Here is a 72089-nt window from a genome sequence, read left to right as displayed (position 1 = left end):
GCCGTGATTGGATCGTCGTTTTCCAACCAAAACCGCTTGTAAAACTGACGCTTGTAAATAAAAGCAGATGGTCTCGGGCGAAGCGCTTGGTTGGTCGATTTCGACTAGTAAAATATACACCGGTCTCTCAAATTACACGCGTAACCCTCCGGTTTTACTTCTAGACCTCGGGCCCTCGGTTTCATTACGCATGTATTTTACGCGTTGTTTCCGATGACGAGTAAATTACACTTGTATCTTAATACAGGTGTGAAATAAACCAGAGCTCCCAAGCGCGGCCTTACCATTTCATGCCGTCTCAGTCTCTCGAAGGTGCTCATAGGTGTCCGATGATCCTGGCTTCCTGAATGAGCAGCGGGCGCTGTATCAGACCACCCGTAGGGCCCGCGATGCCCTCTCCGTCATCCTTCGAGTTGTTGCGCTCGCCGTGGCGCCGACCATTGTTAACATGGTCAATGAACATGAGAATTCCGGAGATGACTTTATTTTGACTGGATGACAATAGGGACCCACTAGGGCCATAGCCGTACGTATGCAAGTGCCTCCTTATTATGTACAACTATATTTTTTCTGCTTCCTCCTGGTTTCCTGACATCACGGTCCCACACCATTGTCAACCTATGTAGTCAATATAAACGAGAGAATTGCACAAGGTGCGGCCGACAGCTGGGACCAAGCAGCTCGAGCAGTATTTGTGTTTTTGAGGCGTGAGCACTGCAGAGTTTTTCTAGGCGATGTTTTCGTTGTTGTTCAGAGGAGAGCAGGGTATTAACTGGGCGGGCTGTGGCCCGTCTAGCCCAGGACAGATATCCAGCCCAGATATTAATTTTTACAAGATGAAAATGGCTAGCCCAGCTATACGTTTTTTTTAGGAATACCCAGGCAAGGTCAACTTGTTATTCTCCGCCCCGCTGGGCTGCAAATCTTTCCTAGGAGGGATGCATTAGGCTTAACAGGATAATGGGCTTTAAAAATAATAAATGGGATGTAATTATAAAAACTAGGCAGTAACTATAAAAAAATGCACCAAGCACGAAATTAGTTTATAAAATATTTTTTATGGATTTTGAAAATCTTAATTTTAAATTGTTGTGCGCGCAATGTTTCGTTAGAATTTTACGTAATGCAAATTTATATTTAATTTGACTAGAAATTTCGGGATAAAAATATTTCGGATCCCACCAAAATGTGGGAAATTTTATTGAATTCTGTCTTGAACGGTTGGTTGAAATTATTAACCGTTGTCCTAGCTAGAAAATGGGTTGTACTTTTAACAAACTGTAAATGGGTTGTAGTAAATTCCATTAGAATTCAAAAATGGGCTATACATTCTTACAAATCGCAAATGGGCTATAAGTTCTCTGCCACACACTTGTGGGCCTACTAAGTTGACGCGTCCCCTAAAAAAAGAAGCTGACGCGTATGCAAGACTTTGCCAACTTATTATAGTCAACACACGGTTGTAGCAGTAGTCGCCGTTGGATGTCCATCCAACGGATGCCGTGCTTCTTCTTCAATCTCGGATATTCTAGCTTCACCCGCCCAAAAAATGATTCCTCCCCCTGACATCTGGGGCGCACCATTTCGGAAGCTGACCTGTGGGCCTACTAAGTTGACGCGTACCAAGGGCTTTGTCAACTTAGTCAATATGAACGATTCTAGCTACAGTGACCGTACGATGTCCATCCAACGGCCGTAGTGCTTCTTCAACCTCTGGTCTTCTTGCTCCAGCCGCCCAAAGCAGCGCCGGTTGTGCCGCCTTCTCCTGCCGCCCGTGTCTGGCTATGCTGCCGCGGAGGCCTCGCCGCCCCCTACTACTCCCACCGCTGGCCAGGCCATCCCTCCACTCACCCACACCCCCTGTTATTCTGCGGTGATGGCAGCCTCACACCGCAGCCAAACCAGTGAACCCTCGTACTCCTCTCCGCGCGGGCTTCCACTGCCGCGTCTTCCCCGGCTCCACGTCGTCCCCTTCCTAGGCCTCGCCGCTCGCCGTCGTCCACCGCCCTGGTGCTCTCGGCGCGGCATGGTCAACGTGGTCAAGGAACGACTTCCATTGGAAGAGTACTGTACGTGGAGAGGCTGACAGCTGAGTCCACTGCAGCCGCAAGGAAGTGCCTCCTTATTACGCGGAAAATAATTATTCCTCCACCTGACAGCAGGGACCCATCAGACGGGCCATCGTATTTGGCGAAAAAAACATTTCCCCCCTGACTGCTGGGACCCACCGGATGGGCCACCGTATTTTGCAAAAAAACGTTCCCCCTGGTGTCAGCTCGGACCCACCGGAAGTGCCTCCTTATTACGCACAAAAAAATGAATACTCCCCCTGCTGGGACCCACCTTGGTGGGAGGCTGACTTGTGGGCCTACTAAGTTGACGGGGATGGAGTGCTTTGTCAACTTAGTCAATATGAACGATTCTAGCTCTAGTGACCGTACGATGTCCATCCAACGGCCGTAGTGCTTCTTCAACCTCTGGTCTTCTTGCTCCAACTGCCCAAGGCAGCGCCGGTCGTGCCGCATGCTCCTGCCTCCCGTGGCCGGCTGTGCTGCCGCGGAGGCCTCACCGCCCCCTACTATTCCCACCGCTGGCCAGGCCCTGCGGCGACGGCAGCCTCACACCGCAGCCGAACCAATGAACCCTCGTACTCCTCTCCGCATGGGCTTCCATTGCCGCGTCTTCCCCGGCTCCACGTCGTCCCCTTCCTAGGCCTCGCCGTCGTCCACCGCCCTGGTGCTCTCAGCGCGGCGTGGTCAACATGGTCAAGGAACGACTTCCATCGGAAGAGTACTGTACGTGGAGAGGCTCACAGCTGGGTCCATGGCGGCCGCAAGGAAGTGCCTCCTTATTACGCGCAAAATAATTATTCCTCCACCTGACAGCAGGGACCCACCAGACGGGCCACCATATTTCGCGAAAAAAAACATTTCCCCTGACTGTTGGGACCCACCACCTACATCTTCGCATGCAAGGAAGTGCGTCCGGGCAAAAAAAAGATTCGCCCCCCTGACTGCTGGGAGCCACCAGCTACATCTTCGCAGGCAAGGAAGTGCCTGACAGTCGGGACCCACCTGGTCGAAGCGTACGTAGCATTGTCATTTTGGTCGCGAACGTGTATGTACATACTGGTCGATGTAGAGGCGCGCACGTAGCATGTACACGTACGTAGAACGGCCAGGGTGCAAGAAAGTAAATACGGCCACGTACGTACATACGGGCGGGGTCACGAACGCCTACTCACGCATATGTACGGCCAGGGCTCATGTACATGGTTGGGTCGGAACGGAGAAACTGTGTCGTCGTCGTGTTCATGGGGAGGCAACGGAATGCGTCGTGTTCATCGGGAGGCAACGAAACGCGTGGGAGCCAACCGGCTTGGACGGAATGGCCGATGGAAACGAGGCCTGGCGTACCTTAGAACGGAGGAAACAGCCTTGTTTTCGACCGGACACGGTCGAAACGAGATCCTGTTCATCAGGAGGGGTCTGGCGTACCACAAAACGGAGGAAACGAACCTCCTACGGTCGAAACGGGGGTACTGTTGATCGGGAGGGGTGTGGCGTACCGCAAAACGGAGGTAACGGACTTGTGTTGGAGCGCTACGGTCGAAACGGGAGTCCTGTTCATCGGGAGGGGTGTGGCGTACCGCAAAACGGGACTCCACGAGATACTGTTCATCTCCACCGTCTACCCCCTCCAGCCTCCACGGGCTACTGTTCATCCACCGTCGACCTCCTCCAGCCTCCACATGCGACTGTTCATCCACGGGCTCCTGTTCATCCAGCCTCCACCGCGCGCTACTGCACCGGCTATTGTTCAACCAGCCCTCTCCACGGGCTACTGTTCAACCACCCCTCCACGGGCTACTGTTCATCCAGCCCTCCACCGTCTACTGTTCATCCAGCCCTCCACGGGGTGGTCCTGTTCATCCAGCCCTCCACGGGGTCCTGTTCATCCAGCCCCAACTGGCTCGATCGATTGGGGTCCTGTTCATCCAGAGGTAACACCACGGGGTCCTGTTCATCCACCCCCACTGGGAACTGTTCATCCAAACCCCCCAGCAACGCTCACTGTTCATCCAGAGGCAACACCATGGGATCCTGTTCATCCACCCCACCGGGAACTGTTCATCCAAACCCCCCCCCCCCAGCAACGCTCACTGTTCATCCAAAGGCAGCATCATCGGCTTCAGTTAGCAGCAGTAGGGAAGGAATCGCTCGATCGGGTTCAGTTAACAGCCATCGATTGATCGCTCGGGTTCAATAACGCATATCCTGCAGTGCAATCGCTCGGGTTCAGTTAGAGCCCAACGCGTTGCTCGGGTTCAGTTAGAGCCCAACGCCTCGCACCCACGCGCGTGCGTGTATGAGAGAAACGCGCATCGCTCGGCCCCGACCACCCACCGTAACCGGGAACACCCCGATATTTTCCTCTCCCTCGCTTCTACCACGGTTTTTTCGGTCATGGACGGCCCAAAGAATGTCATGCAGCTGCGTCTCCGGCCTGCCCAGGACGAAAAGCCCATTTTTTGTCATGATTTTTTCTCATAGAAGTAGGACCCCACCACATCTATGATGATACCGTGTTTTGTCACAATTATTGTCATAGAAGTGTCATAAGTATGACAAAAAAAATGTCACGGATGTGTCTTTTTTTTGTAGTGTAAGATGACATGATGTAGAGGGATAAACTCAAGCAATATGATCTAAACCCCATCTTTTTATCCTCGATGGCAACAATACAATACGTGTCGTCTCCCCTACTGTCACTGGGATCGAGCACCGCATGATTGAACCCAAAGCTAAGCACTTCTCCCATTGCAAGAAAGATCAATCTAGTAGGCCAAACCAAACTGATAATTCGAAGAGACTTGCAAAGATAACCAATCATACATAAAAGAATTCAGAGAAGATTCAAATATTGTTCATAGATAATCTTGATCATAAACCCACAATTCATCGGATCTCGACAAACACACCGCAAAAAGAGTTACATCAAATAGATCTCCAAGAAGATCGAGCAGAACTTTGTATTGAGATCCAAAGAGAGAGAAGAAGCCATCTAGCTAATAACTATGGACCCGAAGGTCTGTGGTAAACTACTCACACATCATCAGAGAGGCTATGGTGTTGATGTAGAAGCCCTCCGTGATCGATGCCCCCTCCGGCAGAGCGCCGAAAAAGGCCCCAAGATGGGATCTCATGGGTACAGAAGGTTGCGGCGGTGGAACTAGGTTTTCGTGGTGCTCCTCGATGATTTCTGGGTACGTAGGTATATATAGGACGAAGAAGTAGGTCGGTGGAGCCACGAGGGGCCCACGAGGGTGGAGGCCGCGCCCCCTGCCTCGTGGCTTCCTCGGTGATTTCTTGACGTCCACTCCAAGTCCTCTGGATCACGTTTGTTCCAAAATTACTCTCCCAAAGGTTTCATTCCATTTGGACTCCGTTTGATATTCCTTTTCTGCAGAACACTGAAATAGGCAAAAAAAACAGCAATTTGCACTGGGCCTTGGGTTAATAGGTTAGTCCCAAAAATAATATAAAAGTGTATAAATAATCCCATTAAACATCCAAAACAGAATATATAATAGCATGAAACAATCAAAAATTATAGATGCGTTGGAGACGTATCAATCACCCTCACTTAGCCATAGGAGTTTGACAATAAAAATGTAGGCGCAGCCCCTAGTTAGCATTTAATCCGGACTAGGGTGCTGTAAACACCTGATCGGACTGAGGCCGATCCGTCGCATAATGCATAAAAATCGCAAAAGATTTGTAACCTCTGGACAGCTGACCGGCTCACGCTGCATCATGACAGTCAGTTTTTGGCTTTCTCTACTAAGGTGCTCATCTGGATAAACAGGACACAATGGCAGTAGCTCTCCCTTTACTACCCTAGCCGATAGAGCGGAACGTAAGGTAGTAAGCACAGGAGCCGGGCAACCCAACTATTGACCAAAGACATGATTCGGAGCCAATGCATATAATGCTGAAATTCGGGGTGCCGAACTGTACTGTAAAAGTGTGCGGACTTTGTTGCCATAGTATGGAGCGTAATGAAGCCCCTGGCCAATTAAAGCGTACCAAAGTGTACGTGTGCAATTGATAAGAGTAACGAAATAAAATGAAATTGTAAGCTAGTGCCACATAAGTTGGGCCGCAAACAGTTCTCGTTATAATTTGATTGATACGTCAAAACGTATTTATACAAATAGTGCGATAAGCAACCTGGCTATTTAACATGCCAAGACCAAGGGGGAGCTGCGTGCGGGTCCTGAAAACAGGTAGGACGATCGTCGAAGATAACGTCTAGAGATTCCCCCACACGCTGTGCCGCCTGCCACCTTGGTGTATCCGTCCTTTGAGAGGGCCAATGATCAGACCGTCGCTAGGGGCCTGCGGAAAAGAAACCTGAAAAGGATTAAAACAAAAGTGAAAGTATGTGTGTCCGGGGAAGGTCGAAGCCGTATTGTGGACCACAGTCTGGTTATGCCTCCATCTCTGCCCATGGTATTTTGAGTGCGTAGTTATGTACGCGTGATACATATGCCACCATTTGGTCAGGACTGAGATGGCGGCCGAATTGCTAGTCTGACTCCTGACGAGCCGTACTATCAAGCTGCGGAGTAGTCCAGACTCGTTTGACAGTGTCCGGGAGCTGGGCCGCTGATTTAAAATTCTGCCTTAAAAGGCTGCTCTATACTTCCGCTGCCAGGGCCGCAGTGTGTTCTTCAGTCCGGAGGGAGCGCTCCATGTTTCCATTGACTGTTATGAGCCCGCGTGGTCCAGGCATCTTGAGATTGAGATAAGCATAGTGTGGCACCGCATTAAATCGAGCGAATGCGGTTCATCCGTGCAGTGCGTGATAGCCACCGTGGAAGGGGACGATATCGAAGATCAACTCTTCGCTTCTGAAGTTGTGCGGGGACTCGAAGACAACTTCCAGTGTGATTGAGCCAGTACAACGGGCCTCTACACCTGGTATGACTCCTGTAAAGGTAGTTTTGGTGCGCTTGATCCTTGATGGATCGATGCCCATTTTGCGCACTGTATCCTGATATAGCAGGTTAAGGCTGCTGCCCCCGTCCATGAGGACTCGCGTGAGGTGGAATCCATTGATTATTGGGTCGATGACCAGTGCGGCTGAACCACCGTGGCGGATGCTAGTCGGATGGTCCCTGCGATCGAAAGTGATCGGGCAGGACGACCATGGGTTGAATTTTGGGGCGACTGGCTCTAACGCATAGACGTCCCTGAGCGCGCGCTTGCGCTCCCTCTTAGGGATATGGGTGGCGTATATCATGTTCACCGTTTTGACCTGAGGGGGAAACTTCTTCTGCCCCCCTGTGTTCGCTGGACGGGGCTCCTCGTCATCGTCCTCACTTTGCGACCCCTTCTCCTTGTTTTTGGTGTTTATCTTGCCGGCCTGCTTAAAGACCCAACAGCTTCTGTTGGTATGATTGGCTGGCTTATCGGGGGTGCCATGTATCTGACATGGACGATCAAGAATGCTAGGCTGGATGAGCCCAAATTGTTCCTTTTGAACGGCTTCTTCCGCTGGCCGGACTTGGAGCCACTGAATCCGGCGTTGACCGTCGTGTCGTCGGTATTATCACCGTTGCTTCGACGCTTGTGTCTGTTGCATCGGGGCTTGCCGTTGCTATTTCTGGCTTCCGAAGTGCCAGGTTCGCTTGCATTGTTGTTGCTACGGGCTAGCCAGCTATCTTCGCCCGCGCAAAAGCGGGTCATAAGAGTCGTGAGGGCTGCCATGGACTTCGGCTTTTCTTGGCCGAGGTGTCGGGCGAGCTATTCATCTCGGATGCTATGTTTAAAGGCCGCTAGGGCTTCCGCATCCGGACAGTCAACGATCTAGTTCTTTTTGGTTAAGAACCTAGTCCAGAATTTCCTGGCTGACTCTCTGGGCTGTTGAATTATGTTACTTAAGTCGTCGGCATCCGGAGGTCGGACATATGTGCCTTGGAAGTTCTCGAGGAAGGCTTCTTCCAAGTCTTCCCAGCTGCCAATGGAGTTTTCGGGCAGGCTGTTCAACCAGTGTCGCGCTGGTCCTTTGAGTTTTAGTGGGAGGTATTTGATGGCATGGAGATCATCACCGCAGGCCATATGAATATGGAGAAGAAAATCCTCGATCCATACCGCGGGGTCTGTTGTCCCATCATATGATTCGATATTTACGGGTTTAAACCCTTCTGGGAATTCGTCCTCCATTACCTCGTCAGTGAAGCAAAGGGGGTGTGCGGCGCCTCTATATCGGGCCACGTCGTGACGTAGCTCGGATGGAGTCTGTTTGCGGTTCTCGGCCCGGGCGTGATTATGGTTGTTGCGTCCGGCTAGATAGCCGTTGTCGCGTGTCGGGGCACGCCCCCGGGATCCATAGATCGATCTGTTCTGACCTGCTCTACTGTCCAAGTCCTGCCGCAGGTCATATGTATAACCCCGAGCAGTTATGTCTCTGCCTTTACGGCGGGGTAGTATGGGCCGGTGTTCGGCTTGGGTTGCCGCTTTGTCCCGGCCACGTGGTGGTCGGTCAGCCGCACTACGTGCTGACGGTACAGGCTCCAGCGCCTCGTCATCAAATTGAGGTAACAATTTGCGCTTTGGATAACTTTTGGTCAGGCGCTCAAGGCGGTATTCCTCGGCTGCCAGGACGTTGGTCCATCTGTCATTGAGCAGATCTTGATCAGCTTGAAGCTCCTGCTGCTTCTTTTTCAGGCTCCTTGTAGTGGCAATTAGCTGGCGTTTAAAGTGCTCCTGCTCGAGAGGTTCCTCAGGCACGATGAAGTCTTCGTCACCGAGGCTCACCTCATCCTCGGAGAGTGGGAGATAATTACTACCCTCTGAGTCTTTGTTTGCGGCCTGTTCCTCAGGGCTGACTTGCCCATCTTCCCGATCGTCCTGTTCGGCAGTTGGCTCGTCGGGGTCTTCTCTTTCTTCAGCACCGTCCGGAGTGTTGTCTCCTGTGCCGGTGTTGCTGTCTTTTCCACGGCGTGATTTAGAGCGGCGCCGCTGACGCTGGTGCTTTGGCGGTATCTCAGGAGGTTTATCCTCAACTGGGTCTTCTTTGCCATCGCCGTTCTTCTCTTTGGGTGTATCCACCATATACACGTCATACGAGGAGGTGGCCGACCAGCGTCTGGTAAACGGCGGGTTTTGGGTCTACTCGTCTCCGGCATCGTCGTCCATACCGTCGATGTCTTCGGAGCCGTAATCGAGCATATCGGTTAAGTCCTTGACAGTGGCTATGAAGTGGGAGGTGGGTGGGAAGTGAAATTCCCCGTCATCAACCCCTAGTTCAGACCGGATATAATTCGGCTGCAAGTCCCCTGCTAAGGAGAGGGTTTTTAATGAGTTCAGCACATCGCCTAAGGGTGAGTGCCGGAAAATGTCCGCGGTGCTGAATTCGACGACCGACGCCTGATCGGGCTCGACGGATGCGGACGCGCGTGGTTCGGAACCTGTGGCCGGAGACGAATCCGAGGTTTCGGTGATGCAGGTCATGCTCGAGGTTGGGTCTGTGTGCGGCTCCAGTGCCGCTGAGTCTGCGGCTCCCACGGCGGGGTTGAGCTTCCCGTCCTCGGATGGCGCAATCTGCTTCGGATCTAGGGCCGGAGCACTTACAGGTGCTATCTCCTGGGTATGGTCCGATGACAGATTTATGTCATGCTCATCGCGGTGGCAGGGAGCGGCTGCCATGGGCTCGAATCCGTCGAAGACCGAGTCTCCGCGGGTATCAGCAATGTAGTTCAAGCTTCCAAACCTGACTTGATGGCCAGGGGCGTAGCTGTCGATCTGCTCTAGATGGCCAAGCGAGTTGGTCCGCAGTGCGAACCCGCCGAATACGAAGATCTGGTCGGGGAGAAAAACTTCCCCCTGGACAACATTGTTGTAGATGATTGACGGAGCCATCGAACCTCCTGAAGGCGACGCAGCGGAACTCTCAATGAAAGCACCAATGTCGGTGTCAAAACCGGCGAATCTCGGGTAGGGGGTCCCGGACTGTGCGTCTAAGGTCGATAGTAACAGGAGACAGGGGACACGATGTTTACCCAGGTTCAGGCCCTCTCTATGGAGGTAATACCCTACTTCCTGCGTGATTGATCTTGATGAATGTGAGTATTACAAGAGTTGATCTACCACGAGATTGTAATGGCTTAAACCCTAGAAGTCTAGCATGTATGATTATGATTGTCCCTATGGACTAAACCCTCCAGTTTATATAGACACCGGAGGGGACTAGGGTTGTATAAAGTCAGTTACTGAGAAAGGAATCTTCATATCTGAACGCCAAGCTTGCCATCCACGCCAAGGAGAGTCTCATCCGGGCACGGGTGAAAGTCTTCGGTCTTCTATCTTCACAGCCCATCAGTCCGGCCCATGTCCAACAGGCCGGACGCCCGAGGACCCCTTAGTCCAGGACTCCCTCACCCTGGACTGCGACGACAAACTCTGGACCAACGCTTCCCAGAGGCTAGCAGTAGTGGTGAAGGTCGAGACTTGCATCAAAACCTCATGGGAAAGAGATGCGATCAAGAACGTGAGCACCTATTGATCCTGGGTAACCCAGATGGCGTGCTCCGGGTTTGGAATGGAGGTAATCTCCTTCTTCCTGGCGACCTCCTTCTCGGAGGTGAGAACGGCGACAGGCTCCTTGATCGTGCCATCAAGGTAGCCCATCATCCTAGCGGGCCTTGATGTGCGGTAGGAGTTGGGCTTTCCAAACCAGGAAGTTTTCACGGGTTAGCTTCTCTGAGATGGTATGGCCGAGCGTGGCGATCGAGGGTGCGGCCATGGCGATAGAGGAGGAGGAAGACGATATAACCTAGATGTATTGGAAGTACCTGGCGCTGTATACCATGTGAAAAGTGTGAGGCTTAAGCGTATGCATTATGCAGGGACGCATGAGTGTTTATATGGGCTCAATAGCCAGAAAGATTTACAAGGTAGTTAGGAGAGGGATTGATCTCCAAGTCAGCTAACGACCTGGGTTTATCCCTTCAGCCTAACAAGATTACAACAACTCAACTCACGCGTACATCTCCTATACATATACAATGTTTAACAGGTTCCTGGAATCGATAAGGGGCTAGTATGCATGGGACTACCAACGCCATCAAAAAGGAGTCCGCCCGGCCAACAACGTTGCGTGCGGCCGCCATGGTAGAGCAGTCCGACTGGCCGCCGGCGACGAGGCCGTTCGGCATGGCCATTGAACAAAAAGATTTGGTAGTGTGCAGCCGTGTGGCGGCCGGCGAAGAGGTCGCTCGGCGCCGCCATGGTCAAGAGCAACAGGAGAACGAGCGAACCCCAAGTCGATCGTGGGATTTGCGTACGTACGTGTGTTATATACAACAATTAGGATACGTATATAGCGGGATCACTACCTGGGATTGAAAACCGGTGGGAGATGGGATATTGGGATTCATGCTTTGAGATTGTAAAGGCCACGTGGCAACCATCCGAGTGGGTCTCATGTGTTCAGAATAAGACCCGGTCTCATAGAATTTTTTTCCATGCAAGACGTGCGCCTTCGCCCAAAGCGCTCTGGCACCTTCCTAGACTGACCCAGCCAATACGTAACCCACCGACGAGTGGGACCAGGAGCAGCACAGGCCCACCTGTCATCACAAGAGCACAAACGAGGGCGTACAAACTGGGTGCGCATTCGCCGGCCGACCCCTCTGCGGCGCCACGATGCCCAACGTGCGCTGCCAACACCTCGGCGCACGGAAAATTTTCGTGTTTTGACCCTTTTCTGAAACCTATTCGAGATCTGACTTTTTTGCTACCGCTAAGGTCCATGGCTGTAGGGTGTAACAGCCTACCGTCAGGGACATTGGGGTAGGAAACATCCCTACCGCCAAACAGACTGGCAGTAGCCTGTACAATCCTACCGCCAAGGTGCTCGGCGGTATGCACGATCACGCACTGTGTTTAATACTTAGGAGGATTTCGCGGTAACGCATGCAACCCTACCGCCAGGGACCTTGACAGTAGGCTGTTATACCCTACCGCCATGGACTCTGGCGGTAGCAAAAGGGTCAGATCTTGAATAAGTTTGAAAAAAAGGGTCAAAACACGAAATTTATCCTCCGCGCGCCCGACGATGCACAATGCGGTCAGCGCAGATCCGGCCACTCTACGCGCAGGAGCGGGTCACCCAAGAAAATCGAACCCAGCCAATGAAAAATATTGGCAAGCCCACTAGTCATCGAAAGCCACGAAAGATCGCTCGGTCAAAACAACCAGCAATGCGTCTATGCGAGGGAAGTATGGCATACTTGCTTCGACACACTACGACTAAACAGTCGTGCACCGGAAGCTCAAGAAACCTGGGAGGCTTGGTGGAGCACTTCAAGAACATATTACCAGGGGAAGGACAGAAGAGGGTTTGATTCTCTTGTCATTGGAGTGGCTTGGTCCTTGTCGAAGCAGAGGAACGCCAGAGTGTTCAATCGGCCAGAGCAACGCAAAGGACCAAGGGAACTAGTCAGCTGGATCTTAGAGGACATTTTCAATTGGAGGCAAGCGGGTGTAGGAGTAGGAGGCCTAGATAGATTTGTGAGACATTGAACTATGTTTAATGGTTGCTGTGGGAGTTCCGGAGGTTGATGTTCGCATCGACCAACGGATTCTTAAAATATTTTGCTCTCTTCTATAAAAACATGGTATGCTATTGGCGTACTCTCGAAAAAAAACCAGTAAAAAAACGGCCGACAGAGGCACGTTGACTTGACCATGGGCGATCGAACGGCCCAAACTTTGCAAAATCGAACGAGCTCTGGAGAGCAAGTCTCCCAGCCACCTTATAGGTTTATCTGGAAGGCGCAGTGGTGCACGCGGCTCGAATTGGAGCCGGAGTCGGTCGTCCTATACGACTATATACGACATAATGATCATCGCGTGAAGCCCAGTACCAAGCTTGACGATGGCGCATCAATAATGGGCTTAAGACCCGGAGGCGGCTTAAGGCCCGTAGTGATAAACCGCCGTTGTGGCAATGACTTATAGTGTAAGGCAAGATTAGTTAAGAGTCCGAGCCGGATATTGTTATAAGCCAGCCGGGACTCTGAGAGCCGCGGGGCGTCAACCTCTCTATATAAAGGGATGACCCGGCGGCGGTTCAGGATGAGAGACAACAAATCGAGAGCCAGGCATAGCGATTAAGCTCCCTGGTCATCGAAACCCAAAGTAATACCACCTCAACTGGACGTAGGCCTTTACCTTCACCGTAAGGGGCCGAACCAGTATAACCCTCGTGTTCCTTGTCCCGCTTAACCCCTTTAAGCTTCCTAGCTGCGATGGCTCCACGACTAAGTCCTTGCACGAGGACATCTGCCGTGACAATTCCACGACAGTTGGCGCCCACCGTGGGGCCAGCGCACGGTGGATTTGAGTTCTTGAAGGGCAGCTTCGAAGGGCTCAAGGGATACGTTGTGGGCCGGATGACCAAGAATCGTCGCGGCAAGCTCTACATCGACGATGCAAACTGGGGCCCCGGCGCCGGCTCAATCGAGTACGGGTACCGGGTCCTCTTCGGCGGAATCCATGTCTTTATTGGCAAGATTGGTGAGCCGGGCATTGAGCCGGACCTCTACGCCGATCTCATCGAGACGGCTCAGCGTGCACCACCCGCTCGGACTCTGCCTGCCTCGAAGCATGGTTTCGTGGGATGCGTCCATGGAGGACTCTCTGAAAGATCTGGATCTGGCGAGGAGACGGCCGCCCGCTCTGACGGCGAGTCATCCACAGAGGAGACCGACTCGTTATACCAACTTCAAGATGGCAGGCTCAGGGGTTGTTCCAATGGCGACAGTATTCCGGACCCCTTTGAGCCGCCGAGCCGGGTTGGAATCTTCATGGCTGGCACACAACCTGTTCAAAACCCCGCCGCCAGGACAGGAAACCCTGTGCCCTCGCCGGCTCAGGTGCTGATGGATCTCACAGACAAGATGACGGCCCTGTTAACCGCTACGGTCGCCCCAGCGGATCAAGCTCAGCATGACGCGGAGGTGGCACAGTTAAAGTTGGATCTAGCAAAAGCCAAGGAGGATCTGGCGGCGGAAGGGACCAGGATGGCTGCAGAGAGGGCGGCTCTCGACGCCCAGACTCAGCTGATTCAGGCGCAGTCTTTCCGGCTCACGATGGATCAGAACGCGTCCAATGAGGTCATGAGAAGAAGGCATCAAAAGGCCCAATCTCGACTCCCTCCGGTTTACGATCCTCGAAACCTCTTCAACACGCCTGGTGCAGGGCCCAGTAACCCGCCAGAGATCACGGCGCCCGGGGCTGGAACGTCAATTCAGCCCCAAGTGATGGGGCCTCCCCGGGTGAACGATGCCCCGCCTCAGTACGTGCCAATACCACCGGGTCGTTATGCCAACTCGTTGGAAAACATGGTCGCCACGGTGGCGCGACTGGGGGCTCTCCCAATCGATGGCGACTCTCTGACGGCGGTTGAAACCCGCCGGATCAGAGAACTCCTTCAGATGGCTCTGGCGCAACAGGAGGCATATTCATATAGCCGGGACAGGATTCATTCAACCCCTCGTCCAGGCCGGAGCCCGAGTTATAGCAGGCACATGGTCTCAGCGACCGGCTCTAGCAATGCCCGACGCCGTGATTTGCCTCCAGGCCACGGCCCGGTTCATAATGGAGCTTTTAACGCGGTAGACCAAGACAGAGCACGACAAGAGGCGGAGCAGGCGGCTCAGTTGACGGCTTACCAGCCACTCCCGGCTTATCCGACAGCTTCCATCGACGCGGGTATACCTACGAGGACCGAAGGTGTTCCTTGTCTGGTGCCGGCTCTCCGTAATGAACGTCTGCCCAAGGATTTCAAGGGGCCTAGGAAGGTACCTAATTACACGACTGATTTACAACCCGGAGCATGGATCGAGAGTTACGAGATGGCTATGGAGTTGCTGGAGGTCAGCGAAGTGGCAATGGCCAAGTACTTCACCATGATGTTAGATGGGACTGCCCGCACTTGGTTGAAAGGGCTGCCACCGAACTCTATCGGGTCTTGGGCTGAGCTAAAAGCCCGGTTCATGCAAAACTTCAAAGATACATGTAGGCAATCTATGTCAATTGTGGATTTGACTAACTGTAAGCAGCAGGAGGGTGAGTCTACAACCCATTGGGTTCGCCGGGTCAAAGAGATAATACATTCATCTGATAAGATGGATGTTGGCTCTGCAGTCTTAATGTTAGAGCAGAATTGTCATTTTGCGCCCCTGAAGATGAAGCTCGGGCGGCTCAAGCGCGATTGCAATGATATGGGTACGCTGATGGCGGCGCTGGTCAAGTACGCCGACTCTGATAGTACCAAGGATCCCGCGTCAGATGATGAAAGGGCAGGGAAGGGAAAACGGAACGGCAATGGCAAGGACCCCCAGCATAACCCGGCGAACCAAGGAGGTAACAAGCGTAAGGCTGATGACAGTATAGAATTTGTGGCCAACGCCAATTCACAGGGTAACAACCACCGGCGCAAGGGGAGACCACCTCCCCGAGCCGGCGGGTCATGCCCGACGCTTGAGCAATTGCTGAATGAGCCTTGCCCAAGGCATGGCTCTAGGGAAAAGCCGACCACTCATCTATGGAAGGACTGCGCAATCATGAAGGCCTTTAAAAATTCCAATGCTTTCAATGGCAACAGTGGCCCGGGCGGCGGCTCACGTGTTGGCGGCTTTCATGGCCCGGGCGGCGGGTCAAATTCCAATTCTCAGAATGTTCAAGGGGGCTTTAATCAGCAGTCCGGCCAGGATCATCATCAGCAGCAGGGGGATACCAGACTAATCCAAAGCAGCTCAATGGCGGGCAGTATCACGTATTTACTACCAGTCTGTGCAAGCGAGAGCAGAAGCTCCATAAAAGGGCTGTGAATGCTGTTGAGCCGACGGTTCCACGTTATTTAAGATGGTCTGAGCAGCCTATTGTGTGGAGTAGGGAAGATCATCCTCCCCGGGTTGATAATCCGGGTCACCTGGCCTTGGTGGTGGCTCCTGTTGGGGAACGTAGTAATTTCAAAAAATTTCCTACGCACACGCAAGATCATGGTGATGCATAGCAACGAGAGGGGAGAGTGTTGTCCACGTACCCTCGTAGACCGACAGCGGAAGCGTTATCACAACGCAGTTGATGTACTCGTACGTCTTCACGATCCGACCGATCAAGTACCAAACGTACGGCACCTCCGAGTTCTACACACGTTCAGCTCGATGACGTCCCTCGAACTCCGATCCAGCCGAGTGTTGAGGGAGAGTTTCATCAGCACGACGGCGTGGTGACGATGATGATGTTCCACCGACGCAGGGCTTCGCCTAAGCTCCGCAACGGTATTATCGAGGTGTAATATGGTGGAGGTGGGCACCGCACACGGCTAAGAGATCTCAAGGATCAATTGTTGTGTCTATGGGGTGCCCCCCTGCCCCCGTATATAAAGGATGGAGGAGGGGAGGCCGGCCAGCCCCTGGGGCGCGCCAGAAGGTTGGAGTCCTACTAGGACTCCCTAGTCGTAGTAGGATTCCTCCTCCCACATGGAATAGGAAAAGGGGAAGGGAAAAAGAGAAGGAAGGAAGGAGGCGCCCCCCTTCCCTAGTCCAATTCGGACCAGACCAAGGGGAGGGGCGCAGCCACCTTTTGAGGCCTTTCTCTCCTTTCCCGTATGGCCCATTAAGGCCCAACACGAATTCCCGTAACTCTCCAGTACTCCGAAAAATACCCGAATCACTCGGAACCTTTCCAAAGTCCGAATATAGTCGTCCAATATATCGATCTTTACCTCTCGACCATTTCGAGACTCCTCGTCATATCCCCGATCTCATCCGGGACTCCGAACTCCATCGGTACATCAAAACTCAATAAAACTGTCATCGTAACGTTAAGCGTGCGGACCCTACGGGTTCGAGAACTATGTAGACATGACCAAGACACGTCTCCGGTCAATAACCAATAGCGGGACCTGGATGCCCATATTGGCTCCCACATATTCTACGAAGATCTTTATCGGTCAGACCGCATAACAACATACGTTGTTCCCTTTGTCACCGGTATGTTACTTGCCCGAGATTTGATCGTCGGTATCTCGATACCTAGTTCAATCTCGTTACCGGCAAGTCTCTTTACTCGTTCCGTAATACATCATCCCACAACTAACTCATTAGTCACAATGCTTGCAAGGCTTATAGTGATGTGCATTACCGAGTGGGCCCAGAGATACCTCTCCGACAATCGGAGTGACAAATCCTAATCTCAAAATACGTCAACCCAACAAGTACCTTTGGAGACACCTGTAGAGCACCTTTATAATCACCCATTTACGTTGTGACGTTTGGTAGCACACAAAGTGTTCCTCCGGTAAACGGGAGTTGCATAATCTCATAGTCATAGGAACATATATAAGTCATGAAGAAAGCAATAGCAACATACTAAACGATCGGGTGCTAAGCTAACGAAATAGGTCAAGTCAATCACGTCATTCTCCTAATGAGGTGATCCCGTTAATCAAATGACAACTCATGTCTATGGCTAGGAAACATAACCATCTTTGATTAACGAGCTAGTCAAGTAGAGGCGTACTAGTGACACTCTGTTTGTCTATGTATTCACACATGTATTACGTTTCCAGTTAATACAATTCTAGCATGAATAATAAACATTTATCATGATATAAGGAAATATATAATACTTTATTATTGCCTCTAGGGCATATTTCCTTCAGCTCCTCAGGTTGGAGGGTATAAATTCACTAAAGTGCTCATGGACGAAGGCAGCAGCATCAACATCCTCTATTATGAGACCTTCCGTCGTATGGGTTTAACTGATAAAAACCTCAGCCAGTCCAATACTGTTTTCCATGGCATGGTGCCCGGCAAGTCAGCATATCCGGTCGGTAAGATCGAGCTGGAAGTGGCTTTTGGAGATGAGTACAACCACAGGGCGGAAAAACTAACCTTTGAGGTGGTCAAGATAAGAAGCCCGTACCATGCCTTGTTTGGGCGGCCGGCTTACGCCAAGTTCATGGCACGGCCGTGTTACGTGTATCTGCACCTCAAGATGCCGGGTCACAATGGGACCGTTACGGTTCATGGCCGCCGAAAGATAGCCTTGGAGTGTGAGGAAGGTGACGCGGCTTACGCGGAATCTGTTTGTTCAACAGAGGAGTTGAAGTTTTACAAGGACAATGTTGACCCGGCAGATAGGACGTCTTTGAAAAAGCCAACCACGGAGCATGAGCCGGTAATGAAATTTAAGTCCGCTGATGAGACTAAACTTGTTGACTTTGTTCCAGGTGACTCATCTCAGCAGTTCAGCATCAGTGCCAATCTGGATCCGAAATAGGAAGGCGCGCTCATCGAGTTCATCTGTGAGAACAGGGACATCTTTGCATGGAAACCTTCTGACATGCCGGGTGTACCTAGAGAACTCGCTCAGCACACTCTCAATATTGATCCGAAGTTTAAGCCGGTCAGGCAATTCCTCCGGCGGTTTAATGAGGAGAGGCGGAAAGCCATTGGTGAGGAGGTAGCCCGGCTCTTGGCGGCCGGGTTTATTGTTGAAGTCTTTCATCCAGAATGGTTAGCTAACCCGGTGCTCGTGCTCAAGAAGAACGGCACCTGGCGGATGTGTGTGGATTACACGGATTTAAACAAGGCTTGTCCGGCTGATCCTTTTGCTCTGCCCCGTATTGAATAGATTATTGATGCTACGGCGGGTTGTGAGCGCTTAAGCTTTTTGGATGCTTATTCTGGATACCATCAGATTAAAATGGCAGTTAAGGACCAGGAGAAGACGGCGTTCATCACTCCCTTTGGAGCCTTCTATTATGTATCTATGCCTTTTGGGCTCAAGAGTGCACAGGCGACTTACCAGCGTTGTGTGCAGAATTGTCTTCATAACCAGATTGGGTGCAACGTTCATGCCTATGTGGATGATATCGTGGTTAAATCTAGAGAGAAGGAGACCTTGGTAGATGATCTTAAAGAAACCTTTGACAATCTCCGGGTTTACAAGATGATGCGTAACCTGGCCAAGTGTGTTTCTGGTGTTCCCGCAGGCAAGCTCTTGGGTTTTCTGGTTTCTCACAGAGGCATTGAAGCTAACCCGGAAAAGATCAAAGCAATCACCTCTCTGGCTAAGCCGGCGTGCATAAATGACGTCCAGCGTCTGGCGGGCCGCATCGCTGCTTTGAGCCGGTTTATAAGCCGATTGGGTGAAAAGGCCATGCCACTGTACCAGTTGATGAAGAAAACAGATGACTTTATCTGGAATGATGCTGCTAATGCTGCTTTTGAGGATTTGAAGAGACAGCTAGCTGAGCCCCCAGTCCTTGCTGCTCCCGTTGACAAGGAGCCCCTATTGTTGTATGTAGCCGCTAACACACGAGCCGTTAGTGTGGCTGTGGTGGTGGAGCGTAAGGAAGCGGGTAAGGAGTATCCGGTTCAGCGGCCAGTTTACTACGTCAGCGAAGTACTCATTGAGTCCAAACAACGGTATCCACATTGGCAGAAGCTTGTTTATGGGGTATTCATGGCAAGCCGGAAGATTAAGCATTATTTTCAGGGTCACCCCATCACTGTGGTTAGTTCTACTCCCCTAGGAGATATCATCCAAAACAGAGAAGCCACAGGAAGAGTGGCTAAGTGGGCTATAGAACTTGGGCCTCATGGTCTGAAATACGTGCCACGCACTGCTATCAAATCTCAAGCATTGGTGGATTTCATCAACGATTGGACAGAGCTGCAGGTGCCTGAAGAGAAACCGGATAATACATACTGGACTATTCACTTCGATGGGTCTAGGCAATTGGAGGGCTCGGGGGCTGGAGTTGTTTTAACTTCCCCTTGAGGTGACAAGTTTTGCTATGTGCTACGGTTGATGTTTCCCTGTACTAACAATGCGGCTGAGTACGAGGCCTTGCTCCATGGTCTTCGGATGGCTAAGGAGATGAGCTTGAGCCGGGTAAGGTTCTTTGGTGACTCAGATTTAGTGGCCCAACAAGTGTCAGGCAAGTGGGATTCCAAAGACCCTCTCATGGCGGCTTATCGCCGCGAAGTTGATGCCATTGCTGGACATTTTCAGGGTTACCAAGTAGAGCACATCGATCGCAGGAAGAACGAAGCGGCTGATGCATTAAGCCGGCTGGGCTCTCAGCGAAAGCCGGTGCCGCCTATTACTTTCTTGGACATCTTGCATAACCTTTCGGTTAAGTTGCCTACAGAGGAAGGCTTGGCTATTCCTGACCCGGAGGCACAGTTAGTGGCGGCTCTCCACATTACCCCAGACTGGACAGTACCATACTTGGCTTACATGACCCGGGGAGAATTGCCTGAGGATGAAACTTTGGCCAGACAAATAACCCGGCGGTCTAAGTCAATGATAATCATCAATGGCGAGCTGCATCGTCGAAGTGTCACTGGAACTTTCCAGCGTTGTGTTTCCCCTGAGGAAGGTCAAGAAATTTTACGTGAAATTCACGAGGGGGATTGTGGCCATCATGCCGGCTCAAAATCCCTTGTGGCCAAGGATTTTCGTCATGGTTTTTATTGGCTGACGCCTCATGCTGATGCAGAGGATTTGGTCAGTAAATGTGACGGTTGCCAGAGGTTCTCGCGACGGGTTCATGTGCTGGCTCAAGAATTGAGGATGATTCCAATTACTTGGCCATTTGCGGTCTGGGGGCTTGATATGGTTGGGCCTTTTAAAAGATCTAAGGATAAGAAGACCCACCTCCTGGTGGCGGTCGACAAGTTCACAAAGTGGGTTGAAGCAGAGCCAGTTAGTAAGTGTGACGCGGCCACAGCGGTTCAGTTTATGAAAAGGGTGATATTTCGCTTTGGTTTTCCACACAGCATTATAACTGACAATGGTACCAATCTGTCTAAGGGCGCCATGGAGGAGTTTTGTCAACGGGAGCATATTCGGCTTGATGTTTCATCAGTGGCTCACCCTCAGTCCAATGGTCAAGCTGAGAGAGCCAATCAGGAAATTTTGAAGGGCATCAAGCCCCGGCTTTTGGTCCCTTTGCAACGGACGCCGGGTTGTTGGGTGGAGGAGTTACCCTCCGTGTTATGGAGCATCAATACTACTCCTAACAGGTCTACGGGTTACACGCCTTTCTTCATGGTTTATGGAGCGGAGGCGGTCCTCCCTAGCGACATCCGTCATGACTCGCCTCGAGTGGCGGCTTATGTTGAGGCGGATAATGAGCGGGCGCGCCAAGATGCTCTTGACTTGTTGGACGAACAGCGTGATGTGGCAGCAGCTCGCTCGGCGATTTACCAACAAGACCTGCGCCGCTATCACAGCCGCCGGGTTAAGTCCAGGGTCTTCCAGGAAGGTGATCTGGTGCTCCGGCTCATCCAAGATCAAACAGATGCACACAATTTATGCCCGCCTTGGGAAGGGCCCTTTGTGGTCAGCAAGAACTTGCACAACGGGTCATACTACCTTATCGATGTTCGGGAGCACAAAGATTCACGTAAGTCGGAGGAAGAGACCTGTCGGCCGTGGAACATAGCTCAGCTTCAGCCTTATTACACTTGAGCCACCGGCTCTCATAATGTACATATTTCTATAGCCATGTATATATTATGATAAATAATAAAGCAGGACCTCCGACCTTTTCTCCTCCAAAGGTAAATGTGTTGTTCCCATTACAACATTACATAGTCACTTGGAGGTGGATCCGGCTTATGATTGTATTCGAATCTAGCCGTTAACAATATGATCACTTGGGGCTTCCTGTTCAAACATGGGTCGTATTCGAACCAAAGAGAACATAGCTGTCGATACCCATTTGATTGGCAAATTATCGAGCTCATTGGGGAGTTTTTCTTGATCATATTTGAATCATAGCTCAACCCCCTTTGGGAACCGACGTGGATCATATTCGAATCAGCGTCGTTAAACAACTATTAAGGTCATTTGGGGGCTTCCTGTTCAAACATGGGTCGTATTCGAACCTAAGAGAACATAGCTGTCGGTACCCTCTTGATAGGCAACGCCAAAGCCACTGGGGGCTATATGATCGCATTCGAATCTTAGCTTAACCCCTTTGGGACGGTTCTCTGGTCGTATTCGAACCAGAAGCCCCTAAGTTTTGATCTTTTGGTTTGCAACAAGTTCTTCTGATCATATCAACAGTGTGCAAGGGCGGATCTTACTCCGCCGGCTTAACTTTGATTAACAATAAGCATTATCGATGCTGGTGAGCCGGAGTTGAGTTCTCAACCTCATTATTTGGGTTGCATAAACCGGAAGTGTACTTGAAGGCTTGCAGGACAATTGAGAAAAGTAAATGATCAAACATAAGCCGGAGAAATATAAAAGAGCAGCTTCAACAGAGTTAAGCGCTGCACACGTGCACGATGGCACGACAAAATTAAGTGTTTGTCCTACTCTATTACAGGACTCCCCGAGTCCAAAAGGAGAGGCATTGTTGTTAAGGCATAACCATGAGCCGCCTAAGAAGTCAAGGTGCTTGTTGGGTTGAAGCTCCCGGCTCATCCCTCTCCGCTCCTCCGGCTGTTTCCATGACCTGGAAGGTTGTTGATTTACAGTCAATGCCACTCAAAGCTTCGAATTGAGCCTCATCATCAATTAACCCGGGCGGGTCAACTTCTGGGGCGAAGGTATGCTTACGAGTCGGAGGGATTAGGCTGATTGCTTCATAGCGTGGAGTTGGGATCCTCTGATTCTCCGCGTCATAGCCCGGCTGATACTTGGTAAGATCTGTGTCATTCCCAATCAAGGTGGCCACCGGGCGCACGCTCTTCACACAGGCGGTGAAGTCTTTCTGGTCAAAGGGGGTACCGTCTTCCTTCAGGCTGGGGTATCCAAGAGCGATGTCGGCCGGGTCTAGCTCCGGTAGAAACGCCTTGGCCCGGCTTAGAGCAGCTATCGCTCCGGCTCTTGCAGAAGCCCGTCTCAGCTCTTGGAAGCGTTGAGGAAGTACGGCAAGCCGCCTGAGTACGTCTGCCAGGTGAGTGGGAACCTCATTGGACAGAGCCACAACGGCTAAAGCACGTTGTGACCCGGTGTAGAGTTGCTCCACCAAGGTGTAAACAGCCTTCAGCTTGGTCAGCATGTTCTGATTGAGATTGGAGCTTCTGGGGCCTGTATAACAAAGTCAGGTGAGCTGATAGCAATGGAGGGGCTTATGAGACATGAATGATGTAAACTTATTTAAAGCTTACAGAGTAACTTACCGAAGATTGCGGTGACCATCTGCGATACATGGCGTTTTAAGCCAGAGAGTTCGGCGGTTCTTTCAGTAAGAGCAGCCTCCGCCTGTTCGGCCCGGCTGAGCAAGGCAGTCTTCTCATCGGCCCAGGCTTTTCTTTCTGTTTCAAATTTTTTTCTTCAGTTTTTCTTGTGCAGAGACACTGAACTCAAATTTGGCATTGGCTTTCTGGGTCTCATTTTCCTGAGTCTTCAGGCGGGTCTTCAGATCAGAGATTTCCGATTCAAGTTTCTTGCAGGCAGCCTGTACAAGTTCCGGGTTACAGTTTGAGTGATTATCATGCAACATTAAAGTCCCAAGCACTTTGCAAGCAAAGACACTTGGCACTTGGGGGCTAATGTAGGCTGAGAAGCTTTATTTACAGTGTCGGTTCATGAAAATAAGTCCCAGGTGCTTTGCAGGCAAAGGTGCTTGCCACTTGGGGGCTAATGGGCAAAGTTGCTCAAGTACTTGATTAAAACATAAGGTAAAAGACCGGTTCACCTAGGCTGTTTAACCCGGCCTTTGAGTGTTACCAGGTAAGCCGGTATTAAGTCTACAACATATTCTATCATAAGTAGTAGACTTGGAGGCTAGCATGGTAAGGATGACTATGGAGTAAACAAGGGAATTATACCTCAGATTTTTGCTGTATCTGCTTCACCATGTCAATTTCCAGGTCTCGGCTGTTGTGCACTTGACCAATATAACCAGCAACAATATCTCCAATGCTCAACTTAGCATAGTCAGTGATATCCAGTCTGGCCCTGCGGCGCTCCAGCAGTTCTTCCTTAGCAGAGCATCTAGCTAGCACAGTGGGTCTTCCCGGCTCAACATATTCGGTCCGGGTAATCACCACATCCGGGTCATCGGCCGGTTGAGCTGGGCTGGGAATCTTCGGGTTGTCAGAACCCTCCATGGCTTGTTCTTCAGTTGGAGCGGTGGTTTCTGGAGCTGGTGCAGACGGCGGCTCAGAGGCAGAGGCGTTGGGTTCAGTCAAGACCGGCTCTTTGACCGGGTTACTTTTCTTTGCCCTCTTACTGAGCTTTGCTTGTGCACTGAAAGTCAAAAGGTTAGTGCAAAAACATGAGTAAGATAAGCACAAAGTAAGTTAATCATCATTACCCGGGAGCGGTCTTGAAAACCGGCAAGTTAGATAGCATGGAGTCCCCGGAGGAAGGTGAAGTTTCCTGATAGTTCGAATCAGAAGAATTAAGTGGTTGACGAGTGACGCCCGCCAAAGGATGAAAAGGATATAAGTTGGAGATAACCTCGGTTCGGCGCTTCCTTGATGCTTCAGGTAAGCCGAAGGAGAGGTCTGCTTCCTTGTTGGTCCGGGTTTGCCTCCGGCTCTCATGAATATGTCGCTTCAAAAGAAATTGAGGATCTTGATAAGCTAAAGGATGTGAAAATCTTACTTTCCGGGTTACTCTTCAGACTTTCAGCCTTGGCAAGGGCTCCGAGTCGGAGGAAAGTATAGTTACCTCTTCAATCACCGGGTTACTCGCTCCGGTATCATCCTGCTGATAATCAGTGTCAATAAGGTGGTTAAAAACAGACAAAAACAAAAGAAGAGCCTAAAGAATCAAGGGCTACCTCTGACTCGGAGGTGTCATCCAACTGAAGCAGGTCTGAGGCGCTAGGCTTACTCCCCTTCTTGCGGGGAGCGGCTCTCCTGGCGGCTTTTTTAACCTTCCTGGCTTTTTTAGCAGCCTCATGGTCATACCTGACCTTCCAGAACTTATCATTAGCCTAAAAAAATACAACAAAGGTTTCTTGAAGTTAAAGATGAAAATTGTTAAAATGGAAAGTAAGGTGCTCAGATCAGTAGCTTACCGCCGGAGCCGGGTTAGCTTTGCAGAAGGGACTTAAGCCTGTCCTCCCACAATCTGCTAAGCTCTCGTTTAGAAGGGACTTGGTCATGTCATCAACGACGTCCTCAGGTAAGTCGTTGGGGCTGTGCCGAAGAGGATCATCCTTCCGGCCCGTGTAATCACACATTAAGCCGGGGCGGCGGCTTAGAGGAATCACCCACCAAGCAACCCAGACCTGGACCAGATCAACGCCGTTAAGGCCGTTTCCCAGAAGAGCTTTAATCTTGTTGATGGTGGGGATAAGTGGTTGACGCTCAGCTTGAGATAATTTGCCGGGCAGAGGGTTCTCATCAGCCGAAGAAGTATCCTGGCAGTAGAACCATGTCTGGTTCCAGTCCTTTGGGTGGCTTGGCGGCTCAGCATAAGGAAAGAGGCAATCTCTCCGTCGTTGGATTGAAATTCCGCCAAGTTCCAAGCTAGGCCCGTTGGCACACTCGTTCTGGCGGTTCAGATAAAACAGCTCCCTAAAGAGCAGTAGGTTGGGCTCTTCTCCAAGGTACACCTCACAGAACACTTGGAAGTTACAAATGTTCGACACGGAATTGGGTCCAATGTCTTGAGGTCGCAGATCGAAAAAGTGCAGAACATCTCTAAAGAATTTTGAGCCGGGAGGTGCAAAACCCCGGCTCATGTGATCAGCAAATATAACAACCTCTCCGTCTCTTGGTTGAGGTCTTTCTTTGGACGGGTCAGGGGCACGATAGGACATGACCTCCTTCTTAGGCAGGTAACCCGTCTTCACGAAGTCATCTAAGGTATTATCAGTAACGTTGGATCTCACCCAGTTGCACGTAATGGGTGCCTTGGGAGCCTTGGGCGACATTGTGAAAGACGAAAGCCTATGACAAAAGAAAATTTCCGGTTCAAATTTAAGCCGGAGGAAGATTTCAGTTCAGTATTCAAGATGGCGGCTTATGAAGGGGCCTAATGATATATGGCTAATTGTGTCGGGTTATCTAAGCCGCTGTGGATATCATAAGTAATTCAAGTTGTTTAAAACTCTATCATGAATGAGCCGGAAATTTCACAGAGCATGGCCTCTTTTAAGCCGGAGATATGAACCGCCATGGCTAACAGATGCAGGTTTTTGTCTAAGTGTTGCACAAACAAGTTTCACACATTGCAAGGATTATTTTGGATCAAACGGTCGTTTGGAAAGGAAAAATTTCTAGACCTAAAAACTAATACAGAGAAGTTCATAAGCTCTAAATGAGGTCTTGTTGCGGACAAAGGGGATTTACTAGCATAAAAATGAGTGAGAAACTACTACCGCAGGGAGTCTGTACCGTTTTTAGATCAAAGGGAACCTCGCTGGCGGAACTGTGAAGAAATCGAGATGAACTACGAAGAACACAGAAAGCTTGCGAGCTCTAATGCGGATCTAAGGTACGGGACGGCGAGGGATTACTGGTGCTAATGAGCAGCGGAGGCGCGCCGCAGGATTCTGGTCAAGACAGGTTGATGCAGCGGCCTTGGTCGGTGAAGACGAGGTGCGCGGCGGCGGCGGCGGAGCTCGGGCTCTGGAGCGTCAGAGGAGGAAGACGATGGAGGGGAAGAGTGACGAAGACCTATGGGCCGGGCCTATTTATAAGGGCCGGCTGGTAAATGGGCGCGGGAAAAGAGGAGGCGGAAGACATGATTATATTGCCGCAGAAATGCCTCGATTTTCGGGACAGTCTTTAAAGATAAGATCCGTTGAGATATGACAGAATAAAAAAATGAATTTAATGGAAGATGACGTCATGACGGGTTACCAAGAATCCAGAAGATGACGTCACGATGGGTTATAACCTTTGCACAGGCAGAAGCCGGAAGATTTTGAAGATTGACATGAACCGGTTCAAATCAATCTGGGGCCTAATGTTGAGGATATAACCATTAGAGTCCCCCGCCCAGGAGGGGCCGGGTTACGTCATAATGATCATCGCGTGAAGCCCAGTACCAAGCTTGAGGATGGCGCATCAATAATGGGCTTAAGACCCGGAGGCGGCTTAAGGCCCGTAGTGATAAACCGTCGTTGTGGCAATGACTTGTAGTGTAAGGCAAGATTAGTTAAGAGTCCGAGCCGGATATTGTTATAAGCCGGCCGGGACTCTGAGAGCCGCGGGGCGTCAACCTCTCTATATAAAGGGATGACCCGGCGGCGGTTCAGGACGGGAGACAACAAATCGAGAGCCAGGCATAGCGATTAAGCTCCCTAGTCATCGAAACCCTAAGTAATACCACCTCAACTGGACGTAGGCTTTTAACTTCACCGTAAGGGGCCGAACCAGTATAACCCTCGTGTTCCTTGTCCCGCTTAACCCCTTTAATCTTCCTAGCTGCGATGGCTCCACGACTAAGTCCTTGCACGAGGACATCTGCCGTGACAATTCCACGACAAGTATAAAGAACCCAGGAAGGACAGGGTCGATCGCAACACCACAGTCCACAGATCGGTCAATCGCACGTAAGGTTATATCAACGGATCGTCATGAGTAACTGCATGTCGCGCGACAGAGAGACTAGGGTCGTATGGTCCTCCGGGACGAGGAAGGAGGGCTGGTCTTCTCGTCCTGCTATTGTTTGTATGCATGTAACAGTCCCCTTGAAGCTGAGCTATCTGCCTTTAAAAAAAAGAGGAGGATTGCCCTTCGCCTCTGCATCTGGGCGATGCATGTAACCATTTTATTGATTATTCACCGATCTTGCCAGGCTTCTCTGTCATCGAAGTCACCATGACGCCAAACAACATTTTTCTCCTACGCGAGTCCATCTCCGCGCATCGGACGCCAAGTCTCCACAGCGACATGCCGGCAAGATCCGCCGCCATCAATGTGTAAGATGAAGCACCGCTCCACCAAAGAAGCCATCCTCTGGTCCTCGAGTCTGTGTGCACCTCCAAGAATGATGCCTCAAGGGGGAAACGACACCAAAGAGCCGCCGTCATTCGATCTACTGATCTAGGGTTTCCTCCGGAGGTAGCAGAGAGTGGCCTTAAACTTCTCCACGACGATGCCTTCAGGAAAGGAACAATGCAGACAATGCCATCACCGCCGGCCTTGGCAATAGCCGATAGCAGGACAGGAACTCTACCATCATGACCATACGTCGCTCGTGCAACGGTGGCTCATGGTCTTCCTTAACTTGGTTATCACAACAAGGGCACTGCGGTGTGGCTTAGATCGGTGCCCTCTGAGATTGATTTGTTGTATTCAAAGGATTGTAACCACACCGATTAAGCAATGAAATCTTTTTTTCTCGCAAAAAAGAAGAAGATAGAAAACGCAATTGTCAATGCGTCATCCGTTGTCAATGTTCGCGGAACCACGCCATACCGGCGGAGAAATAAGATGGCTTCCCGGAGATCGACGAGGCGGCGGCCAGCACGTTCCGCCCGCCGCCATCATCGAGGAAAAGTAGAGCATGGAAGACTGTCGCAGCTTGGGTCCCAGGAAGACCACCGCCTCGGCGTTGCCGGCATACATATTCGGTGTTTTGCCCGCTTCGCTGGCCACCGTCGTCCCCTGCCTCCCAAACCAACCTTGATCCGTGCTTCATACATGGAAGCGGAGGGCACCCTTCCCGTCCGGCTGAAGATAACCCTATGGTGCCACTCCGATGAGCGGCGCAGCCGGACATGGGGAAGCGGAGGCTACTCTTGCCCTTTCCGTTGAAGCATATACCTCCGGGGCTCACGACAATCCGATGAGCGGGCTGCCAGACACGGGGAAGACAATGGAGATCTGCCGAGACCGGCCATAGACTAGTTTAGCGTATCCATGTTGTGGGAATGGAGATCCGCTGGCGCCGGTCGTAGACTAGTTTTACCTTAGCCTGGTATAGTTTTTAGTTAAAATATGTCCGAAATGTAAATGTTTTCGTCCGGTTTGTATGAATATCATATCATTGGTATGAATGAAGTTCGTCTAGTTTGTTTAAACAGTGTTTGAAATGTACGCGGATAGCGTTGGATGGGCAGATCCCGCGTCCGTGTCCACAGACTGGTCCCTGATCCACAGACGGATACAGTGTCCGTTTTGCGGGTAAGCGGTGGAGATGGCCTTAGGCCTTGTACAATGCAAGGTGCTTAGGGGAGGTGCTTAGAGAAGTAAACCAAGCTTTTCTTAAGCACCGGTGTTTATTTGTACAGGATAGACGCTTAACTAAGCGTCTCTGGCACCGGTGCTTCAGAAAAACTCGGTTTATTATTCTAAACACCTTCCTAAGCATCTCTCATTGTACAAGGCCTTAGAAGCAACCAAACAATAAAAAGAAAATGATGTGTCTAGCGAGCAGCCGTTGGCTCACTAGCGCTTCGCGCAGCCGGTAATTTATGGGAAGTGTTTAGTCCCCTTGTGCTGATTAGGAAAGATTCCTCTGGTCCTAACTAGTTAAACAAGAAATAGCCAACGAACATGCGTATTAAATGATCCACATGCATCCGCTGCGCCTTCTTTTACTGAATGGTCATGGATGGCTTTCTACCATTTAATTCATGATTTACAAAATTCAAAAAACCATAACTTTTAAACTGTGCATCGAATTTAAGATCCGTTTTCACTGTTGAAATCCTCGTGACGTGCTCTTCGAAACTAGATCCCGTATGGGTATGTTTCGATGAATTTTCTTTTGTGCAATTTAGTTCCTCATTTTGTGCAACTGACTAGAAGCGATGTGCAACTAGCAGACAGTGAATGTGCAACTTCCCGCCTATCCCGTTGACGTGCAGTTTTCACTGATGTCACCTCCACCCCCTCAAACTACCCCTTCCAGTGACATGTGCAACTTCGTCTATTGCTTAGGCCAACTGCCTAGTACTTGATGTGCAACTTCCTCCCTGCATGTGGATTTACTTTCATTGTTTGCTCCATCCACCAACTGCCTAGCAGTGGATGTGCAACTCCGAATACTGCCACCACCAACTGTCTAACAGGGATGTGCAACTTTTCATTGCACCCCCATGGATGTGTGGTTTTCCCTTCTAGCAACCGGTCCAAACCACCCCTGCTAGTGAGATTTGCAACTTTAGCGCCCTGTCTATATGCAGCTTTTCACTATCCTCGTGAATGTGGAACACCATCCAACTATCCCTGCCTATGAGATGTGCAACTTCGTATGTTTTCTTGGCCAACTGCATAGCAAGCTATGTGCAACTCCGTTTGTTGCCCCCGCCAACCGAAACTACATATCTACAAGTAGGGAGGGGAAAGAGTTGCACATCGACAAGTAGACAGTTGGCTTGAACAACATAATAAGTTGCACATATCGCTGGGTAGGGGAGGTGGTGCAGGGTGTGCCAACAATAGGCATCCACAAGTAGGAAGGAGGGTTGCACATCTACTACAAGGTGGTTGGTCGGGGTAGTAGACTAGTTGCACATCACAAAAGTCAGTTGTTATGGTTGCTATGTTGTAGCCTCATCGAAAGTTGGATCATGCAGCTCTAAAATTGGTTTTGGAAAAAAGTTGCATCATGCAGTACTAAAGTTGCACAATATAACCCTAAAGTTGGCATCGAAAAAAATTCGTCGAAATATACTCATGCTGGATCTAGTTTCAAAGATCTCGTCGTGAGGATTCCGATGGTGAAAACGGATTTGAATTCCGACGCGCGGTTTGAAAGATATAGCTTTTTGATTTTTTGAAAACCCGAAATAAATGCAGATGGATCTGTCTTTCTCACACTAAAGAAGTGTGAACGCATTTAATGTCACGCCTACATGCACTAGCAGACAATTAAATTGACGCATGCATGTGTTGTGAGAGTGAGGCCACTCGTTTCGTCTAAAAAGTGCGGTTGCACTTTGAAGAATGGAAAAGAAAAACGCGCCACTCGTTTTGAATTCAAAACGGCACCGGTTAGTCTACGCAGATCGAATCGGAGGAGGAATCGGATATCGTGGGAGTACCCATAGCCGCCACATCACAGATCGATCGATCTCTCGATCGCAAGAGGAGACAGCCCACAGCTCAGAACCGTGACCAAACAACGCGCGCGGCGGCCGGAGAAGATGCTGGACATGCACGAGGTTGCGGACAGGGTCGAGCGCAGGCTGCTGCGACGCCAGAAGCTGCCGCCGGCGGGCACCAAGCGCAAGATCCCGGAGCCGCGCACCGGGCCTTTACTTAGAGCATCTCCAGCCGTTGGCCCCTAGGAGGGGCTAAAAATCGCCCCCTGGGGCGCACCGGCGCTAAACCGCGCGCTGGGGGCGTGATGCCCCCAGTCGCGGCGCCCACGTTTTTTTGAAAAACTTAAATACAGCGCAAACACGGCTCAAATTTAACGCAAACATCGGCGAGTTCGTTCAAATTTAAACATATTTTACAAAAAAAGAAAAAAACTACTAGGGGCTGCTCCTCGCCGTCTCCATCGCCACTCCTCGCCGTCTCCCTCGCCGCTCCTCGCCGCCCGCCGCCCGCCCTTGCAGTTCTACATGTCGAGGAGGCTGTAGAACCGCGTGTAGTCGCCGCCGCCGCCGTCGTCGTCGTCGCCGCCGCCGCCGTCCCTGCTGCATCCCTTCCCTGGTTGGCGCGGCGGGTTGGACGGTCCGGGGGCATCCTCGTCGTCGTCGCTGTCGAGGATCACGACGCCGGGCTCATCCTCGCGCCCACGTTTGCGAGCTTCTATCTCCTCCAGGGCCCGGCGCTGCCGGACCATCTCATCGCGGTAGTAGTCGTCCCGCGCCCACTGTAGGGCCTCCTCGTCGGAGAAGCCGCGCCGGGCTATCTCCTCGTACTCCGGGGGGAGGCCGGGCTCCGGATTGGGCTCGACGAGGACGAAGCGGCCGGAGGGGGGGTGGAGTCACCGATGCGGACGCCGGAGCTACGGGTGTGCACGCTGACAGGCGTGTCCTGGGGCTCCGGCTTGACGGGGCGGAGGCAGGGAGAGCCGGACGAGCGGCCGGACGAGGAGGAGGACGCCCCGGGCCGCTCCATGCGCCTCGGCGTCCAGGAGCTCCCACGGCGGCGTGAGAAGGACGGGGGAGAGGGGTACTCAAGGCGCGGCGTGTTGCCGCCCTCGATGTACTCGAGGACGGCCTCCAACGTGCGGCCGGGCACGCCCCACCACCGGCGCCGGCCCTCGGAGTTGAGCCTGCCGGAGGGCACGACGCCGTTCGTCGCCTCGAGCTGTTCGGCGTGGCGGCGGGGGAAGTAGGGCTCCCAGAGCAGGCTGTCGGGGGTGTACCGCGGGCCTTCCCTCGCCGTCCGCGGCAGGGACGCGCGGATACGTGCGATCTCCGCACGCCGCGCCGCCCCGGTGGGTGGTGGAGGCACCGGCACGCCGCCGGCGCTGATCCTCCACGCCCGGAGCACCCGCATGTCCGGCGGGACCGGATACTCGGCCTCGAAAAGGAGGCGAGCCTCGTCCTCGTGAAGATGGCGGCGCCCGAAGCCATTCGCCGCCGCGCCGTCGCCTGGGAAGCGCTCGGCCATTCTTCTGCACTGGAGACAGCGAGAGGAGGCGAGGGAGGAAGGGAAAGAAATGGGCGCGTCGGCGTACATGAGCACCGAGAGGCGCTAAGGATGATGAGCCCTCGCGCGAGAGAGGAGAGGGCCGAGAGGTTCCAGGCGTACATGAGCACCGTACGGGAGAACATCCGGAAGCTTGAGGAGGCCTTTGCGCAGGACGACGACGTGGAACAAGCAGATTAAGCAGCCTCGTGGACCTGTAGTTGTATTTATTTACTCCTTCCCATCCAAATTGATTGTCGCACACGGAGGGAGTAACTTTTTATTATCCTTTTTAAGGGCAAGATTTGCTGTACCGATGTAATCAAGCATGTTAGTTTTGAGGTTATATCAAAGGATCATCATGAGTAAACTGCATGTCGGATGCCGCGCGGTAGAGAACTATAGAAACGCAACTGTCAACGTGTTCTGCCAATTCTCGGATCGGGCTACCTGGCGTAAAAGTTTCACCAAAGGTATATGTAAATTGATTAAATTTGTAATTTTTGGACGGGGATTAAATTCGTAATCTGAATAAGTCAACTTTATAGGAGGATGAATGGTTGGAGGAGGAAGAAATAAGGACGGCCGTAAGATCTTATATAATCTAAGGCCCCCAATCAGCCTGATCCAAGCCTGATCGGCGTATTTACGTACTCCATCTTGATGTGGTGACGATTCGAATGCTAAACGGGTTACAATTTCTTTTATTTGGAAAAGAAAACACACCTCCAATTTCATTGACGAAGCCAACAATACAATGATCTCCGCTAAACAGGAAAGTGAAACAGGAAAGTGATGGAACGAGGCCCCTATTCATAAACAAAACATCACCAACCCAACATCCTGTTAAAACAAAAGCTCACAAGACAGTTAAGGCCATGTGCAATTCAAGGTGCTTGCGATACTAAACTGATTTGCTTTAAGTCTGCTATGGAAACAAGCATCAATGCTTAAGAAAAAATTTCTTCATTTTTATAAGCACACTTCAAGCACCTTGCATTGACCTAAAAAGACCAGGGGAACGACTCAAAAGAAGGCTAGACAGAAAGCATGAGGTTGGCTTAATATCGAAAACAAGACACATTCCCGAAACCCTTCCCTCCCATGCCGCCACCCGCGAGGCGGCCGGGGAGGGCGCCCAGATCCCCCCGCCGCCGGCCTCCCCTCCTCCCTCGCCACCGCCAGGGGCGCGGCCGGGCGAAGCCCGACCGGCGCCGGCGGCAGCGGGGCTTGTTCTTCCTTCGCGCGATGGGGCGGCGCGCGCTTCTTCATCGAGTGCGGGCGCGGGGCGAGCGCGGGGCGCCGTGGCGTGGCAGCGCGCGGCCCCCTGGCTGGCGTGGCGCTACGTGGCCGGCTGCGCGGTGGTGCGCGCCTCGCCGCGGCGGCCGGATCCGTCCGGCAGGCGGCGTGGGCAGCGGCTGGGGTCCGGCTTCGGGCTGCTGGCGGCTGCGTTGGTTCCTCTCCGTCGCGGACGTGCGGGGGTGGTGCGGCTCGGCTGGTGGCGGTCCGACGACCTGGTGGTGGTTGCCGGCGGTGCGCGTGGTGGTGGTGCTTCCACTTGGTGGCTCTCTGTGCGGGGAGGCAAGGGAGCGGCTTAGACAGGGGCGGCGGCGCCGACGGCGTGCCGACTGCAACGCGAAGGCGGGAACTTTACGGGCCTGGGAGATCCCGGCCGGGCCTATGCGGCCACGGGCCTGGTATGTTCCTGCTATTGCGTCCGGTCAGCTACCGTCTTCGACGGTGGAGGTGGGGCCCTCCCACGTGCCGATGGTGCTGCTGCCCGAGTCCCGGCTCCTCTTCTTCATTGTGTAGGCCATGCTTCACGGTGCCATGGTGAGACAGCGTGGGAAGCTTCGTGACCGGGTTGGCGCATGGTGGGGGTCTGTTTGGTGGCGAGCTTTGGAGTGCCTGAGGTGGAGGTTAGGATCGGGAGAAATCCCTATTGGCTTGGCCGACACCGACGCGGTGGCGCATGTGGATGCCGCCGGACCTTCCTGGAGGGCGTCGGGGCTACCCTTCCTCTCTCCTCACCGCGTACCGGGGGGAACCCTTGGCAGCAGCTTCGTCATCGTCGCGTCCCTTCTTGAAGGTGTTGATTGGTACCGGTGCTTCGGAGGCTCGGAGCTTGGTGGGCGATCTCCGGTGGGTGCAGCAGCCACGAGGCTTCTTCGTTTTTTTGTCGATCCGCCGTTGTCGGCATTTGTTTCTCTTGTTTTTCTCTTTCATTTCTTTTATGCGTGACTGTGCTGCTTCCGCCCCAGCACCTATCGTTGGATGTCTCGGTTGGTCGCTTTGTATACAAAGCGGGGGAAAACCCTTTTTCGGCAAAGAAGGCTAGACAGAGCTTTAAGCTGCATATATCTTCACTCTTAAGAAGAGTTCCCAAGGATCATGCAGCAGTGATCATTCTTCTCCCCGGGACGCTAGCCATGAGTAGGAAAAAAATATCCCATTTGACATTTGCTCGGATAGTTCTAAGAGCATCTCCAACCACAATTGCCAAATTTGACCCCTTCCGTTTGTCCATGGACACCGCGGGCAGGAGTGGCTCGATCCCATTTGCTCGCCCGCGCAACCGCACCTTCCATAACAGGAAGATAGAACTATTCAATAGCCTAGAATAAATTACTGATGTCCAGGTCATTCAGCAATACATTACTAGTACACGAAAAACCATGGTCACCAAAACCATTTAAGCTTGTTCGAAGGGACAACAACCAATGTCATTAAACAACAAAATTATGTGCAAAAATAAACAACAAAACATTATGTTTCACAGCTAAGATTCATTCTACTGATCAGTAAACTTGCGCATGGGATAGAGGAAGCAGTTTGTGTGTGACTGCCAGAGTGGCTAGAGGCGTGCGTGCTTTACTTGGTGAAAAGATTGCCATATTGCAAATGACTTATTGCAGTTCTTACTTTCAAATGTAGAAATCATGATTGCAATTGTTGAAATCACATTGTATAAAAAAACAAAATTAGCTGCCATAGAACTAGAACACTCTAGCATTTATGTACAAGTCAAAGCAGTAGTACAGTTATACAGTACATGGCAAACAAAATATTGACCTTAAACGGTGGTACTGTTATTCAAGAGTGGTTAAGTGCTTGCTTAAAGAACAATCAAGAAAACAATAATCTCCCTTTCCTCTATTGAGAACACGACACTCTTTCATCACATGGATTCATCACGCAGTACAGCAGTAGCAAGAGGCCAAATTCAGGCCACTGCCAGAAAGATAGCTGACTATATCTCAATCTTGGCCCCATTTTAGAACGCAGGAATTTATACATACATTATATCTGATGATTCCACTAGAACGCGCGCAAAAATGTGTATATATTACTAGGATTAGGACGCACCAAATCTGACCTCCATCGATGGGCTGTGGAGTAGGCTATGACTCCACTTACATTACATCCACAAATAGCAGACATGGGACACTGCTATATTGCTATGTTGTACTAGTGAACATAAGACAAGATCATCACAAACCGCAATGTTGACAAGATCAGTACCTTAGAGCCCATGTGGGAGGTCAAGTAGTGAAGTAGTCAATCTGCTCCAGAGAAGCCAAGGTGAATTGGACTCTGGCACTCACCGGCAGAAAGACGAATACATCTGCTCCAAAGTGTATGGCCTGGATACATGGAGCGCATAGATAGAGGTGATGACATCACAAAGGAACCAGGAGCTCATGCGACAGAGCACAGGGTGGAATCAGCAGGTTCAGCACCAGCACCAGCACCATGGGCCATTCTTTATTCATGGCATAGCTTCCCTCGGCTCACTATCGCAGCCTTCCCATCACCATGGTTTTTCCTGCCTTGTGCAGTGACCTCTAGGCTGCTCATTATAGGCAAAATTATACAAGAAATTTCAGAAAGTGCATTATTATCGTATTACATAGACATGAAAATAGTAGCATAGTCAAGTCCGTTCATACTTTTCAAACCTATACGTGCTGCGATTTCCAATTTCTTTCTGGTGTAATCCAAATAGTTCTTCCGTTTCTCAACTTGAAAGTAATATTGGCATCCACTTGAAAATATAGCCAATTGGAGGCAGATCAAGATCACAAAGAAACACCTCCTAACTACAGTACAAAACTAGCAAGATCAACTAACCATTTTCTCAACGGCCTCTATGATCAAGGGATGAGCTTCGTCTTCTGAGAACTAAATATAGAGCAGTGTTAAATCAATGTAAATGATTCTAAACAGGCATGGATCTCACACAAAGCATGCTTACCCCCTCATCAATGCCAGCCACGTAGGTATCATACTGGAAAAAGAAATAAACAGAACAATTAGTGAAACGAAATTATTAAATGGAAATATGAAACCATAGGAGAAGTAATTAGCTGAAGAAGTCAATTCAACATTATCGTTGACGATGATGAACCTACACAAGAATTTATCCAACTGGGGCCTGGATAGCTATCGAGTGCTAATTTGATGTCAGGCCTGCGGAAGGGGAAAATGTTCTCTTCATACAATTGCTTCAAAGCGTCACCGAAGTTCATCTAAGCAATGTCAAGGCGAGTGGATATCAATATCAACGAGCATACAAAGCTGGGACAATGGAAAGAGCACCATAAGTTTTATTATTATTAATTGTGAAGATTGGCCGGAAAATATAACCTTATTCCTAGCAACCCGTTTCCATATCTCAAGATAGACACCGTCCAAGTCCTTCCGGTGGTTAAAGTCAAACCGAAGGCTATATAGATGCTCCTGAAATTGGAAACAGAATTGTGAAATACCATCCCCACTTATTTCAGCAACCAAATTAATAGATGGGAGAAGCGCATTACACGTAAGGCAGAGACAACTGAGCGTCCGGAAATATTCGGAAACCGCATCGCAATCCTCAGTGTTTGAAGAAAAGCCTCTAGCTCGTTTCTCAGCCGCTTCACAACAAAATTAAATGGTTACCATGCTCATGTGTGACTACAGCACAGTGTAGTTAGATCAAATGCAAGAGGTTTTGAGGAGTACCTGATCGCCGAAGAGTGCTGCTTCGTCGTCAATCCACTGTCACATGGAAAAGGGAATATTATCAGACCAACTTAGTATGACAAATACAATGGTTTACACTTTACTGCATCATGCCTACCTTAATTTGCTCCGCCATCTGCTCACGGAACTGGACATACTCTACATCTCCCTGGTAGGTATGATAATACAGGCGGTATTGCTTCAAATCTCCATACATACCCTGCAGAAAGGAAATGTCACTTGGGCTGCTGCTAGTACTGGAGCACATAAAGAAACATGGGCACTTGCTGAGTTAATCATGACTATGATAAAAGGACATTAACAGTTTCCTTTATAAGGAGTATCATAACATTCAACCAGACGAAGGCAAATTCCATCCCCAACCTTGGAGTAGTTAGTAGAACAGAATGCACATTAACTGGTTGTGGGAACAAGTTTGATAATGTCAGCACGGATGAAAGTTAGACTAATTGGCATGGAGGAATCAATCGTTGACCTACATGATCACGAAGCACTAGCCGCTGGTAGTCTTCCAAGCCGGCAAGCTTGCATTGTTCAGGATGGAAGTACCATTCAGGATTGTCTTTGGCGCGCTGGAGGAAATTTATTTCATAAGCATCCAGACAACGCTCCAATTCCTTGCTCAGTTGTGCATTATCTGGTTCCTCTCCGGGCGAGGGTAACTGCAGTAGAAGAACGGTCCGTAAATGAACACAAATGCAAAGGCGGAGACATCATCAGACGACGAAAATACACACACATGACGAACCAAGCAGGCAATATATATCATGAAAACTGTAAAGGCTGGCCATGATAAGTGATGGCTGGTACCTCATGGGCTTGGATGTAGTACCGGGAGAGCCGGCGGTAGACCTCAACCTGCTGCCTTTCATCGCATATAGAACGATAATACGGTACCTTGTTCAGCTTACATTTGAGAGGACTGATCTGAACATGGAGGTTTTCAATTTCCTCTGCCTCTGCCCCCTGTCTCTCGTTTGTGGGCAGTTGGAAACTTCTCTTCCAAGGAGGAATTGATTTCTCCATTGTCGGATTTGCGTCGACGCAATTGTCCACTATGCTGTGATCCATGGGAGGGTCGATTTCGTTGGCGGGCTCAACGATATCTGCCTTGTTTATGCTGACATCCCCGGCTCGGTGAGCGTTGCTGCCCCCTTCGCTAGCACTAGCAGTAGCAGGGTGGCAGGATTGCGTTGTTGAGACCTTGATAATAATCTAACCAGCGAAGAATCGTGGAGATTACTTCCTAAATATTTGTCTTCAGCAAATGACTACATACGAAGTAAAATGAGTGAATCTACACTCTAAAATGTGTCTATATACATTCGTATGTGGTAGTCCATTTGAAATCTTTAAAAAGTCAAATATTTAGGAACGGAGGTTTCGCTCATGGACCCAAAGCCAAAAAGAGGGAGAGAGGCGGAGGGCGTTACCTTGCCGTGCGTGCGGTCGTGGGAGGCTCCGGGGAGGCGCGCCAGCGCGTTCGGGGAAGAGGAGGATTCACGGCGCGGCGTGTTGGCCGGCGAAGGGGCGACTGACCGGTGACCGGAGATGGGGCGGGCGGCGGCAGCAGCGGCGGGGTGTAGGGCCTAGGGATGACTGTGTGCTGCTCGATCGTCGGGCGAGAAATTGTAAAGGAAAATTTCACGAACCGCTACGTGGCAGAATCGTCCTAGATCTACTGGAGTCCGTAGTCGTTTCGTCCGTTTCGTTCGACCTCCCATCTCCACCGAGACAAGACAGGAGAGGCGCTGGAGCATCTGGCATGGACGCAGCGGAGCGCGTGGCTCTGTGGCGGCTGCTAGTTCGTGCGGAGGCTGAATCACCGTGCACAGCGGTCAAGAGATTATTGATTTGGAAATACTCTCTCCGTTCCACAACGTAGCGAGTATATAGTTTTTTTTAAATCAAGTTTTATAAACTTTGACCAAGTATGAAAACTAGTCGAACGCCCGTGCGTTGCCACGGGATAAAAAAATATTTGTAGAAAAAATGCTTTAACAAGAAAAAAATAATGTTAACCCATCCCTATTTACAAGAAGATACTTATTCTCCTACATAGTTCCACACATGCCATTGTAGATGGCATGATTCTTGTAAGTTAAAAACTCCCAGAAAAAATCGCGCGTGAAAAGAAACAAGTTAAAATGTCCTTTTACAGTTCAATTCCCTTCATAATCTCACAATCAATGCGAGAACATATGTGCAAGTCCTTAATGTTCTTTTACCGGTTAGAGACCCATAATTTTGATCGGAGCCCTTGCTCTTTTCTTTTTGAGTTGGGGCCCTTGCTTTTAGTAGCCAAGCCTCATGGTCGAGACTGCTTGGGGTAAAGACATATAGCTTACTTTGCATTTCTGAATGTTGGGGAAATTAATCATTGTTTATTATTTGAGATTAACAAGTCATCTATTAAGAGTTTTGCAATCGTGAATGATGGGCATTGTTACCACCTAGCATATTCTTCCACCTAAACTGTTGTCCTCCAGAAATTATTATGAACAAATCATAAAAGAATATATCTGCAGACAGACAGTAATGCAAGTACCATCAAAATGGAACAATTAAGGATATGAACAAATGCCTTGTGTTAACTATTCAAAAATTGCAAAGGATTATATACAATTCGCAAATAGTAGTTATTCTGAAAATTAAGTCGACTGAATTTTATTTCTCTATAGGAAAGACATTTACATATAGAGATGAAAATGCCGCCGAAGACTGCCATCACCTCACAAGCTATATGGATTTGAATCATCCACCGGGTCAAAGAAACTGCCATCGGCAAATAGAAAAATTCACAGAACTACCTACTTGATAACAATACAAAAATAATATTGGAACACTTTAACACAAAGCCACACAGATCATGAGTGCATTCACATCAGTAATAAAAATTACTTAAAGCATGATCATAGTTACAGCATGAACAAGAAATGTTGTCGTATCAATTAGAAGAAGAGTCGTTACACAACCAAGAGCCATGTGTGTAACACTTAAAATCAATATAGTACATGTATATGAAATCCAATCCATATTACAATACATCATAGCATCTATACACAAGCAAGGAAGTGAAAGAGAAGTCCATACTTGTCAGGAACAGAGAAGCGACGAACGGTAAAGGCAGAGACGCAGAGGTTATGAGGGTATATGTGACGCCAAGGTGCATGAGAGGAATACCATGATATTTGCTTTAACTTGCAGATCTCCCATCCACTTTTGTGTACGACAGCCAAGGCATCAAGAACGAAAAACATGCATTCCCGGCGTCTCCCATCTGGTCGCTGCACCGTCGTTCACCTTGCTCCAGTAAATCTCTCCTCCCATGGCTCACATTTTCTTCAGCCCGTCCTTAGTCTATGTAGTACCAGATCAATGGCTTCCCAAAGAGTATACAACAAAACCATCAGTTAACTACTTTACATTGGTAAAGAAATATAACCATTGGAAACTCAATGTATTGGCGGCGTACCTTCATGAGGTAGGCACATGAGAGGCCTGATATGGCGAAGAACATGTGCCATTGACACCTTTGACACAACCATCTCTGTCCAAAAGGGGCAACATCGACATGGAAACCCGTGAAGTAGCATTAAGAAGCTAGCATTCTTCGCTCCGGCCTTTTGTCAAACATTTAAATTATGAACAATGACAATTTCATCTCATAGTCAATATCTGCAATTTTAAAATGTGGAAAAGAAAGAAAAAGAGAGAGAATCACTTACATAACATCATGCAAACATGGGTAAATAATCATTAGCTACAAAATTTTGATCATTGACAAAACTGTGAAGCTTTCTTTAACGCTTTCTCTCTAGCCTTTCAGAGAAAAAGAAGGATAATGAAAAGCCAATATGAGCCTTCAAATCACACATCAATTTCTAACTAATACATGAAATGCTAAGCATTTAAATCCTCTGGTATATGTAACTAATTATTTATTATTAAGTAACATCAGACTGTAAAGATGGTTCTAGGGTTATTCTTGCAGTTCTGCATTATAGAAACTTATCTCACAAATACAGAACTTCCCTTGTACAGCAGTCAGTTTATATGTTGGGTAGATATCCAAACCCAAAAATTGAAGCCAACACACAAGGATTTACTCCAACTTCCTCCCGTAATCCTGAAGCAGTCACTGAACAATGCAACATGAGCATCCCACGAAGGACAATCAAATTCTATTTTTTTTTCAAAAATTAAAACATGGTAAAACCACACAAAATATTAGTTCTAGTTATGTTCCTATCATACACAAATTAACGATGATAGGAGTCCCCCGATGATTGAGCTCTTTTATATACGGGGATAGGAGGAGGCTTGACCCAGGTTCTTTAACCCTCTTCACCGGCCCAAAACTTGAGCTCAATCATCGTTAAGCCAACATTTATGGTAACGAAGATGACATCCACACCTTCTGCGAAGCCAACCCCATGTGCTCCATTGCTGTCGCATGGATTGGCCATGTACATGCTTTTCTCCAAGTCAATGACCATACATTGTACCCATTTTGCAGCTCTCTTCACCTTCCTTAACCAGAGATGCAATCCTTAACGCCAGCAAGCCCCAGTGTAACTGTCCTCTTTGTGGCTTTGCCATCGACAACTCCAGACGTTAGGGACAAAGGCCCCTGTCCGCGTATCCACCTCAAATCAAACGGGCAATTATTTAAGCATCTCGTTTCAGCATGGCTCCATGTATACATCGTGCGTTGCTGCTACTTAAGAATTATTATTATTCTAATATTCAGATAATCAGAAGTTGCACATCCATCAGCCGGATACACCACAGAATGTAGATGACCTATGCTAATTTGTTAGCATCCAGTATACATGTCATTTTTTCCCAAAGGAATTATGCGTCTTCTTTGCCTACAGCCGGACCATATACTAAATAAATATTGGATAATCAATTAAATCATTCTTTTAGACACCTGAGGTATACTAAAGCACAGTTGCTAACTGGGAATAATATCCTGCAAGCGACACACAGAACTGTTGATAATGAAATTAAATATCCTGTGTTATTGCAAAACATGGTAGTAGAAAGAGCGGCTCATGAAGTAATTGATACTTCAATAAATTTATATGTAGGAGACCTACCCAAAACATGATATCCAGAAGGTAGCTGACTGGGTTGGCATTTTCCCTGGCATAAATACAAAGAAATATGAGGCGATCTGATTGAAGGAGCTCTATACATTGAGGCCAACTACAAAGTGGGCGGTCTCCCAGACGAGGCAGCTGGTGGAGAGAGCGGTACCCAGTCGAGCATGGACTCCTGCACGAGTAACCGGCGGGGACGGGGTGGTACCCGATGCCGCGAACGTCCTCCGTGCTTGTCTTCCGACGTGTAGTCCATGGTGCCCGTTCCCTTCCCTGCCGCCGGCTCCTCCTCGCTACGGATCACCAGCGGAGGCCTCGGGAATTGTGGGGAGCCCCGGATCTGAGCGCCCAGAGAAGCGGTGGTGCGCAGGACGACATCGCGGGGGCGCGGGGAGAGGAGGCTGTGGGGAGGCCGGGAGGGCACGGCTGATGAGGCGCCGGTGCGAATCGTGGTGTGGCGTCCTCGAGGCGGAGCAGCATCAGGAGGAGGTCGCGGCGGCCGTCGGGGCCATCACGAGGAAATTTTGGGCTGTTTTTCTTTCGTGCTGTGTGAGGGACGTGGGATAGTCTTGCAGGTTGGAGAAGGACGTGGGTGACCTGCGGTTTTTCTAGTGCCCCAGCTAATTCGGGAGTTGCGTGCGGGTATGAATCTACGAGAGGAGGTCAAAGTGAACCGGTCGGTTCCTCGTTTACTCGCCGCTGGTTTTGGGAGGGTAATTGAAAAAAAGCGGGACGTGGGAGCGGGAGGACGTGGGTGCCTGCGGGGGAGGTATCGATAACCTGGGGGAGGAGGTCGAACCATCAGGTTCGATTCTCTTTAACAGTAGAGATTTATATGCACTACATTATAGAATGGAGTAGTCATTGCCAAACGTTCGTCAGTGAGAACTGCTAGCCCTAGCTGCCACCTGAGCTTTTCATACTACTCCCTTTTTCTGGTTTATATGGCTTAATTTGAAATTTTCTTCTACCAAGATAGATGATGAGTGATGGAACAAATTCTATTGTTTGCAAAAGCACTTAATTAATATGCTCTTTTTTATGCATTGATTACAACGAATGCATGCATGCATGACCACTGAATGTCCAAGAACTTTATGCATTGTAGGTGAGTTTTCTCTTATCATTGCATGCAGTGATTTAATACACCTCGGAATCTGAGTATGTGATGGTTAATACTAGACTTGAAACTTGTAAAATAGAAAAACTAATTTTTTGAGATAAGCCTTATAAATCAGAAAGGAGGGAGAGCGTTTTATTTTTCTTGGCAAAGACTAGAACATCTTTTCAAAATGCACAAGCATATATCTAGACGCGTGTAACATTTTATCTTGAAATATTTGATTTTTTTAAATACATGAGACAGTTTTGGGTAAAATGATTTAAATATGTTATAAAGGTAAGTATAAAGCACCTCAAACATAGAATAGAAGGTTATACTGCCGCTATAAGAAGTCACCGGCACATTGCTGTCGCCACTCCCTGATCGAAGCTGGCTTGACCTTGTCGATGGTATTTGGAGAAGTCTTTGTGCACGTGCTCCTAAGAATCAGCGTCCGAAAGCCACAGTTTGTCGTCATTGAACCCTTTAATTGATCTAAAGTGTCTTAAACCAGATGTGTGTAAACATATTATATTACGGAGTAGTATAATTAATTCTCAAGGGGTGAAGTGCTTAAACTCTGATTATTGGTTTGTCCATCAACCGTGTTAAATTCATTGGTTATTTTTTTTTCTTACATTATTTTTAGACAAGTTTTTTTTAGGGAAACAAAGCAGCCGCACATAGAACTCCTCCCCAAAGCTGGCCACCTGGGTCGTGCCTGCCAGGCCGGCCCGCTAGCACGCTTGGCACTGGCCCGCCATGGGCCAGGCACGGCGCGGGCTAAACGGACGGCCCGCGGCACGCAAATGGAAGTGTTTGATGCTCGTCTCCACGCTTTCAGAAAGAAAAAAAGGACACACGAGTCTTTTGCTTTTTCCCTCACGTTAGGGTTCCTCTCCTCTCGGTGGCGACTCCCAGCCGCCGTAGAGATTCATCTTCCCTACCCCAGATTCTCCGTGATCCCTCGACTCGGATCGATCAAGGGGCGGTCCCTGGACTGCTACCCGATCTTGGTTAGGGGTCTGTGGAGAGGAAGGGAGTCTAGGGTTTCGACAAACAAGCCCGTTGGAGAGTTCTTCGGGCTAGGGAACGAACATGGCGAGCGAAGCTTCTGGATCGGGCACTCACGAGGATCTGGAGGCGATGATGAAGGAATTGGGTCTCTCGGAGGAGGACCTAGAGGACGTTGTTGTTGATCAAAAAGCTGTACCGCCGGAGGCAACGCGGTGGATGGCGATTGCTAGAGTTCACAATGAAAAGCCCTATAGCCAATTCTAGTTCTACAAGAACATGAGGGCCGCTTGGGATCTGGCGCAGAAGGTGACCATCCGACCACTCGAGGACAATTTATACACTCTGCAGTTTTCTTGCCTCGGTGATTGGGAGCGCGTGATGGAGGATGGACCGTGGGCTTTCCGCGGAGATGCAGTGATTCTGGCGGAGTACGACGGGTTCACCAAACCGTCAACGATCAAACTGGACAAGCTAGCTATATGGGCACAGATTCATGATTTCCCGGACGGCTATGTGTCGCAGATTCCAGCTTTGGCAGCAAAGATAGGTGATCTGGTGTACGCGGAGCCAGCATCTCATGATTTTGAAGGTAACTTTTTCAGGGTCCGAGTCAACATAGATGTCAACAAACCACTGAAGAATGCGGTCTCGCTCAAGATTGATGATAAAAGGCTGCTGTTCCGTGTCAAATATGAACGCCTCCCAGATTGGTGTGCGGTATGCGGCAGGCTTGGGCATCTGTACAAAGAACACGGCGACGGAGTTCACCCCCCATCGGCGCTGGTGTTCAAGAACTTGAAGGCCTCTTGGTTCCGCGGAGCGGGTCCTGGACCCGGTGGGGCCAAGAACAAAAGAAACACAGCAGGGAGTCGACGGTCGGTTGCTGAGGAAAGACCGGCCTTTCCCAAGCTTCGGTCCTGTCTACAGGCGTGCATACTTCTGCACCCTCGGCTCACCCAGGCGACGGGATTCTGCTGCTGCCGCCGCCACAGACACCCGTGAGCCCACCACCCAAGCAGGACCCCAACAGGGTGAAGACAGTTGCACAAGATCAGAACGGCCAAGGCAAGGGAAACAATGCAAAGGATAATGCTCTGTGCTGTGCAGTTCTTAATAGCTTTTACCTCTCTCAGCTTATGATTACTTATATTTATTTTGAAGAAAACTTCTCGTCCTTGGTTATGCCGATCTGGTGGCGCGTTTGTCGGGAGAGAAACTACAATCATAAAGCTGCAGATTTCATGTGCGCCTGTGATAGAATCTTCCTGGACGATCTTCAAGCTTTGCTCTATTGGCGAGATGTATTTTTGTATCCTGTTCCATCTGTATATGTTGTGCAGGTCAGATATTCTCTCTCTCTCCCTCCCTCTCTCTCTCTCTCTCTCTCTCTCTCCCTCCCTCCCTCTGTCTCTCTTTGCTAAACGGCACTGACTGTATTTGTAGTGTACCGTGTGCGTGCAAGCTGCCAAGCCAAACAAAAGGGAAACAAGGTCATGTGATTTCGTCTCGGATTCGTAATCGAGCCGGAGACCCAGTCGGGTTCGGCTCGGCACCCTGTTTTTTTCTGCTGTTATAAAGCAACAAAGCGACCACGAACCCCCGCCGTGCATCGCTCAAACGCAACCATAACATACCCCAGAGACACAGCGATCGGCAGAGCAAGCAAGCACACCGTCGCATCGACGCGGGCAGCAACGCCGGCAGGCCAGCCGAAGCGCGCGACCAGGTAGCAGTATCGAAGACCGATCGACGGAAAAGGCGTCGATCGACCGACCGGAGCTGGGCGCGTTCGTGGCCATGGACCGCCTGAGAAGTCATGACGAGAAGGCACCGCCGGCGGGGACGAAGCGCGAGCTCCCGGACCTGGAGTCGCGCACTGCCCCTGCCCTCAGGTCGCTGCTCAGCTCGGTATATGGCAGACGCCAGGAGTTCGCTGAGGGGTCTCAGGCGGCAATCGCGTTGGCGGAACAGTTGATCCGGGAGATCGACGAGGCCCTGGCAAAGCAGGGCGGCGACACGGAGCAAGATTGCAGCACAAAACATTGAGCTGAAGATTGGAGTACCGATGTGAGCAATCATGGTGTTACTTTGAGAATTCATCTCTGAGAATATGTAAAAGGATAATGAGCATGGTCCAGAATATATAGGGTGGGCTTGCCCTTCGGTGTATGACCTATGCTTGCATGCTTGTTGGTGGTCTCCTTGTTAGTTCTTGCTTGGGTTGCTACTACTACACGTTGCCTAGGTCATCATGAGTTGCCGGCGCATGTTCCGGGATCCTTTCGTCGCTCCTCGTTGTTTAGAGCATCTTCAGATCCTGCTGCAGTTGATGATGCATCTGTGGGTCTCGGATCTCCTGACACATACTGAGATAGATAGTCCAGATTGCCGGTAGCTGGTGATTAACTTTGGCTAGAGGACCTTGCCTGTAGTATGGTTCAGTATCAAACACTGGCTCTTCCTGCTCGCTCTCGATGATCATGTTGTGCAAGATGACACAGCAAGTCATGATCTCCCACATTTGATCTTTCGACCAAGTCTGAGAAGGGTACCGGACAACAGCAAATCGAGATTGAAGCACACCAAATGCCCGCTCGACATCCTTCCTGCAAGCCTCCTGCACCTTGGCAAAGTGGGACTTCTTGCCTCCTGGCACAGCGTTTGAGATAGTCTTCACAAATGTAGACCATCTTGGATAGATGCCATCAGCTAGGTAGTACCCCTTGTTGTAGTGCTGCCCATTGACCTCGAAGTTCACCGGCGGAGAATGACCTTCAACAAACTTGGCAAAGACAGGGGAGCACTGCAGCACGTTGATGTCATTGTGAGTTCCTGGCATACCAAAGAAGGAGTGCCAAATCCAGAGGTCATGTGTGGCCACCGCCTCAAGTACCACACTACAACCGCCTTTGGCGCCTTTGTACATCCCCTGCCAAGTAAATGGGCAGTTCTTCCATTTCCAATGCATGCAGTCGATGCTTCCAAGTATCCCAGGAAATCCTCTTGTTGCATTCTGTGCTAGGATCCGAGAAGTGTCTTCCGCATTGGGTGTTTGCAAGTATTGCGGTCCAAACACTGCCACCACTGCCCGACAGAACTTGTAGAAACACTCAATGGTGGTGGACTCGGCCATGCACCCATAGTCGTCGAGTGAATCATCGGGAGCTCCGTATGCAAGCATCCTCATCGCTGTCGTGCACTTATGGATTGAGATGAATCCAAGTTTGCCGGTGCAATCCTTCTTGCACTTGAAGTAGTTGTCGAACTCCCGGATGGAATTCACAATCCTGAGGAAAAGCTTTCGGCTCATCTGATAATGACGCCGAAATACTTTGTCGCCGTGCAGTGGAGCGTCGGCGAAGTAGTCAGAGTAGAGCATGCAGTAGCCTTCGAGACGATGCCGGTTCTTTGCTTTGATCCGCCCCGGCGCCGAGCCACCTCGCCGCGGCTTTTCATTGCTCGCCAGCAGGCTGGCGAGGGCGGCGAGGACCATGAGATGTTCCTCTTGCTAGACGTCGGCCTCGGCTTCCTCCGCCAGCAGCGCGGCGAGCGCCTCCTCGTCGTCTGAGTCCATTGCCGAGGCACGCAAATCGCCGAACACCTTGCGGGTGATACGTCCATTTTGCATCATGCTTTTATATCGATATTTTTGGCATTATGGGCTGTTATCACACATTATGTCACAATACTTATGCCTATTCTCTCTTATTTTACAAGGTTTACATAAGGAGGGAGAATGCCGGCAGCTGGAATTCTGGACTAGAAAAGAAGCAAATATTGGAGACCTATTCTACACAACTCCAAAAGTCCTGAAACTCCACGAAAGTTATTTTTAGAAATAATAAAAAATACCGAGCGGAAGAAATACCAGAGGGGGCCCACACCCTGGCCACGAGGGTGGGGGCGTGCCCTACCCCCCTGGGCGCGGCCCCCTGCCTCGTGGGCCCCCTGTTGGCCCCCCGGTGCTCATCTTCTGCTATATGAAGTCTTTCGTCCGAAGAAAAATCATAAGCAAGCTTTCGGGACGAGACTCCGCCGCCACGAGGCGGAACCTTGGCGGAACCAATCTAGGGCTCCGGGAGAGATGTTCTGCCAGAGACACTTCCCTCCGGGAGGGGGAAATCATCGTCATCGTCATCACCAACGCTCCTCTCATCAGGAGAGGGCCAATTTCCATCAACATCTTCACCAGCACCATCTCCTCTCAAACCCTAGTTCATCTCTTGTATCCAATTCTTGTCTCCAAGTCTGAGATTGGTACCTGTAGGTTGCTAGTAGTGTTGATTACTCCTTGTAGTTGATGCTAGTTGGTTTATTTGGTGGAAGATCATATGTTCAGATCCTTTATGCATATTAATACTCCTCTGATTATGAACATGAATATGCTTTGTGAGTAGTTACGTTTGTTCCTGAGGACATGGGAGAAGTCTTGCTATTAGTAGTCATGTGAATTTGGTATTCGTTCGATATTTTGATGAGATGTATGTTGTCTCTCCTCTAGTGGTGTTATGTGAACGTCGACTACATGACACTTCACCATTATTTGGGCCTAGAGGAAGGCATTGGGAAGTAATAAGTAGATGATGGGTTGCTAGAGTGACAGAAGCTTAAACCCTAGTTTATGCGTTGCTTCGTAAGGGGCTGATTTGGATCCATATGTTTCATGCTATGGTTAAGTTTACCTTAATACTTCTTTTGTAGTTGCGGATGCTTGCAATAGGGGTTAATCATAAGTGAATGCTTGTCCAAGTAAGGACAGCACCCAAGCACTGGTCCACCCACATATCAAATTATCAAAGTACCGAATGCGAATCATATGAACGTGATGAAAACTAGCTTGACGATAATTCCCATGTGTCCTCGGGAGCGCTTTTCTCTATATAAGAGTTTGTCCAGGCTTGTCCTTTGCTACAAAAAGGATTGGGCCACCTTGCTGCACTTTATTTACTTTTATTACTTGTTACCCGTTACAAATTATCTTATCACAAAACTATCTATTACCTATAATTTCAGTGCTTGCAGAGAACACCTTGCTGAAAACCGCTTATCATTTCCTTCTGCTCCTCGTTGGGTTCGACACTCTTACTTATCGAAAGGACTACGATAGATCCCCTATACTTGTGGGTCATCAAGACTCTTTTCTGGCGCCGTTGCCGGGGAGTGAAGCTCCTTTGGTAGGTGGAATTTGGTAAGGAAAAATTTATATAGTGTGCTGAAATTTACGGTCACTTGTTACTATGGAAAGTAATCCTATGAGGGGCTTGTTCGGGGTATCTTCACCCCGACCAGTAGAAGCAAAGAGTTGCTCCTCAACCTACTGAAGATGAAAATGTCTACTTTGAGATTCTTCGGGTATGATAGAAAAACTGCTAGCTAATCCTTTTGTAGGAGACAGAACAATGCATCCTGATGAGCGCCTAATTTATGTGGATGAAGTTTGTGGATTATTTAAGCTTGCAGGTGTGCCCGATGATGTTATTAAGAAGAAGGTCTTCCCTTTATCTTTGAAGGGAGATGCATTGACATGATATAGGCTATGTGATGATATGGGATCATGGAACTACAAACGATTGAAATTGGAATTTCATCAGAAGTTTTATCCTATGCATCTTGTTCATCGTGATCACAATTATATATATAATTTCTGGCCTCGCGAAGGAGAAAGCATCACTCAAGCTTGGGGGAGGCTTAAATCAATGTTATATTCATGCCCCAATCATGAGCTCCCAAGAGAAATAGTTATTCAAAAAATTTATGCTCGACTTTCTTATAATAATCGCACCATGTTCGATACTTCTTGTGCTGGCTCTTTTATGATGAAGACTATTGAATTCAAATGAGATTTATTGGAAAGAATTAAACGCAACTCTGAAGATTGGGACCTCGACGAAGGTAAGGAGTCAGGTATGACACCTAAGTTTGATTGTGTTAAATCTTTTATGGATACCGATGTTTTCCGTAAATTTAGCACTAAATATGGACTTGACTCTGAGATAGTAACTTCTTTCTGTGAATCTTTTGCTACCCATGTTGATCTCCCTAAGGAGAAGTGGTTTAAATATCATCCTCCCATAGAAGTAAAAGTAGCTGCACCTATTAAATTTGAAGAAAAGATTATCACTTATAATGATCCTATTATTCCTACTGCCTATGTTGAGAAACCACCTTTCCCTGTTAGAATAAAGGATCATGCTAAAGCTTCAACTGTGGTTCGTAAAAGCAATGTTAGAACTTATATACCTCCTGAGCAAGTTAAAGTTGAACCTAATATTGCTATTGTTAAAGATCTCTTGTCTGATAAAATTGATGGGCATGTTATTCATTTCTGTAATGAATCTGCTAGAATTGCCAAACCTTGTGCTAAAGATAAACATAGACCTGTGGTAGGCATGCCTGTTATTTCTGTTAAAATAGGAGATCATTGTTATCATGGCTTATGTGATATGGGTGCTAGTGCTAGTGCAATACCTATTGACTTATACAAAGAAATTATGCATGATATTGCACCTACTGAGTTAGAAGATATTGATGTCACAATTAAACTTGCCAATAGAGATACTGTTTCACCCATGGGAATTGTTAGAGATGTTGAAGTCTTGTGTGGGAAAACTAAATATCCTGTTGATTTTCTTGTTCTTGGTTCCCCACAAGATAGCTTTTGTCCCATTATATTTGGTAGACCCTTCTTGAACACTGTTAATGCTAGGATAGACTGCGAAAAGGATGTTGTTACTATTGGTTTAGGTGATATGTCTCATGAGTTTAATTTCTCTAAATTTCGTAGACAACACCGTGAAGAGGAATTGCCTAGTAAAGATGAAATTATTGGTCTTGCTTCTATTGCCGTACCTCCTAATGATCCTTTAGAACAATAGTTGCTAGACCATGAAAATGATATGTTTATGAATGAAAGAAGGGAAATAGATGAAGTATTCTTTAAACAGGAACCCATCATGAAACACAATTTGCCTGTTGAAATCCTAGGGGATCCTCCTCCACCCAAGGGTGATCCCGTGTTTGAGCTTAAACCCTTGCCTGATACTCTTAAATATGCTTATCTTGATGAGAAAAAGATATATCCTGTTATTATTAGTGCTAACCTTTCAGAGCATGAAGAAGAGAGATTATTGAAAACTTTGAAGAAGCACCGCGCTGCTATTGGATATACTCTTGATGATCTTAAGGGCATTAGTCCCACTCTATGCCAACACAAAATAAATTTGGAGAAAGATGCCAAACCAGTTCGTGATCACCAACGATGGCTGAATCCTAAGATGAAAGAAGTGGTAAGAAAGGAAATACTAAAGCTTCTTGAGGCAGGTATTATTTATCCCGTTGCTGATAGTCAGGGGGTAAGTCCTGTCCATTGTGTCCCTAAAAAGGGAGGTATTACCGTCGTTCCTAATGATAAAGATGAATTGACCCCGCAAAGAATTATTACCGGTTATAGGATGGTAGTTGATTTCCGCAAATTAAATAAAGCCACCAAAAAGGATCATTACCCCTTACCTTTTATTGATCAAATGCTAGAAAGATTATCCAAACATACATATTTTTGCTTTCTAGATGGTTACTCTCGTTTCTCTCAATTACCTGTGTCAGCCGATGATCAATCAAAGACCACTTTTACTTGCCCTTTCGGTACTTTTTCTTATAGATGTATGCCTTTTGGTTTATGTAATGCACCTGCTACCTTTCAAAGATGCATGATGGCTATATTCTCTGACTTTTGTGAAAAGATATGTGAGGTTTTCATGGATGATTTCTCCGTTTATGGATCCTCTTTTGATGATTGCTTGAGCAACCTTGATCGAGTTTTGCAGAGATGTGAAGAAACTAATCTTGTCTTGAACTGGGAGAAGTGCCACTTTATGGTTAATGAAGGTATTGTCTTGGGGCATAAAATTTCTGAAAGAGGTATTGAAGTTGATAAAGCCAAGGTTGATGCTATTGAAAAGATGACATGTCCCAAGGACATCAAAGGTATAGGAAGTTTCCTTGGTCATGCCGGTTTTTATAGGAGGTTCATTAAAGACTTCTCAAAAATTTCTCGGCCTCTGACTAATCTATTGCAAAAAGATATACCATTTGTCTTTGATGATGATTGTGTAGAAGCATTTGAAATACTTAAGAAAGCATTGACCTCTGCACCTATTGTTCAGCCACCTGATTGGAATTTACCTTTTGAAATCATGTGTGATGCTAGTGATTATGCTTTAGGTGTTGTTCTAGGGCAAAGAGTTGATAAGAAATTAAATGTTATTCAATATGCTAGTAAAACTCTAGACAATGCCTAGAGAAATTATTCTACTACTGAAAAAGAATTCTTAGCAGTTGTATTTGCTTGTGATAAGTTCAGACCTTATATTGTTGATTCTAAAGTAACTATTCACACTGATCATGCTGCTATTAAATATCTTATGGAAAAGAAAGATGCTAAACCTAGACTTATTAGATGGGTTCTCCTGCTACAAGAATTTGATTTGCATATTATTGATAGAAAGGGAGTTGAGAACCCTGTTGCAGATAACTTGTTTAGGTTAGAAAATTTTCTTGATGACCCACTACCTATTGATGATAGCTTTCCTGATGAACAATTAAATGTCATAAATGCTTCTCGTACTGCTCCATGGTATGCTGATTATGCTAATTACATTGTTGCTAAATTTATACCACCTAGTTTCACATACCAACAAAAGAAAAAGTTTTTCTATGATTTGAGACATTACTTTTGGGATGACCCACATCTCTATAAAGAAGGAGTAGATGGTGTTATTAGACGTTGTGTACCTGAGCATGAACAGAAACAGATCCTACGCAAGTGTCACTCCGAGGCTTATGGAGGACACCACGCTAGAGATAGAACTGCACATAAGGTATTGCAATCCGGTTTTTATTGGCCTACTCTCTTTAAGGATGCCCGTAAGTTTGTCCTATCTTGTGATGAATGTCAAAGAATTGGTAATATTAGTAGACGTCAAGAAATGCCTATGAATTATTCACTTGTTATTGAACCATTTGATGTTTGGGGCTTTGATTATATGGGACCGTTTCCTGCCTCTAATGGATATACACATATTTTAGTTGTTGTTGATTACGTTACTAAGTGGGTAGAGGCTATTCCAACTAGTTGTGATAATCATAACACCTCTATTAAGATGCTGAAAGAAGTTATTTTTCCGAGGTTTGGAGTCCCTAGATACTTAATGACTGATGGTGGTTCACATTTTATTCATGGTGCTTTCCGTAAAATGCTTGCTAAGTATGATGTTAATCATAGGATTGCATCTCCTTATCACCCACAGTCTAGTGGTCAAGTAGAATTGAGTAATAGAGAGCTCAAATTAATTTTGCAAAAGACTGTTAATAGATCTAGAAAGAATTGGTCCAAGAAACTTGATGATGCATTATGGGCCTATAGAACAGCATATAAAAATCCTATGGGTATGTCTCCGTATAAAATGGTTTATGGAAAAGCATATCACTTACCTCTCGAACTAGAACATAAGGCATATTGGGCTATTAAAGAGCTCAATTATGATTTCAAACTTGCCGGTGAGAAGAGGCTATTTGACATAAGCTCACTTGATGAATGGAGAACCCAAGCCTATGAGAATGCCAAATTGTTTAAAGAAAAAGTTAAAAGATGGCATGACAAAAGGATACACAAGCGTGAGTTTAATATAGGTGATTATGTATTGCTATACAACTCTCGTTAAAGATTTTTTGCAGGAAAACTTCTCTCTAAATGGGAAGGTCCTTACGTTATCGAGGAGGTCTATCATTCCGGTGCCATAAAAATCAACAACTTCGAAGGCACAAATCCGAAGGTGGTGAACGGTCAAAGAATTAAACATTATATCTCAGGTAATCCTATAAATGTTGAAACCAATGTTATTGAAACCGTAACCCCGGAAGAATACATAAGGGACACTTTCCGGAACGTTTCAGAGTCCGAAAAGGAATAGGTATGTGGTACGGTAAGTAAACCGACTCCAAAACAGTTCTAATGGCAATTTTTCTCCTTTTTGGAATATTTAGAAAAATAGAAAAATAAGAAGCAGTCCGGGAAGGACACGAGGGCTCCACGAGGGTGGAGGGCGCGCCCCCTGCCTCGTGGGCACCTCGTGCGCTCTCCGGACTCCGTTTTCTTACACGATACGTATCTTGGTTGGTAAAAATTTATTATATAATCTCACGAAGGTTTTGACTCCTGTATCACGCAAATATCATCTGTTTTCGTTTCGAGCTGTTGCTGCTGCAGATTAGAGCAAGATGTCTTCTCAAGAGTCAGTCGGGGAGAGCCGGGTGTCTCATCCGGCACTGAGATCAAGGACAAATAGCGACGCTGACCACTTCGGGCCAGCAACGGAGGAAGAGATGGAGGCTGATTTGAAAAGGATAGACGCCATGGAGGAGGATCAAGAAGTTACTTCTCGATTCCGAGCTGGATTCACAATGGGAGAACTACAGAGCTCAGCTATTCCAAACTCGGTTATCCCTTCCAATATTAGATTTCTTTCTTGTGAAAATATGAAGAAGAGTGTCACTTGTTCTCCCGCAGCTATGCAACACCCTTGGGTGCAAGGAGCTTTGGCCGTTACAGGAAAGCTTCGTAAGGAGATAATGGATCTCAAGCAGCAACTCAATAAGCTCGAAGAAGAGAATCGTATCCTGAGGAGTATCATTGCCAAGAATATCACACCAACACCTCCGAAGAAGGAGATATAATCACATGGGTATGGGCACTCCCCTTGGCAACTGCCAAGCTTGGGGGAGGTGCCCCGGTATCGTATCACCACCACATCTCCTATCTTTATCGTTTTTCTTAGTTCGATCCTTTTTAGTATTATCTTGATCTAGTAGAATAAAAGTTTTGGTATGGTCTAGTTTTGAGTTTTGCTTTATGATCCCTCTATGTAATTGAGTTCGTGAGCTATATATAATAAAGATTAGTGTTGAGTCAAGGGCTTGATTATCTTGCTATGATCTTGAGTGAATAAAAGAAAAGAGAAAAGAATAAAAAGAAACAAAGAGATCATATTGATCTTATGGAGAGTAATGACTTCACATAGAAAGAGTATGATGATTAAAAGTTGTTGAGAGTTGACAAACATAGCTTTGCTCATCGTTGCAATTAATAGGAAGTAATAAAGAAAGAGAGGTTTCACATATAAATATACTATCTTGGACATCTTTTATGATTGTGAGCACTCATTAAAATATTACATGCTAAAGAGTTGATGTTGGACAAGGAAGACAACGTAATGGGTTATGTTTTCTTATATCTGAAATAAAGTATATTGTCATGGATCATCCAACATGTTGATCTTGCCTTTCTCCCTCATGCTAGCCAATTCCTCACACCAAGTAGAGATACTACTTGTGCTTCCAAATACCCTTAAACCCAGTTTTGCCATGAGAGTCCACCATATCTACCTATGGATTGAGTAAGATCCTTCAAGTAAGTTGTCATCGGTGCAAGCAATGAAAATTGCTCTCTAAATATGTATGATTGATTAGTGTGGAGGAAATAAGCTTTATACGATCTTGTGATGTGGAAGAAATAAAAGCGACGGACTGCATAATAAAGGTCCATATCACAAGTGGCAATATAAAGTGATGTTCTTTCGCATTAAGATTTTGTGCATCCAATCCTGAAAGCGCATGGCAACCTCTGCTTCCCTCTGCGAAGGGCCTATCTTTTACTTTTATCTCTTACCCTTATGCAAGAGTCTTGGTGATCTTCACCTTTCCTTTTTACATTTTATCCTTTGGCAAGCATGCTGTGTTGGAAAGATCCTGATATATATATCCAATTGGATGTAAGTTAGCGTGAACTATTATTGTTGACATTACCCTTGAGGTAAGAGGTTGGGAGGCGAAACTATAAGCCCCTATCTTTCTCTGTGTCCGATCAAAACTCCGTAACCACAAGTATTGCGTGAGTGTTAGCAATTGTGAAAGACTAAATGATAGTTGAGTATGTGGACTTGCTGAAAAGCTCTGACATAGACTCTTTCTGATGTTATGATAAATTGCAATGCTTCAATGACTGAGATTATAGTTTGTTGCTTCTCAATGAAGTTTCTGATTCATACTTTGCATTGTGAATAGATTATTACTTGAGAATAAGAAATCATATGACAATACCCATATATGTTGTTGTTATTAGAATGTTCATGATTCCCTCATGTCCGTATTTTATTTTATCGACACCTCTATCTCTAAACATGTGGACATATTTATCGTTATCGGCTTCCGCTTGAGGACAAGGGAGGTCTAAGCTTGGGGGAGTTGATACGTCCATTTTGCATCATGCTTTTATATCGATATTTATTGCATTATGGGTTGTTATCACACATTATGTCACAATACTTATGCCTATTCTCTCTTATTTTACAAGGTTTACATAAGGAGGGAGAATGCCGGCAGCTGGAATTCTGGGCTAGAAAAGGAGCAAATATTAGAGACATATTCTGCACAACTCCAAAAGTCCTGAAACTCCACGAAAGTTATTTTTGGAAATAATAAAAAATACTGAGCGGAAGAAATAGCAGAGGGGGCCCATGAAGGAAATATGCCCTAGAGGCAATAATAAAGTATTATTTATTTCCTTATATCATGATAAATGTTTATTATTCATGCTAGAATTGTATTAACCGGAAACATAATACATGTGTGAATACATAGACAAACAGAGTGTCACTAGTATGCCTCTACTTGACTAGCTCGTTAATCAAAGATGGTTATGTTTCCTAGCCATAGACATGAGTTGTCATTTGATTAACGGGATCACCTCATTAGGAGAATGACGTGATTGACTTGACCCATTCCGTTAGCTTAGCACTCGATCGTTTATTATGTTGCTATTGCTTTCTTCATGACTTATACATGTTCCTATGACTATGAGATTATGCAACTCCCGTTTACCGGAGGAACACTTTGTGTGCTACCAAACGTCACAACGTAACTGGGTGATTATAAAGGTGCTCTACAGGTGTCTCCGAAGGTACTTGTTGGGTTGGCGTATTTCGAGATTAGGATTTGTCACTCCGATTGTCGGAGAGGTATCTCTGGGCCCACTCGGTAATGCACATCACTATAAGCCTTGCAAGCATTGCAACTAATGAGCTAGTTGCGGGATGATGTATTACGGAACGAGTAAAGAGACTTGCCGGTAACGAGATTGAACTAGGTATCGAGATACCGACGATCGAATCTCGGGCAAGTAACATACCGATGACAAAGGGAACAACATATGTTGTTATGCGGTCTGACCGATAAAGATCTTCGTAGAATATGTGGGAGCCAATATGAGCATCCAGGTTCCGCTATTGGTTATTGACCAGAGAGGTGTCTCGGTCATGTCTACATAGTTCTCGAACCCGTAGGGTCCGCACGCTTAACGTTACGATGACGGTTATATTATGAGTTTATGTATGTTGATGTACCGAAGGAGTTCAGAGTCCCGGATGAGATCGGGGACATGACGAGGAGTCTCGAAATGGCCGAGACGTAAAGATCGATATATTGGACGACTATATTCGGACTTCGGAAAGGTTCCGAGTGATTCGGGTATTTTTCAGAGTACCGGAGAGTTACGGGAATTCGTATTGGGCCTTAATGGGCCATACGGGAAAGGAGAGAAAAGGCCCCAAAGGGTGGCCGCACCCCTCCCCATGGACTAGTCCGAATTGGACTAGGGAGGGGGGGCGCCCCCTTCCTTCTTTCTCCTTCTCCCTTCCCTTCTCCTATTCCAACAAGGAAAGGAGGAGAGTAGGACTCCCCCCTTGGCGCGCCCTCCTCCTTGGCCGGCGGCCTCCCCCTTGCTCCTTTATATACGGGGGCAGGGGGGCACCCCATAGACACAACAATTGATCTATTGATCTCTTAGCCGTGTGCGGTGCCCCCCTCCACCATATTACACCTCGGTAATATCGTAGCGGTGCTTAGGCGAAGCCCTGCGTCGGTAGAACATCAACATTGTCACCACGCCGTCGTGCTGACGAAACTCTCCCTCAACACTCGGCTGGATCGGAGTTCGAGGGACGTCATCGAGCTGAACGTATGCTGAACTCGGAGGTGCCGTGCGTTCGGTACTTGATCGGTCGGATCGTGAAGACGTACAACTACATCAACCGCGTTGTGTTAACGCTTCCGCTTTCGGTCTACGAGGGTACGTGGACAACACGCTCCCCTCTCGTTGCTATGCATCACCATGATCTTGCATGTGCGTAGGAATTTTTTTGAAATTACTACGTTCCCCAACAGCCCACACCCTGGCCACGAGGGTGGGGGCGCGCCCTACCCCCTGGGCGCACCCCCTGCCTCGTGGGCCCCCTGTTGGCCCTCCGGTGCCCATGTTCTGCTATATGAAGTCTTTCGTCCAAAGAAAAATCATAAGCAAGCTTTCGGGATGAGACTCCGCCGCCACAAGGCGGAACCTTGGCGGAACCAATCTAGGGCTCCGGCAGAGCTGTTCTGTCGGGGACACTTCCCTCCGGGAGGGGGAAATCATCGCCATCGTCATCACCAACGCTCCTCTCATCGGGAGAGGGCCAATCTCCATCAACATCTTCACCAGCACCATCTCCTCTCAAACCCTAGTTCATCTCTTGTATCCAATTCTTGTCTCCAAGTCTGGGATTGGTACCTGTAGGTTGCTAGTAGTGTTGATTACTCCTTGTAGTTGATGCTAGTTGGTTTATTTGGTGGAAGATCATATGTTCAGATCCTTTATGCATATTAATACTCCTCTGATTATGAACATGAATATGCTTTGTGAGTAGTTACGTTTGTTCCTGAGGACATGGGAGAAGTCTTGCTATTAGTAGTCATGTGAATTTGGTATTCGTTCGATATTTTGATGAGATGTATGTTGTCTCTCCTCTAGTGGTGTTATGTGAACGTCGACTACATGACACTTCACCATTATTTGGGCCTAGAGGAAGGCATTGGGAAGTAATAAGTAGATGATGGGTTGCTAGAGTGACAGAAGCTTAAACCCTAGTTTATGCGTTGCTTCGTAAGGGGCTGATTTGGATCCATATGTTTCATGCTATGGTTAGGTTTACCTTAATAGTTCTTTTGTAGTTGCGGATGCTTGTAGTAGGGGTTAGTCATAAGTGGGATGCTTGTCCATGTAAGGACAGCACCCAAGCACCGGTCCACCCACATATCAAATTATCAAAGTACCGAACACGAATCATATGAACGTGATGAAAACTAGCTTGGCGATAATTCCCATGTGTCCTCGGGAGCGCTTTTCTCTATATAAGAGTTTGTCCAGGCTTGTCCTTTGCTACAAAAAGGATTGGGCCACCTTGCTGCAATTTATTTACTTTTATTACTTGTTACCTGTTACAAATTATCTTATCACAAAACTATCTGTTACCTATAATTTCAGTGCTTGTAGAGAACACCTTGCTGAAAACCGCTTATCATTTCCTTCTTCTCCTCGTTGGGTTCGACACTCTTACTTATTGAAAGGACTACGATAGATCCCCTATACTTGTGGGTCATCAGCGGGCGCGGTGGGCGCGCACCGGCCGCTACACTACTCTTCCGCGACCGGAACGCCAGAAAAATCGCCGAGCCGGTGGTCGAGAGGCTTCCTCGGTGAAACCTCTGTTCTTTTTCCGGGCGAATGGGCAATCTAGCGGTGGTGGGCGGTGGGCGGCGCCGGGATCAGCCGGTTGGCGGTCGAGCGCGCGGGGGGTGGGAGGCGAATCTGGAAGATAGGCTTGACTTTTCGGCTGACGGTGTCGGCCAGACGTGCTTTTCCCTTGCGCCGGAGCCCCCGAGCGCCCCCAGTGCGCCGGGTTTGGTCTGTGAGTGCCGGGCCCAAAAACGGGCCGAGCCGGCGGATTTCGGCGTCCTGGGGGCGTGACTGGGGCCTTTTTTCGGCACCGGCGTGGAAAAAGTCGCCTGGGGGACCTGTTGGGGGCACGGCTGGAGATGCTCTTAGTTTGTAGGTTTGTGTTCGGCTGTGCCATCTATAGCTTTATATCAATGGTGCTTTTCTTTGTGTGTGTGTATCGGTAATCCACTTCTAAGCCCAGGCTCATCTGCACCCGCCCTGATATGAAAAATCAAAACAAATACTATAGAAAAATTCAAAAAAATCCAAAATAATTTTTATGGTAGATAATTTGATGTGTGAGATCCGCTTTAATTTTCAAATCATTTGAACATCTGAGCAGCTCTCGACAAAAAAGACAAATTCGGGGTCTGTAAAAAAGTTTACTGTTTATGCACTATTCTGATCCGATTTGTCTTTTTTGCTAAGAGCTACTCAAATGTTCAAATGACCTGAAAATTGAAGCTCGCCTCACGCAATAAATTTTCTATCATGCAAAAAATGTATATTTTTTTAACGTTTTGTGATTTTTTTTGATCGGGTGCAGATGAGCCTGGGCATCGATATGCTCCACTTTGTGTGTATAAACTTCTTTCTCCCTCTTAATGCACACATGATCTGCATGTAAACAGACGTGGTAATGATCTGCATGATATGCGTCGTTTATGGTACTCCCTCCATTATTTATACAAGGCCACTATAAAATATACATTTTTCATCTATACAAGGCCATCAACAGTAATCGAGGCAAAATTAATGATATTTTCTGATACTATCACCTTGTTTAATGCTTGCATGCATGCAGTCATAATGATAGTCATCTACTTCCTCCACTCAGTTTTCTTGCACGCGCGCGACGTATTAATGATTCCAGTAAACGAAAACAAAAGCTGACTTGCAATGCAAACATTAAATTTTACATTGATACGTGTAATATGAGTTTGTGGCCTTGTATATAAAAATGGAGGGAGTACTATTGTCCTTCGAGGACAAGCAATCATATCAACACCCACCAAGATTTCTGAATGATGTTTATCCCTCAGGATGGGAACGGGCCGACCCGGACTTGGCCTTGGACCCGGCCTCTGTGGCCCCAATGCCAATTTGAGAGGCCATGGGTCGGCCCATATAAAAAATAGTCAATGGCCTCGTTGACCCGTTGGGTATTTCGGGTAGACCCAATTTTTTTTCTTTACATTGCCATGTGGATAAACGAGATGTTAAAATTAGACACAATTTATAATGGAATCCGACTAGTGTAATAACTAATAAGATTACTAATACATGGTTAACAAAAATGTTAGAATATAAGCAGAGCTAAGAATGTATCGCACACTGTATTCCTTCACCTGGGGTTACAAATAAGTAGCAATACAAGAGAGAGAGAATACGCAGTCAGAGCGAGTACCAAACGGTCAACTTGGGGACCCTATATCTAAGGAGGACGAGGCGGTGCACCTGGTACACGCCCTACATGCTGCTAGTAGGATGCGGCACAAGAAATTTCTAACAAGAAAGAAAAAATCAAACGGTCAACTTGTGATTTTATACGTGCCTGAAACATATCTCAATTGCCGGAAATTATACGACAGAGACTACGTCGCAAAATCGTTTCCTACCAAAACACCGACGCGACGAAGATTGCAGCTAGTGTGAGGTATAAGACTATAGGATGGGCCGACCCGGCTGACTCAACGGGTCACCCGGTGCCGGCCCTATTGACCCAAATCTCGTTTGAGACCGACCTATTTGACCCATTGGCCTCGAATTTTCGGGTCGGGTCAGCGACCCGGCAGGCCGACCCGGCCCATTCCCATCCTGATTTATCCCTAACACTTAGAGCATTAACAACCGCGCCGGCAACCGGAAGGGGAAGGGGCCGGCGAGGAAATGGTGATTTCCTTCGCCTTTCCCCGTTATGTTTATATTTTAACTATGTTTTATATTCGTAGTATGGATCTGCCGTTGAACTCCGATGAACTATGCTTCTTTTGTCCGGCGATGCAAAGTTAATCCGATGAACTGCATGTTGTTGAATTGTTTACGTAGCGTTGCATGGTTTGTATGGTTCTGAGGGTTCGAATATGAGGAACGCGGGTGTGGACGCCATCAAATGAGGCGTGCCTGGTCAGTACCCGTGGACCCGCCGTTTGAGTGCCTAAATTTGCAAGGTGCGGCTGTAGATGTTCTTACATTCCTATGGCACAACTACAAGCACTCCTATAATTCATACTTTTTTTTTGAAAAGGATAGATCTATTACAAAACTTCACCGAAACTACAAATCATCTTAAACATAATAAAAATTATATCAAGATTCTGAAATCACCAAACGACCACTATTCCTATCGAATAATCATTACTGCCGCTAGAAGGAGCCGCCTACACGCCCGCTCCCCTATTGAAGCCCCAAAGGAGTCGATCAAAAAAGGTTGTGGTGTTACTTACTAGAGCCCGAGAAGGAATCTACAGGCGTGCTCCTCCATCACCACTGTTGCGGCATCAGAGGCCATGGTCTTGCCGTGTTGGGGACTGGAATTTGGCATTGGCGGCGGGCGTGGACGACGGAAAAAACGAGGCGTAGGTGTCGTTCCCTACTATCCGCCAACGATGGTCATGCTGCTGGACTAGGCCTAATACCTAGAGCCCTTGCGATCTCAAGGAAAAAGAGGTTGGTCGCAGGCTGTCGCGTGCGTGGGTTGTTGCCTAAAAAGCATGTTGTGTCCCTGGATCCCTGGGCCATGCCTGCGAACCTAGAAGGGCCCCCCTAGATTTTGGGGGGCTGGTGCGGCCGCCCCCCTGCCCCTTCACAGGGCCGGCCCTTTCTCGTCTCAAATCCTGGGCAGACGGCCCAGTCACTGACCGGTCACAAAAACCGACCCAGACAGACGTCTCAAACCGGTCTTAAACGTCTGGGCTAACCTGCACCCCTCATGTTCACCTAAATATGGGGCGGATATGAGGCGGTCCGGTCGCGACCGGGCGTGACCCGACATCCAGCTAAAGGTCATAGCGGTCCCATCTGCAGCGATCTGAAACTCCTTCCTCTCTCATCTCTGCACCCAAATTTTAGTCCCACCTCTCCGCGCGAGGAGGACGCTGACGGTCTTAAATAGGCATGACGGCGGATGGCGGCAAGCTTCTCTGTTGTTGCATAGGTCGATCAATTCTTGATGTGTGAATGAGGTAGATTGCATTTCACAAATTAATGATTGTTCATCGAGTGTCATGTTCATCTCGTTCATATACCTTGCTAGGCCTACTGCAATGAAAGAGTTTTTTTTATTTTGTTCGTCTAATTTTATTATTGCCTACACACAAAAAGAGTTGTGCAAACATCAATGTTTCATTTTTTAAGGGGAATATATTAATATCAAGCAGATACCAATTACACCCGGCCTCTGCACCAACAAAATGTATAAAAACGTCCAGAATGCACACAGCCAAAAAAGAAAATGAAAAGAGAAATAAAAAAGAGAAAAAAGACCCTGCCACGGTGATCAATCACCCGCAGTAGCAGCACTCTAACCACCACCAAAGACAACACTCGGACTACAAAGAAGGTTCTCCAAAAACAACGCCCACAAGAAAAAAATAATGCACAAGCATTATCGTTGCCTGATCAAAGATCATAGGTTTTCACCCTAGAGAAAGATCGTGTTTCCAAAACTATGCCTTCAACAAGGTCACTGCCATACACAACCAATAGTGGCCAGACCTTGGGTTTTCACCCTAAAAATCACGACTCGATACTCAAAGAGCACCACCAACAAAGAAGTCTGCTACCTCTTGAGCACTGCGTTGGTTTTCCCTTGAAGGGGAAAGGGTGATGCAGTAAAGCAGCGTAAGTATTTCCCTCAGTTTTTGAGAACCAAGGTATCAATCCAGTAGGAGGCCACGCACGAGTCCCTCGCACCTACACAAACAAATAAAATCCTCGCAACCAACGCAATAAAGGGGTTGTCAATCCCTTCACGGTCACTTACGAAAGTGAGATCTGATAGATATGATAAGATAATATTTTTTGGTATTTTTATGATAAAGATGCAAAGTAAAATAAAAGGCAATAAAAATAGCTAAGTGTTGGAAGATTTATATGATGGAAAATAGACCCGGGGGCCATAGGTTTCACTAGTGGCTTCTCTCGAGAGCATAAGTATTATGGTGGGTGAACAAATTACTGTTGAGCAATTGACAGAATTGAGCATAGTTATGAGAATATCTAGGTATGATCATGTATATAGGCATCACGTCCGAGACAAGTAGACCGACTCCTGCCTGCATCTACTACTATTACTCCACACATCGACCGCTATCCAGCATGCATCTAGAGTATTAAGTTTAAAAGAACAGAGTAACGCTTTAAGTAAGATGACATGATGTAGAGGGATAAACTCATGCAATATGATATAAACCCCATCTTGTTATCCTCGATGGCAACAATACAATACGTGCCTTGCTACCCCTACTGTCACTGGGAAAGGACACCGCAAGATTGAACCCAAAGCTAAGCACTTCTCCCATTGCAAGAAAGATCAATCTAGTAGGCCAAACCAAACTGATAATTCGAAGAGACTTGCAAAGATAACCAATCATACATAAAAGAATTCAGAGGAGATTCAAATATTGTTCATAGATAAACTTGATCATAAACCCACAATTCATCGGTCTCAACAAACACACCGCAAAAGAAGATTACATCGAAAAGATCTCCACGAGAATCGTGGAGAACTTTGTATTGAGAATCAAAGAGAGAGAAGAAGCCATCTAGCTAATAACTATGGACCCAAAGGTCTGAGGTAAACTACTCACACATCATCGGAGAGGCTATGGTGTTGATGTAGAAGCCCTCCGTGATCAATGCCCCCTCCGGCGGAGCTCCGGAAAAGGCCCCAAGATGGGATCTCACAAGTACAGAAGGTTGCGGCGGTGGAATTAGGTTTTTGACTCCGTATCTGGTAGTTTGGGGGTACGTAGGTATATATAGGAGGAAGAAGTATGTCGGTGGACCAACGTGGGCCCCACGAGGGTGGAGGGCGCGCCTGGGGGGGGGGGGGTAGGCGCGCGCCCCTACCTCGTGCCTTCCTGGTAGCTTTCTTGACGTAGGGTCCAAGTCATCTGGATCACTTTCGTTCCAAAAATCACGTTCCCGAAGGTTTCATTCCGTTTGGACTTCGTTTGATATTCTTTTGCTGCGAAACACTGAAATAGGCAAAAACAGCAATTCTGGGCCGGGCCTTCGGTTAATAGGTTAGTCCCAAAAATGATATAAAAGTGTATAATAAATCCCGTTAAACATCCAAAACAGAATATAATATAGCATGAAGCAATCAAAAATTATAGATACGTTGGAGACGTATCAAAGTCCTCTAATGCTGCCGCTCCCACTTGCGGAGGCTACTACTACAAGTCACGTATCACCAGGCTCACAGGAACTCGTGCCCGGTCTGGACGGGAACATATCCCGCAAGCCAAGTCTGAACAACTACCTGTGAAGCAAAGTCTTCATCGCATCTAAGACCCCGCCTTCGCCACTTGCCGGTCCTCCAATCACGCCATGGCATTCTCCGCATGTGTTGATCCCTTGAAAATCTTGGTGCAGACATGTCCCAAGGTGTCAACAAAAACAAAGCTTCGCGATACCTCGATAAATCTGGTTATGCTGATGATGCGGGTGCACACGACCGACCCCTCTCTAATCAAGGTGTCCAAAGAGCGTCATATACACAATTCTTTGTTTCCTTCGAAGAAGAAGCCCGGAACTCGCCGATGGGTAGATCAAAGAGGGCTGGTCAACCACCATTGCCTCGACATGCCGCCACACTGGAGCCGCCACCGTAGCTTGAAGGGAGAAACCCTCGGAGGCGAGGAGACCCACTGCACGTGGCAGGCTCGAAAGCCCCAGCTAGCCTGACCGCAACCCTCGCGTCCACATGCCCATCTAGTAGCACCAGCAGCATGGCTGGGCTGCGTGTGCAGGAATGGGCCAATGGACGGCGCCAAGGCACGCCGCAGCACCATAGGACAGGGCGAATCAGGCGGAGAGGCCCCCCTGCCCCGCACCTAGATGGGATCTCGTTCGCAGGAGATGGAGTGAGTGCCCCGCGGCGCCGCGACGAGGGACCGCCGAGGACGCCATAGCACACACCGGACCGGACGCAGCCGCCGTAGAGAGCCATCCCAGCCGCAACACGATGCGATTTGAGGGGAAAATGGGCCAATGTTTCGTTTGTTGAGGAGCGGAGAAGATTCATAGTCCTGGCCTATTTCCTTAACAAAGGATGCAATGATGATTGATGCTTATCGCTTCTGGACGACCCGCTTATTAAGGGCATGTTCGGATCTCCTCCCAACTCCACCAACTCCACGATTCCAGCTTCTCATCCTAGCTTCTCACTCCACATAGCGAGACAGCTCCGTTCGAAAGCGATCGCTGGCTTCTCCCATCGCCACTATGGGCTGGCAGCATGGGTGGCATGCCTTAGCGCCATAATGGGTCGGTTGGAGGCAGCCCAGCTTGGCTTTTCAGCGAGAGAAGGAGCACAGGGTACCGATTCGATCGAGCGATATGTTCCAGTGTCAGGACCCCGATCCCAAGTCACACCGATCTAGCCTGTAACACCTCATATCACATTGCGGCCTCACGCACGGTACTCCCACGGGTGTCGCCTTACCATGGCCCGGGACCGTTTGCGCCTTTTGGCTCACGTATATGACAATGTCGCTAGCATCCATATGACAGAGAACCCGGGCCGACATGGCTAGTCGTGAACCCAAAGCGGCACTAGCATATGGGGACAGGCATACATGAATCAACATCGAACGTGTCGGTCAGCAGCGTGTGAATCCGGGCTGTAGCACTGGGCTAACAGGACTCCGAGAACCCGGGCTGTAGCAGGCTAGGCAGGACTCCGGATGTCACCGCGTGACATTTCCCCGAAGGGACAGACACAGGAACGATATGAATCACATGCCGGCCAGTCAGGTGTCCAGAGCAGTAGTGCTGGGCTAGCAGGACTCCGGTGAACCGGGCTGTAGCGGACTACTATGGCTCAAGGAGCACTAGACTACATTTCCCCATAAGAGAGGCTGCCAAGGATAAACCACTAGATTGTCGGATCCCACACATACCAAGCATTTCAATCATACACACAATATGCTCGATATGTGCAAATATAACATGGCATCACAACAAAACTCTACAACTCAAAGTACTTTATTTAAAGGGGCTCCGGAGAGCCTTACATAACTTGTTCATACAGATAGGGGTCACATGACCCGACACTCAAGTCATACAATCATACAAGCACATGCGGAAGCAAACTGTCTGGGTACAGACGCTAGAAAGAAAGAAGGCTTGACGAAGCCTGTCTATCTACATAGGCCCTTCACAAGCCTAGATCACCACCTGGGTGGCAAGTCACTCGTCGTCGTCGAGTTCTACGTAGAACCCGTCAGAAGGGGCGGTGTTGTCGTCTGAAAACAATAATTGAAGCAACATGAGTACAAAGGTACTCAGCAAGTCTTACAACAGATCCTACTATACATGTTCATTCTCAAGAAGGTAGTGGGGTTATTGCAGCAAGCCAGCTTTCACTCTTGGCTAAGCTATCCTACGATACACCACTTGTGAAATAGTTTTCGCACACGAGTCCACTAATCACCATCTCAATACTCCACCGTGGATCCTCCCTCGTCATCCCACGAGAGGGCCATCCGCGGTACTCACACTTATCTTGAGGCTTTTAGTAGTATCCATTTAATTGTCTATGAACTGCATAAGCGACCAAGTAGTCCTTTACCGCGGACGCGGCTATTCGAATAGTTTTATACCCTGCAGGGGTGTACTTCGTCACACACGCTCTCACCACTTATCGTCGCTACACGACGTGTACTCGGCAACCATCAAGCGGAAGCCCAACGTGGGTGTCGGCCACAGCCTACCTAAACACTCGAGTCTCTAGTCCAGGTTTATCGCCTATTTAGGTTCCATCCGCAGGGAGTCCGGCCGAGGTTTCCACATACGGCCCCAAACGATGTGTGCAGGGTTCCCGGACACCAAACGGGCGACTCGGTACACCGTGCCACGAGCCTACCGCATCACAGCCCACCCCTTGGTCAGCGCTGTCCACGGCCTCCAGCTTACTACAAACACCAGAAACTACGTGCAACTCCTGGACAGAGGACAAGGGTGATTAAGAAGCCGAGGGGGTCCATTGGTTTCGGGCCCAATGTGTGGTAGTAGCTGAATCTTAAATCACGCATACAGATCTCAGTTCTTAGGGACGGTCTCAATGAAACAACCCACCATGTACTCCTACATGGCCTCCCATCGATACCTTTACCAAATCGTATTCAACACCTCACTCTCTTTACCGACACACACACACTTTCACTCTAGTTCATCACCCCGATGAGCCAGACCTGACACGACTCTAAGCGTAGCAAGCATAGCATTGTAGGAACACAGCATGGCTCAATCAACTCCTACACATGCTAGTGGGTTTCATCTAGTTACTGTGGCAATGACAGGTCATGCAAAGGAAAGGGGGTTCAACTACCGCAACACACAGCAGTTTGAATCGTGTTGTCTTAATGCAGTAAATGAGAGCAGAAGCGAGAAGATGGGTTTGTATCGAAATGATCAATGGGTTGCTTGCCTGACGGAGTGGTGGTGGGACACTGCCCTTCAGTTGGATACTCGTGAATATCCTCGGAGGCAGGACCTACCACAATGAACACATCGGAGCACAATCAACACCAAGCAAGTGCAACAATATGATGCATGCATGAGACATGGCAAGATGGATGTATTGGGCTAATGCAACTAAGACCAGATGGGTTTGGACTATTTTGAATCAAAGATTCAAATTCCAAGTTCATAAATGGCCCATGTTAGTGCTTTATCTTGTTCTGCAATAAACAGTAGGTTAACTTGCTTAAACATGCATGAAACCAGTACAGATGGATAGAATGGATTTTTCTGATCATTTTTCATATATAAATCTTTTCATTCTGAGCTATAGATTATTTTCTATGATTTTTTGAAGTTTGTGATAATTTCTGGAATTTCCAATATAAGAATAATTCCAGTAATTAAATTGCTTAATGCGTCAGCAGTGTGTCATGGTGACGTCAGCGGTCAACGGGGTCGTCCAGGTCAAACCTGACGTGTGGGTCCCCTGTGTCAGTGTCACTGTTAGTAATTATCTAATTAGGTTTAATTTTAACTCTAACTCAGATTAATTAGCAGGCGGGCCCCACTTGTCAGTGACTCTGGGGGGGTCAACCCGTGGTCAAACCACGCTGACTCGCCGGCGTTTAGCCGCCGGCGACGTCCAGACGCAGCGGTGGAGTGCGGGATCCCTCCTCCGGCGACCAAATGGACGGCGGAGAGTACCTACGTGTAGCTGGGAGCAAACCGCGTCGACTGGTGGTGGTGGTGGAGCTCGGGGTCGCCGGAATCGACGCCGCCGACGAGCCGTGCGGCCGCCGGGGTACGGGCGTAGTTGAATCCGTTGCTAGAGAGCACGGCGAGGGACGTGCGATGGTGCTACGGGTTCCTGGCGTTGCGGTGGAGCTAATGGCCATGGTGGTGCGGCTGTTGGATGGCCGGAGCCTCGTCGGCGACGAGCTCGTGCGGCGGCGCGTACGGGTGAGCTTCGTGCAGTGGCTGCGGAGCTCGAGAGGGAGAGAGGAGAGGATGGGAAGGTGGCCATGCTCACGGTGGTTGCGACGGAGCGGACGGCGAGGTCGGGGGCGCGCTGTTGCAGTGGTGACGGCGGAGGGGATCTCCGACGGTGAGCAGCGAAGGCGAGGTCGGAGACGAAGCTTCGGGGCAAGCGAGCGCTCGGGGCTCGACTCGCTCGAAGGAGTGGGCGACGGCGGAGCTGTTGGACACGGTGGGACGGCGCGAGGTCGACGGTGGGCGCGGCTACTCCGGCGAGGTGGCTGCGGCTGCGTCGGCCATGGTGGAGGAAGGCGAGGGAGAGGCGACGGGGGAGAATGGGGGTGTCCAAAGGCTCGGGGGCGCATCGAGGGGGTCGTCCAGCGCATCCACGGGCGAGGCGGCAAGCAGGTGGCGCCGTGGCGAGCTCGCGCTCGCCGGCGTCACCTCTCTGTCTGCTCTGGCGAGAGCAGGCAGCTGACTGGCGCGGGCCAGCACAGTGCTGGGCCGCCAGGTGGGCTGCCAGGTAAGTCCTTCTACTTTCTGTTTTCTCTCTTTTATTTATTTATTTCTGTCCTGTGTTTTGAAATAGTAAAAATACTATTTCATTTGGAAAAATCCTGGAAATATTCTGAGGCGCCTTTGAAATTATTCTCAGCAGCCTAAAAATACCTTCAAGATTATTTGGGCATTTGAAAATATTTATAGGATTTAAAATGCCCAAATGCAAATACTTATGGCTTGTGCAAAAATCCAAAATGGCCTCCAAAAATATGAAACCATTTTTGGCAGAGGTTTTAGCCAGGACCAAAGATGGTGAACATTTATGGAGGGCATTTCAGGTTCATTGAAAAGGATTTTAGTAAACCCTAGTTGTTTCAGGGGGGTGCTGGGGGTTTCTGGCATCCCCATTTCAAGTTTCTGTGAAAAATATACATGATGCAACACTCTAATGCATGAACTAGCTAGGATGTGACATCCAGCGAGCGTACCGGTTCGATCTGCCCTCACTTGGCGGTGGCGGTTGTATGTAATTTGGGCGAACTTCTCCTTTTCCAATCAGTGGAGCTGGGCTTTTGGTGCTTCACATTTTGCCGAGCTTCTCGCTTCTAGCTTCTTGGCCCAAACTCGTTCGGCTCAGCTCCCCTCTAGAAACTTGTGAAGCGTGGAGCTGGAGAGCCTCCGTACACGCCCTAAGCTGGTCGACTAGCTCCTCAGGCGGCGAGGTGGGACCATTATAAAGTATAAGCAATTCATTCGGTCTTTTTTGACAGTCCAGACGGCCCAACACGGACGTGATGATCCACATACATGTGTTTGCATGTATTAGGTGATTTGAAAACAGAGTTTGTGGTTGCAAATTATAAAATTTGATGTCGCCCGGTCACTGTCCGTGGACGTGTTCTGGACACGTTCGACCCAAATTTGCAGGTTACAGTTGTAGATGCTCTAATGTTCTCTTCCCTTGTTCTCTGTTCAGGATTGTGATCACTTTTCCTTGCGGGTACATGGAAACTCAGTTCAAAACAAAAGGAAAAAGGAAATGGAGATGCTAAAAATCAGTCGACTGAGACTTCACGAAGTCTCAGTCGACAATCTGGCCGTTCGATGTTTGTAGCTTCAAGATTCACGTAGTATTGTGTCTTGTATCAATTCGGCCTGTTAAGACGCGACCAGCCCACTTCCTTTTTGTTTTTTTGCCGCCAAAGGCTACGCGCGGATGGCCAGCGGCTGGATGGCCTTTTCCGTTGTTTT

The 72089-nt window shown here is 48.5% G+C and overlaps 1 protein-coding gene across 3 annotated transcripts; it reads right to left on the bottom strand.

The window, feature by feature from the left end:
• Positions 1-35685: 35685 nt before the first annotated feature.
• Positions 35686-39330, bottom strand: LOC123075150 (uncharacterized). 3 transcript variants are annotated; one of them, XR_006436101.1, is made up of 11 exons: positions 39013-39330; positions 38390-38794; positions 38059-38241; positions 37677-37778; positions 37559-37594; positions 37375-37470; positions 37202-37294; positions 36967-37083; positions 36810-36842; positions 36505-36736; positions 35686-36404 (listed from the first exon to the last, which is right to left on the bottom strand). XR_006436101.1 is itself a non-coding variant. In XM_044497817.1 (11 exons), exons 2-11 carry the CDS (start codon positions 38648-38650, stop codon positions 36366-36368), a joined length of 1011 nt encoding a protein of 336 aa, XP_044353752.1. In that variant the 5' UTR covers positions 38651-38794; positions 39013-39330; the 3' UTR covers positions 35686-36365. The 3 variants fall into 3 exon arrangements, 2 of the variants coding, with proteins under 2 accessions (XP_044353752.1, XP_044353753.1); XM_044497817.1 differs by having other exon boundaries at positions 36686-36736; XM_044497818.1 differs by lacking the exon at positions 39013-39330 and having other exon boundaries at positions 36686-36736; positions 38390-38832.
• Positions 39331-72089: the final 32759 nt, after the last annotated feature.

This window comes from Triticum aestivum, chromosome 3D (genome assembly GCF_018294505.1).
Source record: "Triticum aestivum cultivar Chinese Spring chromosome 3D, IWGSC CS RefSeq v2.1, whole genome shotgun sequence".
Classification (NCBI taxonomy): domain Eukaryota; kingdom Viridiplantae; phylum Streptophyta; class Magnoliopsida; order Poales; family Poaceae; genus Triticum; species Triticum aestivum.
This window is presented reverse-complemented; position numbering and strand designations above follow the sequence as displayed.

What these genes read in the sequence shown, in the direction of transcription:
- LOC123075150 (XM_044497817.1), bottom strand. Translation starts at nt 38,650, where the DNA reads ATGGATCACAGCATAGTGGACAATTGCGTCGACGCAAATCCGACAATG. An exon ending in CAGTTGTCTCTGCCTTACGT is followed by an intron (nt 37,295 to 37,374) that starts GTAATGCGCTTC and finishes TTCCAATTTCAG; the next exon opens with GAGCATCTATATAGCCTTCG. An exon ending in TAGAGGCCGTTGAGAAAATG is followed by an intron (nt 36,405 to 36,685) that starts GTTAGTTGATCT and finishes TATAATGAGCAG; the next exon opens with CCTAGAGGTCACTGCACAAG.